A 70,938-nucleotide genomic window follows, 5' to 3' on the forward strand; every position below is an offset into this window, starting at 1 on the left:
AATAAGGACGAAAATAAAATAAAATAAAGAAATAAGCTATATAAATAAAAAGAAAAATAATAGGTAAAAACTAAATAAAAAATAGAACCTAATAGTAAACCAATATATAAATAAATAATATGTAAAATAGTTTAAAAATAATAATAATGATAATAATATTAATATAAATAATAAATAATCTAAAGTTTGAAAGGATTTAGATAGATAAATAATAAGATAATAATAAAAATATCTAAAAGAAACAAGGATAATAATAAGTAAGTAAACGCAAAAAGGAAAAAGAAATATAATGTAATAATAATATTAAATTAATTAGTTTAATAATATTATAATAATAACAACAGAAAAGGATTAAATTGAAAATGAAACAAAATCTTAGGGGAGAAATCGGGAATAAAATGAGGTAAGGGACCGAATTGCACTACGCGAATGAAATGGAGGGATCGAAATAGAAAATTATAATAAGTATATATAAAATCTATATGTATATAAATTAAAATACGTGGATATAGATATAAGTATGTGTATGTATAAAAATGAAATATAAAAGTATATTTATAATAACCTTAAAATATACATATATATATATTAGAAAAGCATATGCGGATATGTATATATATATAACAAAATTATAATAAGTATATAAAAAATTATAATAAGTATATAAAATTATAAAAAAACTACATCACTGTTTGTGACTTTTAAAAATAAAAGATTGAATTCTTAAAATAAAATTAAGTATTAAATTTCAAATATATAAAAAGTACATAAATGTGATATCCTTTAAATTTAATCTTTTAAAATTGGGAATTAAATTCAAAAGTATGAATTATATTATATTTGATCTTAATCCTTCCTCACATGGATACAAATGCAAATAAGTAAATTTTCCTAAATTCCATATAATTATTATAACCTATCAAATGCTTACCTTTTATGCTTCTTTGCTTCCTGGTTAAGGTTTGGACCATACCAACTCCCATTTTGCTCGCTTATTCATTCCTTTTAGTCAATTACAAAGAAAATGAAAATAGAAAGATGCAGAGGCCAAGGTTTGAATTGCCAGAAGCTTTGGTTATGGAAATTCTGTCAAAGCTTCCAGTTAAATCCCTTACTCGCTTCAACTGTGTTTGTAAGTATTGGTGTTCTTCTTTTCAAACTCCTTATTTCATTTCCAATAATTATCACAACAACCTTAATCTACTGCTTAGTCTCTGTGGTGGTAACACCTTCCAACGTTATTTCTCTCAACTTTCAAATGAAAAATATCAAAATTATATAGTAAAACAAAACATTCACTTGCCCTTTTTTAAGCATGATCGCCCCTCTGTTTATGGTGCTTGTCATGGATTATTGTGTTTACTTGATCCTTCAAAGGATAAGGCTGCCATTTGGAACCCATCAACCAGAGAGTTTAAAATCCTTCCACCATCTTCAATCCAACGCCCTCCATATTTTTCCCCATTCGATGAAACCTACCTTACTTTAGATGACGTTGAATTTAACCACGCTGCTTTTGGGTTTGATTCTAAAACTGATGACTACAAAGTCATACGATTTGTTACTCTTACTTTTGTTAATAGTGAAGAAGAATATCCACATCCTCATTTTATGTACCAAGTTGAGTTGTATTCTCTTAGAAGTAATTCCTGGAAGGAAATTCCATCTCCTGATTATAAACCAACTGAAAAAACTTTGGGAAATAATTATGTAGACGGAATTTGCTATTGGAAAACAGGGACAGGGGCATATCTTGATTTTAGAGGACTAATTCTTTCATTTGACATGGGGAATGAGAAGTTCTCAATTTTACCTATCCCAGAATTCGTTGGGTCTTTCCCAGAATACTATGTTAATCTATTGGTGTTTAATAGATCACTTGGTGCTATTGTTTACCCAAAGGAAAGAATTGACACGTCTTTTGATTTATGGGTTACAAGTGAAGGAGTGTGGACTAAACAATTCAATATTAAATCCATTTCTGGAGTTGTACACCTATTGGGATTTGGAAAAAATGGTGACTTGTTTCTTACAGACACAAATGATGAAGTACTCCTATTTGACGCCTCCACCCAAGAGCTTAAGGAGCTTGAGATTAATACTTATCTAGATCATTATCGGTTCGATATCTCCCTTCATGCTTATTTAGAGAGCCTGGTTCGTATCAATGGAATACAAGAGATTGAGAAACATGTAATACGTCAACCAGCGAGAGATGCATCAAATGAATACTAAATATGAAGAAGGATATGCATGAAATGGATACTGAATATGAAGAGGGATGTGGAGCTAGAACATATATGTGTAAGAATAATAGGAATTTTTTGTTGTGAGCTTCTTAATATTGCTATTATTGTTTGGGTTATATGTTTGAGATGTTAACTATTTCCTGGTTTCTGTATTTGGAGAATTGTTCAGCTTATGTTTGGTTTTTGTTGCTTAGATATCTATAAGATTGCTTAGATGTTGATATTGTTTTCTGCCGAAAAAAATTGCAAGTCGAAGAGGATTTGATGTTTAAGGTTGTCGTTAACTAATTAAAATAATTGCTGTAAGTGGCATAATTTTTATAACTTAATCCAAAACAGGTCTCACCTGATGGTGAAGATTCTTAAACAGATGAAGATCCGATGAACACCACAACACGAGCCTCGAATCAGCCACGAATCCATGTTGCCATGATCCCATTCCGTTCGAGTGAGTGAAATTATGGTACTTTTTTCAAGTTACCTTGTGTTACAAGCCTGTGTGTTAATTGCTTTAACTACTATAAAATTCAATCTGCATTCACTTTCAAAAGAAAATCCTCTCTATTCTGAATGATGGTTTGAGTTTTGCCATCCCTAAATAATAAGGATGATATCTTAAAGATCAAATATGATTTGAGAAAACTAGCTACACTTGGATTTCATTTCTCACTCCCGCATACGAGTTTGCAAAATAGCACAGAGACAGCCTGGATTGCTAAGCTTTTTCTCTATTATAGCACAGCAACGCTCGGAAACTGGAGCTCTCCGGTATTTGGTTGCGTATGTACATGGAGACAGCTTCTGAGCTTCCTCGTCATGCTTCCCACAGGACCATAATAATCATGAGTTACATCCACTCCATGGAATCCTGCAATGCTTATACTCATAATAAATACTATAACCCACATGTATTTCACTTGAGTTTCCATTTCTTGAATGCAATAATCAGTTATACTTATCTACAATTTGAACCCAAACGAAGACATTTCTCAAAAATTTTATACCCAAAATAGCTGAAGAGTAGCTAAACAAAGATGAATTCCACCGATTACAGTGATTTGGAGTTACCAGATTATGAAGTCATCAATTACACCTTGTTTGTACTCTTTCACAAGCAACCTTATATATGAAACTGATCCACAATTTAAGCTTGTTGTTTTATATATCTTGTTTCTCCATCTAAAGACCCAATTTCAAGTCTTCCTTTTTAACGTGTTGTATAATTGCTCTCTAGCGATGATGACTTTGAAAATTTGTCACATGGTTTATTGAAAGTGACAAAAAACTATGATGGTTAACTATGACCTCAATGCTTAACAATAATGGTTAACTTTCAGTTGGAGACCCTCTACTTTTTAATTATATAAAAATAGTCAATTTTCAATTTTAGTTAATTTTTAGTGTTGATCCCTGACCTTTATATTTCTTTTATAATTTGGCGCTTCAACTCTCAACTCCATAACGCCATTTTCTGTAACACAGAAGAATTAGTGTTGTTCTACTTCGGGAGAGGTATATTTTTATGGAAGGCCGAGATTATTCCAACTCCTTGGAACACCTCAAAATTGTTCCAACTTATTTTACGGCCAATTTAACAGCCGACCAATGTCATAGAATTGTGCATGTATCTGGCAAGCAATAAAAAATTTTATGAATAACAATTTAATAAAAATGGTTAGCAAAATTGAATTAGCTTTCATGCATTAAATGTTTGGCTTTTATTCATCTTTGCATCATTGTTAAGGTTTGCTCAATTTGAGATTTAAACTTTATACTTGAATTTTTATTTTATTTTATAAATTGGTGCTTCAACGTTTATTAGTTAGTTTAAATAGTTTATTCTAATTAAAATTCTGACATAAATTTAAAGGAGTGTTAATATCGTTAAATTTTTGTTAAATTCAAGTCCATTATAATTTTGTTGCTTGTGACATGACTATAATGTTGAATTCAAATATTTTAGTAATACGTAGGTACGTCTTCTTCTCTCTATAAATAAATAGAGTATTACAATACAGTGGGGGTTTTAGAGTTTTAAACTGTCCATCATTGTTCAGTTCTCGATTTTTCATATTAATTTTTGGTTTTGAATTTTTAGACTTATTTTGACAAAATTAAATTTGTTTTGTCATTTTTAATATTATTTGATAAATTTGAAAACCCTTTTCATAAATATGACAATATCTCTTTAAATAATTATTAATTTTTATTGATGGTGTCCAATGAGTGATCATATTTTAATATTTATTTGCATAAAATTAAATTTGACTGATTTTCTTGAAAAACTAATCTACTTTATTTTTTCCAATAAATTTGGTAGTGGTTAGACCTGCAAATAAGAATATTTTGATGCATGAAGATACCAGCTAACCAGTTCTACATTATAATTTTGAGACTCAAAGCATTGTTTTGAGAAAGGAATTTGCATTAATATTATGGTAGGTAAGTTGATACGTGAAAGCAAATCCACTTTTGTTTACTGTCAATAGAATCTTTGATAGTTTCACACAGGTTTTCTTTTGTCCATCAAAGCTTTGGGATTAACTTCTTATAAACTGCAACCTTCATACATAAATAGATAAATAATTGAAAGTTTCATAAAACGAAAATGGAAACTCACTAACCAGATTCTCGCAATTGAACAAAAAAATCAAATCTTTCCCCTCTCAAAAAAGTATTTACTTTTAAAAGTTTGGGTTTTTATTTACATTAATTGTTTATTCTTCCAATTTTCTATTTTCCCCCTTTTTTCCCACCAAGAATTTAATTTTGTTTGGTTTTTTGAAAGCTATTGAGTCACAACAAACACAATAACCCACACTTGAGTTTCCAATCAACTTGAACCCCAAACGAAGACATTTCTCAACAATTTATACCCAAACAAATAGCTAAAAAGTAGCTAAACAAAGATGAATTCCACCGATTACAATGGACATGGATTTGGAGTTACCATATCATTAAGTCATCGACTACACCTTGCTTCTATGTATGCTCTTTCTCAAGCAACCCTATATATGAAACTGATCCACAATTTATATATCTTGTTTCTCTATCTAAAGACCCGATTTCAACGTTTATACTTCTTTTATAATTTGGTGCTTCAACGTTTATAATGTCATTATTTAGTCTTAATATTTTATTCTAATTAAAATTCTGACCTAAATTTAAAGAAACATTAACATTGTTAATTTTTTTTGTTAGCTTCAATTCCACTATAATGCCAATTTTTGTAACAAACTTATATTAGCATTGTCGATCGGGGGTGAAGCTAGGAAAGTTTTATTTTGGGGATAAAATTATATATTTTTATGTTAGTAAAGATGTAATTTCACAATTTTAATAACTTATATCCATATAAATTTTAGAGAATAAATCAAATTTGTATCATTTTGGGGGCATAAATAGAATTTATGAAGAGTTGTTAATTTTTCATATTAATTTTTTTCTAGATTTTTAGACTTATTTTAACAAAATTGACTTTGTTTTATGCTTTTTTTAATATTATTTGACAAATTTGAAAGCCCTTTTAATAAATATTTGCAAAATGTTAATGATTTTACAAGAATTTTTAAGTTATTTATACTATTTTAAACAAATAATATTTTTTATAACAAAAATTAAGATTAATTATATATTAAATAAAAATAAATTTAATTCGATTTCAGATAACCATTGGGTTGCAAATAAAGAGTTTTAATAACTCTTAAAAATTAAACATCGATGTAACCAAAAGAATAAAATTAATGTATTAAATGCTTCTTTGCTTTATTGTTAAGGTTTGCTCCATAAGCACTCTGATTGTCCTTCCAAAATGGCATAGTTATACTTGCAAGTGTCTTACAAATCAAAACAAAGATGCAAAGGAGGAGCTTTCAACTACCTGAAGCTTGGGTGATGAAAATTTTGTGTGCATAGTGACAGATCTAAAAATACAATTTAGGAGTAAATTTAAATTAGTATTGTCAATTAGGGATGAAGTTAGGAAAATTTCATTTTGGGAGATTAAATTGTATAATTTTACGATAGTTAAAATTATACAATTTTATTATTTCAGTAACTTATATATTTATAATTTTAGAGAATTAAATCAAAATTTTATCATTTTTTCCCATCACAAATCTCAACTTCAAAAGGCTATGTTCTTTTTAATCTTCTCTTATAAAAACTTGTGTGTTTTGTAAAATCATTTTCTTTTTACTTTAAAACATGATTATATACTTTTAATAAATGTGGCATTGGTTACTTGAGATAATCTCAATCCAATTCGATTATGGATAAATCTAATTTTGATAATAAATTTAATTCTTGAGAAACCAAACTCAGAAGTATAAACTACTACATTACATCTCAATGGCTGAGTATAAATGGATCAAGTCTTGGCTTTGTTGGTTGTCCCACTGTTTCCTCCCTTTCTACCTATGCTATGATCTCCAACAATCACTCATAATCTCCTTTTTGCATTAATTATTGCAACATTTAAGTTAATATTTGACTTTGAACACCTTTGATAATTTAATTTACTCAACAAACGAAAGAATTTACCTGCTAGCGTGAATCACATACAAGTGTAGGAAAAATCACAATTTAACAAAAATGAATATATTTTTACGCATGAAAATACCAGCCAACCAATGCTACCTTATAATCTTGAGACTTTGATAAAAGCAAATCCATTTATGTTAAATTGAGATTCTTACACTATTTAATGTGAAAGAATAACAGTACTTATAAAAACAAATCAATTCATTTTCTCCTCTACCCATTAATTACCATACTCTTAATCAAGATTTAAACCCTACTAAAATTTTAAAGAAACCAAAATTCCAACAACTTTGAGGATGTTTGGTTAAGTTCATATATATACATATATATACATATATATATATATATCAATTGTTATAAGCAATAAACCATTATAAGCAATTACTTGTGAAGTCGATTCACCATATTTATACTGATTGAAATGACACATCGAAAGCCATGTTAAGAAAAATTAAGGACTTATTTTATTAACGTGGAACTTATTACATGTGATTGAAACTAGTATTAGATATAACTACAATGTTGATTATTTTTGTAATTTCCAAAGTAAAATTAGAAAAAGCAAGAAACATAAATAAACAATCTCATGTAAATAATTTTTTAAAGTGGTCTATAATAGTTCTTTTAGGATGATAACGTCACATGGTTTCTGAAAGTGATAGAAAACAATAGTGATCATCCCAATTCTCAACCATAAAAACCCTTGCATAATGGAGGTTCAACATTGTGCAGAAGCTACCACTAAAACAATGGCTTATCTTCAACCATTGATCTTCTATATTCTGTCTGCTCTTGCAATATTCTGGCTTATTTCTCCCTCCCATTCCTCTTTAGATAATGTTAATGACAAGACTACTGTGTCACTATACTATGAAACAAGTTTATGTCCACGTTGTGCCTCCTTTATCTCCAATGACCTCGTCAAGGTCTTCCACACTGACCTCCATACCATTATCAATCTAAGATTGGTCCCTGGGAGCAATGCTGAAATCCATTGCCAGGTTTCCAACTCCATTCTTCATTTTAATATATTTTCATTATTAACTAGTGAAGTTCAATTTCTTTCTTCTACTGTAACTAATTATAGTTTATGCAACAATGTCCAGCATGGAGAAGAAGAATGCCACTTAAACACTATACATAGTTGTGTCATCCATTTCTGGCCTGATGTGGTAACTTCTATTAGCCTTAAGTATTTGTACTCGTCTCCAACTCGTGTTTAATTACTCTACTGTGGTGCAGAAAGAACACTTGGAATTTATTGGTGTTGAAATTGGCCAACCATGCTGCTGTTTGAAGTGCATGCAGCTTGATGACATGCTGCAGCACGTATACTTGCTGTAACAGCAAGGTTTTCTCTTTAGTTTCTTTGTTAAGCTACTTAGTTGAAAATGAACTAAGTTGGTATTGTTTTGATGTTTTTAGGTGCTGATTGACATAATCAGCTTGTGTGCAAGTTAAGTTTTACTTGTTTCAAAGTAAAACTAGTGGTAGTAGGTAGTATTTGGTGATGTATTTGACTATATATATGTTATTTTTCTAGTTGAATGAATGAGCTGAATGAGCTATCAGCCATTAGCTCCCTTGCTGCACGTTTGTGAGCAAGTAAATTGTTTTTGTTTCTTCCTCCTTTGTTCTCTGTCTTGTTCTGTTTCTTTTTACTGCTGCCATAGTTCCAACAATTGGCTGCACAGAGCAACAAAGCTTAAAGGGGGGGGCCCGTTGAAGCACTGTGGAAAAATTGCAGTGAAAAGCTGAGATTGAATGAGGAGATAATCAACAAATGCTATACCACTGGATTTGGATATAAGGTTGGCTGCATGTCTTAGTATTTAATTAACACTTCTCCTTTGCTTTTTCTAACATTGAATTTCCAAATTAATAAAATGCAGCTTCTGCTGCAATATGCTAACGAGACTGCACATCTGAAGCCACCTCAAGAATATGTGCCATGGGTGGTGGTGAATAATCAGCCACTCAGACAAGTGAGTTTGTTTATTTCTCTCTTGGTGTGACCGAAGTAAAATTTTGTGACAAGTAACTTCAATATTTATTTCATGGTTGCAGGACTTTGAAAATTTTATGAAATATGTGTGCCAAGCTTATAAAGGAGATCATAAACCAGCTGCTTGCAAAGCACAACCATCCAATCTCAGCCCAACCATCTATGCATGTAATATCTATATATGGAGTAGTTTTCTTTTGATTTGTAAATTTGTAAAAATACATTGTATCATTTTTCATTATGGGTAGCATTTGCAGTACCCCAGCCGCCAGTAATTCCAGTGGTAGACTTCTACAAGTTGGCACTTCAGTTGCCTCCCTCTGTTTGTAGGTCTACTCTCAACTGTAAACTCCCAATCCCAACTGAATTCAAAATACATGGAATTTGGGCGCATACATGGAATTTGGGCGCAAGACGCTCATGACATGCCGGTGCCCCCATATGATACACATCATCCCTGCACCAATCCACAACCTACCATATTACAATCAAAACTCAGAGTATGCATACGAACATTCTTTGCCTGAAACTATTAAGTAATTTATCTGTAATCTAATCAACTTTTTTGTTTCTTATTTAAAAGAAATTGTTGAAAAGCGATGTAGCTCTTTGGAACCAATTGCCCACACTATGGCCGAACTTGGCATCGACAGAGTCAGACATTGGGTTTTGGTTCAAGGAATGGAAGAAACATGGCACATGTTCCGACTTTGCACAACATCCTCTGTCATACTTCCAATCGGCCATACAACTTAGGACAAATTTAAATCCAGGTATATCGAATAAATTGTTTTTATTTTCCCTTCACATTCCTATTTGTGTTTAATATACTTTATTGTCTCTTATTTGTTCTAATGAGTTTTGGGATTTAGCTATGGGACTCACACGTGGATCCACCTATACGGTCCAACAAGTAGTGGATATAGTTTTCCGACTTATAGGAGCATCTCCACAAATTTCATGCAGTAAACACAGAAGAACTAGAGTTCTACTACTCAGGGAGATGTTTATTTGTTATGGAAGACCGGGGCCATCCCATACCTTTGGAACTCCCCAAAATTGTTCCAACTTATTTTACGGCCTGTGCAGTAGTGGATCCGATACCATAGAATTTCCATAGTCAGCTTTACCACAATTGTCTCATATATGTTTAAAAATGTTTAATGTAATATCTGAATTATCAATATGTGTTTTATTACAGCACTCTAAATTATCATATGCGTTTTATTGAGCTAGTGCTTATTTTGAAACTCAAGTATTTATGTCATAGTTTAAAATAATCCAATTAATATTACATATTTTCAATATGTTTTTTATCTTTATAAAATCCGATCAACAAATTTGAATGATTTAAACTCAAAATTATTCGATTTGAAATAACATTAATCTGAAGATAGATTTAAAATTATCTAAACCCAATCCCATAACATTCAATATCTTTCTTTATATAATTTCTACTACTGTTATAACCCAAAATCTTTAAGTCCAACAGAACTAATAATACATATTTTTAATGTGTGTTTTATCTTTGCAAAGTCCAATGCAATTCCTTCGCATGTTACTCTTTTTTTAAAGTCGTCTTCAAACAGAGAAGAAGGAAATTTAATAAAACGAAAATAGAAACTATTCAACTAGATTCAAGCAATTGAACAAAAATATCAAATCTTTTCCTTTCAAAAAAAATATTTACTTTCAAAAGTTTGGGTTTTATTTACTTTATTCTTCCAATTTTCGATTTTCTCTTCTTCTTTTTTTATTGATTGAGTTTCAATCCTCACCATAAATATTTATGTAAATTTATGTAGAAAGCCCTTTCCATAAATAGTTCTAAAAATTATGATTTTACAAAACTTTTAAATTATTTTCATTAATTTAAATATATATAATAAAAATTAAAATCAATTATATATTAAATAAAGAAGAATTCAATTCGATTGTGGATAACCGTAATTGCTAAACTTACATTTTATACTCCTCAAAACAGCTTGAGTTGCCTTGTCACATCCCAAAATTAGGGGTAGAAGAAATTTAAATTTATTAAAAAAATAATAAGAATAGGGTAGCGAACTTAGAATGCATTAGAAATTAATTGTTAATAATAATAGATAACTAGGCTTAATGGTTAAAGTGTTAAGCAAGCTAAGGTCTTATATTCAAACTCCCTTTTGCATCCTTTGTTGATTTTTATTCATTTTCTCTACTTGGGCCAAAATCCTTAAAACCAATTTCTTGAAGGCTTATGTTAAGACTTAGTTTGCTAATGTTAAAACTTAGCATTCTCTTTGGTCCTAAGTTTGGAATTTTGTGCATTTTCAATTAAAATATTTTATTCTCTTATTCTTACCCCATAAGGTATTGAATTCCTAATTTTAAATTAATTCCTTGCCCAAATAAAAAATTGTTTTTATTAATTAAGTCCTTAATTTAAATCAATCCTAATTCTTAATTCTATTTCAGTTAGGGAAAAAGTTTTATAAATAGTTCATCTTTCAAACCCTAAAATTTTTATTTAGAATTTTTTCAAGAAAAACTCTCAAAATTAAGGCTGAGCAAAATCTAATTCGATTCGAAAAACTCGATAAAAAATTTAAATTTTGCATTAAATAGTTCGATAAAAATTTGTCATGGGACAGTGACAGAAAACTATCATGTTAGGGACAGTGGCAGAAAACTATCACCACAATTCCTAGCAATAATGGTTAACTTTCAGTTTCAGTCCCTCTCTACTTTTTAATTATATAAGAATAGTTAAATCTAAATTTTGGTCCCTATATTGAGTTAAAATTTGAGATTTGGCCTTTATACTTCTTTTATAATTTGGCACTTCAACGTTTATAATGTCATTATTTAGTCTAAATATTTTATTCTAATTAAAATTCTGACCTAAATTTAAAGAAACATTAACATATTGTTTTTTTTTTGTTAGCTTCAATTCCACTATAATGCCAATTTTTGTAACAAACTTATATTAGCATTGTCGATCGGGGGTGAAGCTAGGAAAGTTAATTATATAATTTTTTGATAGTAAATATGTAATTTCATAATTTTAATAACTTATATCTATATAAATTTTAGAGAATAAATCAAATTCAGATAATTTTTGCGCATAAATAGAATTTATGAAGAGTTGTTAATTTTTCATATTAATTTTTTATTTTAGATTTTTAGACTTATTTTAACAAAATTGACTTTGTTTTATGCTTTTTTAATATTATTTGACAAATTTGAAAGCCCTTTTCATAAATATTTGCAAAAAAATAATGATTTTAAAAGAATTTTAAGTTATTTATACTATTTTAAACAAATAATATTTATTTTTATAATAAAATTAAAATTAATTATATATTAAATAAAAAGAAATTTAATTCGATTTCAGATAATCATTGGTTGCAAATAAAGAATTTTAATAACTCCTAAAAATTAAACATCGCTGTAACCAAAAGAATAAAATTAATGTATTAAATGCTTCTTTGCTTAAAACGTATTAAATGCAAATAAGGAAATTTGCCTAAAACGTATTAAATGCTTACCTTTTATGCTTCTTTGCTTCATGGTTAAGGTTTGGACCATAGATGACACCTACCAACTCCCATTTTGCTTGCTTACATACTCCTCTTAGTCAATTACAAAGAAAATCAAAAGAGGAAGATGCAGAGGCCAAGATTTGAATTGCCAGAAGCTTTGGTTATGAAATTCTGTCAAAGCTTCCAGTTAAATCCCTTACTCGCTTCAACTGTGTTTGTAAGTATTGGTGTTCTTCTTTTCAAACTCCTCATTTCATTTCCAATAATTATCACAACAACCTTGAAAACAACAACCTTAATCTACTTCTTAGTCGCTGTAATGGTAACACCTTCCAACTTTATTTCTCTCAACTTTCAAATGAAAAAGATCAAAATTATATAGTAAAACAAAACATTATCAAAATTATAAAGTAAAACAAAACATTCACCTGCCCTTTTTTAAGAATGATGTTCCCTCTGTTTATGGTGCTTGTCATGGATTATTGTGTTTACTTTATCCTTCAAAGGATAAGGCTGCCATTTGGAACCCATCAACTAGAGAGTTTAAAATCCTTCCACCATCTTCAATCCAACGCCCTCCATATTTTTCCCCATTCGAAGAAACCTACCTTACTTTAGATGGCGTTTCTTGTAACCACGCTGCTTTTGGGTTTGATTCTAAAACTGATGACTACAAAGTCATACGATTTGTTACTCTTACTTTTGTTAATAGTGAAGAAGAATATCCACATCCTCATTTTATGTACCAAGTTGAGTTGTATTCTCTTAGAAGTAATTCCTGGACGAAAATTCCATCTCCTGATTATAGGCCAACTGAAACAACTTTGGGAAATAATTATGTAGACGGAATTTGCTATTGGAAAACAGAGAGGGGCATATCTTGATTTTAGAGGACTAATTCTTTCATTTGACATGGGGAATGAGAAGTTCTTAATTTTACCTATCCCAGAATTCGTTGGGTCTTTCCCAGAATACTATGTTAATCTATTGGTGTTTAATGGATCACTTGGTGCTATTGTTTACCCAACAGAAAGAATTGACACGTCTATTGATTTATGGGTTACAAGTGAAGGAGTGTGGACTAAACAATTCAATATTAAATCCATTTCTGGAGTTGTACACCCATTGGGATTTGGAAAAAATGGTGACTTGTTTCTTAGGGACACAAATGATAAAGAACACCTATTTGATGCCTCCACCCAAGAGCTTAAGGAGCTTGAGATTAATACTTATCTAGATCATTTTCGGTTCGCCATCTCCCTTCATGCTTATTTAGAGAGCCTGGTTCGTATCAATGGAATACAAGAGGTTGAGAAATATGTAATACGTTAACCAACGAGAAATGCATCAAATGAATACTGAATATGAAGAAGGATATGCATGAATGGATATTGCATATGAAGGGAGAACATAAATGTGTAAGATGTAATAGGAATTTTTAGTTGTGAGCTTCTTAATATTGCTATTATTGTTTGGATTATATGTTTGAGGTGTTAGCCATTGCCTGGTTTGTGTATTTAGAGAATTATTCAGTTTATGTTTGGTTTTAGTTGCTTAGATATCCATAGTTTGAAAATATCATTCTCCAAAGTGGTGAAATGAATATAAGTTTAAAATGCATAACAAAATGGAATTGCAAAATTTTGCGTTATATACCCTCAAAAAACCACACAATAAACAAATTGAAAGTTTGAAAACAAAGAAAAAGGAAATTTCATACAACGAAAATGGAAACTCACCAACCAGATTCAAGCAATTGAACAAAAAAATCAAATCTTTTCCCTCTCAAAAAAAGGTAATTACTTTCAAAAGTTTGGGTTTTTTATTTACATTAATTGTTTATTCTTTCAATTTTCGATTTTCCCCCCTTTTATTGATTGAGTTTCAATCCCCACCAAAAAATTAATTTTGTTTGACTTTTTAAAAGCTATTGAGTTCCATGGAACCATCCTTAATATAAGAGAATTGTCAAGTTTACTTGGTAAACCATCCTTTAAAAAGTGACGAAGAAACACAAATCTTAATTATCAAAATTTAGCATTGTCTATCCCATATACCAAAATTATTTGATTAATTTATTTTTATTAATATGTATAATTGAATCATTAGAATTAAGTGACTCGAATCCTTATTTAAATAAAATACGTGGTAAAATAAAATAAAAGTAAAATCCCTATAGAATTATACTTCTTTTATTTTATTTTAGAATAAGGTTTTTTAAATCTTATTAAACTCCATGTATATGATATTGATTAGAATAAGAAGTTTCACTCCTATTAGAATAAGGTTTACAAGCCTATAAATAGGCATAGTCTACTCCTCTTGTAATTAATTCGAATTCGACATAGTGAATTTTCTTCTCCTCTGCCCGTGGTTTTTTCCTGAAAGGGTTTCCACGTAAAATTTGTATGTTCTTTATTTTCTATTTCTATTTTTCTTTGCGATATATTGTCATTACCGACATTATATTTTTCACAAATTGATATCAGAGCTTTCGGGTTGTTCATCTCAATCACGGTAATGACGTCTTTGAAGTACGAAATTCTGCTATTGGATCGCAACACCAGATTTGCGTTGTGGCAGATAAAGATGCAAGCAGTTCTTGCACAGATGGACTTAGAGGAAGCCCTACTAGGGGTAGATAAGATGCCTTCAACATTGACGGAAGAAGAGAAGAAGCGCAAGGATCGAAAGGCGTTAACACAGTTACATCTGCATTTGTCTAACGAAATTTTGCAAGATGTGATGAAGGAAAAGACTGCCGCTGGATTATGGAAGAGGTTGGAATAGATATGTATGTCGAAAACTCTAACTAGTAAGCTATATATGAAGCAGCGTCTTTATGCTCATCGTTTGGAGGAAGGTGCATCTGTGCACGAACACTTAACAGTGTTCAAAGAAATTCCCTCAAACTTGGAGGTCATGGAGGTTCAGTATGATGAGGAAGATCTAGGGTTGATTCTACTTTGTTCGTTGTCCCCGTCTTATTCAACCTTTAGAGATACCATTTTATATAGTCGTGAGTCTCTCACAGTTGATGAGGTTTATGATTCTTTAACCTCGTATGATAAGATGAAGCATCTTGTGGTTAAAACTGACTCTCAGGGAGAGGGTCTTATTGTTCGTGGGAGATAGGATCGGAATGCTGATGATGATCGTGGAAGGACACAGGAACGAAATCCTCGCAGTAAATCTAAGGGTAGATCGAAGTCTTCAAATAGAGGTAAAACTTGTAACTTTTGCAAGAAGAAAGGGCACATTAAATCTGAGTGCTATAAGCTACAGAACAAGATTAAAAGGGCGGCTGCGAATCAAAATGGAAAACAACTAGAAAATTCTGGTAAAGCTGATGTTGTAGAAGATTACAGCAATAGTGAACTTCTAGTCGCTTCTGTCAACAATTCCAAAGTGAGCGAGGAGTGGATCCTTAATTCGGGTTACACCTTTCACATGAGTCCCAATCGAGATTGATTTACAACTTACGAAACAGTGTCTGAAGGTATTGTGTTGATGGGAAATAATGCTTCATGTAGAATTGCAGGTGTTGGAACAATTAGAGTTAAGATGTTTGATGGAGTTGTCAGAACACTCAGTGAAGTACGACATGTTCTAAAATTAAAGAGAAATTTAATTTCATTGAGTACTCTTGATTTAAAAGGGTACAAATACACAGTTGAAAGTGGGGTTTTGAAGATTTCTAAAGGTTCCCTCATTGTGATGAAAGGGCAGAGAAAGACTGCCAAGTTATATATTTTGCAGGATTCTACTGTTACTGGTGATGTAGCTGTGTCATCCTCTTCCTTGTCAGATGATGATATTACTAAACTTTGGCATATGCGCCTAGGGCATATGAGTGGGAATGGCATGACAGAATTGAGCAAAAGAGGACTTCTTGATGGGCAAGGAATTTGCAAATTGAAGTTCTGTGAGCACTGCATTTTTGTGAAGCAAAAGAGAGTTCGATTCACCAGAGGAATCCATAACACGAAGGGAACATTAGAGTATATTCATTCTAATTTGTGGGGGCCATCCAGAGTACCTTCGAGAGGTGGAGCTAATTATATGCTAACTTTTATTGATGATTTTTCTAGAAAAGTGTGGGCGTTCTTCCTGAAGCAGAAAAACGATGTTTTTTTCGCATTTAAGTCTTGGAAAACCATGATTGAAAAATAGACGGGAAAGCAAATAAAATACCTCCGCACAGACAATGGCTTAGAGTTCTGTTCTGATGAATTTAATAAACTGTGCAAGTCAGAAGGGATCGTGAGACACTTGACAATTCGTCATACTCCACAGCAAAATGGCGTTACAGAACGAATGAACAGAACGATCATGGAGAAGGTTTGATGTATGTTGTCAAATGCCAACTTATCAAAGTCATTTTGGGTAGAAGCAGCCTATATTGCATGGTTTTTGATCAACCGATCTCCATCCGTTGCCATTGAGAAAAAGACTCCACAAGAGGTATGGTCTGGTAATCCTACTGACTATTCTGATTTAAAGATCTTTGGTTGTCCTGCGTATGCTCATGTTGATAATGGAAAATTGGAACCGAGATCTATTAAATGTGTTTTTCTTGGTTATAAAGCTAATGTAAAAGGGTATAAGTTATGGTGTCCTGAAAATAGAAAAGTTGTGATTAGCAGAGATGTTGTTTTTGATGAAACTGCTATGCTACCTAACTTATCTCTTAAAGACTCTTCCAATAAAGAAAATCAAAAGTAGGTGGAGCATCAAATTAATCTAGAATCTACAACAGAGTCGACTACTAAAGCCAGTACAAAAATTCAAAATAGAGTTGCTTCTTCACCACAATACTCTATTGCCAAAAACAGAACTAGAAGAGAAATTAAACCTCCAAAGAAGTATGCCGAGGTTGATCTAGTTGCTTATGCTTTAAATGTGGCTGAAGATATAGATGCAAACCAAGAGCCATTTAATTATTCTGAGGCGGTTAGTTGTGAAGACTCAGAAAAGTAGATGTTTGCTATGCAAGAGGAGATGGAATCACTACACAAAAATCAAACATGGGATCTTGTGAAACTTCCTAAAGGTAAAAAGGTTGTTCGTTATAAATGGGTGTTTAAGAAGAAAGAGAGGACTCCAAGAGTTGGAGAACCCACATATAAGGCAAGGCTTGTTGCAAAAGGTTACAGTCAAATTCCAGGAGTGGACTTCACAGATGTGTTCTCTCCAGTTGTGAAGCATAGTTCGATTCGAGCTTTGCTTGGTATTGTGGCCATGCATGATTTGGAGCTTGAGCAGTTAGATATAAAAACTGCATTTTTGCATGGAGAACTTGGGGAGGATATTTACATGCAACAACTAAAGGGTTTTACAGTATCAGAAAAAGAGGACTATGTTTGCTTGCTGAAAAAGTCCCTTTACGGTTTGAAACAGTCACCAAGACAATGGTATAAGAGGTTTGATTCCTTTATGACTTATGATTTTAAAAGAAGTAACTTTGACAGTTGTGTTTATTTTAAGAAAAACAGTGATGGTTCTTTTGTGTATCGGTTCTTTTGTGTATCTACTCTTTTATGTTGATGACATGTTGATAGCAGCGAAAGATAAAGGAGAGAAAAGGAAGGTCAAAGCCCAACTAAGTGAAGAATTTGAGATGAAAGACTTGGGACCAGCAAAGAAGATACTTGGTATGGAGATTCTCAGAGATAGAAAAGCAAGTAAATTGTACCTAAGTTAGAAGGGGTACATTGAGAAAGTTCTTTGCAGATTCAATATGCAGAATGCTAAGCCTGTTAGTACTCCTTTAGCAGCCCATTTCAGACTTTCATCGGCTTTGTCTCTACAATCAGATGATGAGATTGAGTACATGTCACATGTTCCATACTCTAGTGTAGTGGGATCTCTCATGTATGCCATGGTTTGTTCACGTCCAGATTTATCATATGCAGTTAGTGCAGTTAGCAGATACATGGCGAATCCCGGTAAAGAAAATTGGAAAGCAGTTCAGTGGGTTTTAAGATACTTACGAGGTACTACCGATGTTTGCTTACAGTTTGGAAGAACTAGAGATGGAGTCATTAGGTATGTTGATGCTAATTTTACTGGAGACCTCGATAGAAGAAGATCTCTCACAGGTTATGTCTTTACAATCGGAGGTTGTGCAATCAGTTGGAAAGCCACTTTGCAAACTACAGTCTCTTTGTCTACCACTAAAGCTGAGTACATGGCGATTACTGAGGCTTGTAAAGAAGCTATTTGGTTGAAGGGACTCTTTAGTGAACTCAATGAAGACCTTCAAATTAGTAAAGTATTTTGTGATAGTCAAAGTGTCATCTTCCTTACAAAAGATCAAATGTTTCATGAGAGAACAAAACACATTGATGTTAGGTATCATTTTGTTCGTGATATTATTGCTCGTGGTGATATTGTTGTGAGAACAATTAGTACTTATGAAAATCCTGCAGATATGATGACTAAGTCACTTCCTATAACCAAGTATGAGCATTGCTTAGACTTGGTTGGTGTTCATTGTTGAAGATAAACCCTTAAGGGGTTTTACGGAAGAGGTGGAGAACTTGTTCATTGAAAGTTCGCGATGAAGAACTTGTTTATTAAGAATTCGTGTTAAGGTGGAGATTGTTAGAATTAAGTGACTCGAATCCTTATTTAAATAAAATACAGTGGTAAAATAAAATAAAAGTAAAATCCCTATAGAATTATACTTCTTTTATTTTATTTTAGAATAAGGTTTTTTAAATCTTATTAAACTCCATGTATATGATATTGATTAGAATAAGGAGTCTCACTCCTATTAGAATAAGGTTTACAAGCCTATAAATAGGCATAGTCTACTCCTCTTGTAATTAATTCGAACTCGACATAGTGAATTTTCTTCTCCTCTGCCCGTGGTTTTTTCCCGAAAGGGTTTCTACGTAAAATTTGTGTGTTCTTTATTTTCTATTTCTATTTTTCTTTGCGATATATTGTCATTACTTACATTATATTTTTCACAGAATCAAAATCAAAATTTTATGTGTAGAATTATACAAATTAAATTTCATATATTATCAATTTCTTTGATTTATTAAAATTCAACATAAAAAAAGAATTTTATTCAAGAGTTGGGGTGAATTTCTGTCCGGAAATTATAGTTGACTTCTTGATTAATTTATATTCATATAACTGATTCAAACGAAATGTTGCATTAAAATATAATATTTTGGGGGAAATGATCCAACCCAAATCCAAGAGTAGAAAAACAAATATATGTCTTCGGTGGCATATTTTAGGGACATTTAGGAAGCATCCTAAATTTTCTTGTGGTTGGATTACATAGAGTTATACGATAATTAGGAATATCACATAAACAAAGTAATCCACTATCAACCCAAAAGAGAAAAGGAGTCATAACATAAAAATTATTGGGTAGTTGTTGAAGCATATCTTGATAAGAAATGAGTGCTTGATCAACATACAAGTGCATAACATTACTAACTCTTTTTTTGGTGCAAAAAATAGCCTAAACCCTAACCTAAGTAATTACAACAGAAAATTCAACTACTCTATCAAACCCAAATTCATCTAAGAACTCCTCTAGGATCCTAACAAATAGTTGCACTTGTGAATTGCTTCCTGAAGTCATTTTAGTGAGACTATCTGCAAGTCTATTCCTCTCCCTTGGAATATGTGTGAAGTTCCACTGTTTAACAGTTTGTAAGTTCAAGTGAATTCATTTTACCAAAACTGATGGTGAACTTTCTAAGCGATAAGTCTGTATACCTATAATAACTTCCAAACTATACGAGTGGACCAAAATATTCTTATACCCCCGTTCCATAATAAGTGCCAAACCTTCAAGAATACTCCAAAATTCAGCCTCAAAAGCGGAACATTAACTCCCCAAATAATGGTTATAACCAAGAATCCATTCTCCTTTTTGTCCACAAATAACCCCCTGCAGCAGCAAATCCAGACTCCGTTAACCTAACAACCCATCAGTATAAAGATGTACCCAATCCCCTGTCAAAGAACCATCGGAAGCCAAACTAAATTGCTAAGACGGATTACACTTATATGCTGCATTGTACTGTTTGGCCCAACTCACCGATACCTTAATAATATACAGGAAACTCAATGGTACCTGTACAATAATAAACAAGAAGACCCGTATTGTTTTTACTATTGTTATGATGTTGAGAAATAAAGAAAAGATTTTCAATGAGATGGTACCAAGTTGCTGCCACACACTTAAAAGGAATGATAGACTTGACAGAAAACTTCAAGAGAATCACAATCAACAAATCTGCAGGAAGCCGATCCCTAATTTGAATTCTATTTTGTCAAAAATTCTTAGCTCAAAATGATGAGAAACTAGATTGTCAAGCTTAATTGCTAATTCAATACATTTTTAACCAGACATGACTATTGAAATTAGATCCTGTTTTTTTTTTTTATTGTTAGATGTTGATAATGACAAAAAAAATGATTACAAAGCAATAATAAAAGAAAAATAAAACACAGAGATTTTACTGGAAACCCTTTCAGGGAAAAATCATGGGAAGAATAGAAGAAATTTACTAATGTTGAAAACGGAATGATACAAGAGGAATTTCGACTATATCTATTTAAACATTTAAAAATCATATTCTGATCAATGTAAAATAGAAAAAGTGTAGTTCTATACGGATTCTACTTATGCGACATGATACGTACCCACAAGTCCTCTTATTTTGCTGCTGTATTTTATTTCTTTAACAAGTGATAAAATTTAGGTGACAAAACTCTTATAAAAAATATATAAAAGTCTAGTAAAATCAATTTGGTATGATTATACATAACTTTTCTGCTATGAGCTTTTCCTTGTAAATAAAAGTAATACACGTAAGGGTTATAGTACTTGTAATGAATTATTATTTCCAAGAAATAAAATTTCTCTATGAATAATCGTTCTAAAATAATAACATACCTCGTAATTCAATTATCGATGTTGACTATAGAAGAAGATTAATTGAGGATAAACCACATGTTAGATAATTAGTGAATGCTTAATTTAGTAGAAAACTTTTGACAGACTTATACCTTTAAAAAGAGGCTTTATTTAGCTTCTAAATTCTCCAAAATTGAGAATCACATTATTTCTTGCTCTTACATATATTCTTCACTGTCCAATTTCAATATTCAAATATTTGAGGCTGAAAAATGCAAAACATTGTTTCACATGCTTGTTCTTGAAATGTTTTGAATTGAGGTGAAATAATAAATTAGGTCTATTTTAAGAAAAATTATAAAATGTAATACAATAAAAGTTAAAAAATTATTGGGACTTTAGGAGATGAAATATTTATGGTGAAAAATTGAAAGCCCTAAACATTTAATTAATTTATTTTAGCCTGAATTTTTTTCTCACATTAAAAATTTAAAAAATACTTTTTGAGTCCCTTTCAACCCTAAACCTTGAGCGGCTGCACTCAAACAACTGTCAGAGCCGAGCCTATATTGCTTCATTCATTAAAAATAAATTGAACATCGTAATTATGCAAATTCTCTAACTCAATCTCCAATCTAGTACCTACACTTCAGATAAATTTATTGAAATTTTTAGCAGTTTAGATAATAATAAAAAACTTACAAAACACCCTTAAAGAACCAAACAAAATACAACTAGTAAAGAAGATAAAACACCAAAGTTGACCTAAATCCACCAACTCATAAGCTGCCTTTCACGCATTGCTAATGTCCCCTTCGAATGCAATCATAGCCCAGCATGTTGAAATCTTAAGCTTTAAAATGGGAAACACTTACATACTTTTACTATTTATTTTAATTAATTTTTGACATGAATTTTATTTAATTTGACACTTAATCAATGATTTTTTATGTACATATAATTATTGTCCAATGTGACAGGAAATGAGTAGATGCATGGATTATATGAAAATTTTGACACGAAAACTCGAATTAGCACACAAGAAAAAAAAAATAGAATTATGTTATTATTGTTTCTATTAAGACTGTTTTTTTAAGATTGCCTCTTTTATTTTAATATTTTATTAATTTTAGGTTATCATATTATATACAATATTCATATTATAAACGAAATAGTACAGGGCGCTGTAGCCAACCCTCAAAGTTCTAGGTTTAATTTAGTGTTATAATATTATATGGGTGAGTATTTGGTAACACTAGTAAGACATTGTTTTTAACTTTATAAGTAGAGTTATAAATTTGACATGTGTCCCATATTTTTATATATTTATATATTTTAATTTTTACTATATGCTATAAAACGGTCATCAACCCAACTTTACTTGTGAAATTTTTAAATTTCGTACATTGCCGCTTTAAAATTTAACTCCATAAACGGAGTAGAAATTTTGTTTTATTCTAAAATTCATGGTGAAAAATAAAACTTTAGTTTTCCTTTTTCTTTTCCTACAAAAACAACAACAATAACAACAACAACAATCTCTTGTTGGCTTTTCTGTTTTTTATCTCATATTATAGATGTGGTTTTTTTAGTTACAGAGTTTAATTCAAAATGTAGTATAAGTTAGCCAAAACCTAGAGATTAAGCTTCGACTTTTCAAAATTGCTACTATGAAGGGAATGGAGATGGCAGTGAAAGACCATCATGCTTGTAGCTTTACCCGTACAGAAATAATTTGATAAATTATTTATATATATATATATATATTAATACTTGATAAATTATTTTTTTAGGGACGGATCAATCTAAGAAATCATGCTAGACATGTTTTAAATTGATAAGTTACGATTAAGCTCTACTGTTTTGGAAAGCATGCTTAATCTTAGATTTATCTATTTCATATCTCGTTAATATTGGAATAAGAAGCTACTTGTAGGTGAAATCGATATTATATCTCTTCCTAATGAGTTAAGGTATCTTTGTTGGGAGAATTATCCTTCAAATTTTTATCCTCAAATTTTAATCTAAAGAATCTTATTGTGTTGATATTACATAATAGTGACATGGAACAACTGTGGAATGAAAATGATAAAAAAAACAGTTTGAGCATTGATATTGCTAGACATTATAAAGGATAAGAAAAGAGAAAAAATAGAAACAAAAATAGAGAGAGAAATAATGTAAAAGAAAACAAAAAATAATTAAAAAACTTTTATGTTTATATATACGATGTGACAATTTATTATTGGTAGAAATTTTTATCGGATATAACATTTTGATGTAAAATAAGTAACAGGAAAATCGACTTTTGATAAATAAAAAAGAATTTAGATATCAACTTAGTAAAAAGTTGAATATTTTCACATTTTCAAAATAATTGATGGTAGTTCACAAGTTATTGGTTGGTCTTAATTGGTTAACTTAGCATGAGTATGTGATCTTCCTTATTAATAAAATTCCTAAAATTGATTGAGAAAAAAAAAATAGAGAAGAATAATTGAGTACGCAACCTTTGGATTGTTTTTATTTTTCTCTGTTTTTTTAAACCTTTCCTCTTGGAATCAAATGTACATTAAAAAAAGCACGTAAACTAGACAACACTCTTTATATTTATAATAATCCCAACTAATTTAGTCAATAAAAAAACATTACTTGCATCACAAATTTGTGACTTTGAGATTACACACCGATCACCAAACCCCAGCATAACACAGTGAAGGCTTAGTAAATATCACACAAGGGCTGAAATAACAAGGGTTGAAAGCATGCATTTAGTAACTACTTGTAAACAAAGCGGTAAAATCAGTCCTAATTAAACCCGCTCATCTGCTCAAAGCTTTGAAAGACAAGGCAGTGAATGTCTTCTTCGATGAATGAAGACATGGAGCGTGGATGTTATTTTCAATGCCAACCCTATCACAGTGTTCATTCTCAAGCTAGATTGATGTTTACCCCATAGAGGAACCCAACATAAACACTTGGAAAAAAAATTCAAATGATTTTGGTTTAGTGGGAACTTCAAAGTGAAGAGTAGGTTTCATGGTACAACCATTTTGTCAAGCATAGCTGTCAAATATCTGGTAGATATATACTTTCCTAAGAATAGGTTGCAGTATTTTTAGGATATGATTAGATGCTTTCCTTTGTTGTATTTTAGGATGTGATTAGGGATTTGATTTGCTGTGATTAAGGAATTTAATATATATGCTGTACGAGAGCTATATAATTGAAAGTTTAACTGAATGAAAAGACACAGTATTCTCTTGTTTTGTTACATTTGACTTGATTGCTACATCAGTTTGGGCTAAAACTTGAATCTATTTTCTCTGTGTATTTAAGATTATCAGAGATTGAACTTCAACTTTTGTAATTAAGATTATTTGAATTGAAGATAACAAATTTTAACTTGCTTTACCATACCCACATTTTTTCCTTATTATTTTTTCTTTAAGAGCAAGTATAAGAACAGTGGTTTAACTATTAAATTCATTCTATTTTTTTACCTAACTATTAACTTCTTTTTTTTTTGATTTAGTGATTCATATTTTTAAATTAAATATTTAATATCGTTATTTAATATCGTTAATTTAGTAATGGAAGTTTAACGTGGGCTTTTTCTCAGCCCAATAACACAATAACAAATTTAGCTCTCCTTATGCTTGCACATTGTATCAATTTTATCCTAAACTTAAAAAAATTCAACAAATTTAGTCTGGTAATTGAAAAGTCTTCCAATTGAAAATTAATTTACAGCAAGTGAATCATTTTACTTGTGGGCAAAATAGTTGACGGTTCTAATTATGAATTGGAGAATTTCTTATTTATAGACAGAATGGTGTGGATCATAGTAATCAAGCAGCTAATTAGACCAAGCTTTTGTTGCGTGATCATTTTATTAGCTTTCATCTACAAGAAATTTTAGTAAAGCAGAGACAATGAGAGGAACATATATGTTGGTTTGGATTCTGATCATCTGCCTCTCCCAAGTAGCAGTGCAGAGCCAATACTACTCGAAGAGCCTACCATATCATCCCAAGCCAGTTAAGGTCACCAATCTTCACTTCTTTTTACACGAAACTCTCGGCAGTGAAAACCCAACAGCAGTGGTGATAGCCCAAGCTAACATCCCAAGCAACCACAATAATTCATCAGTGCCATTTGCTACCCTATATGCCCTTGATGATCCCCTCAAGATAGGTTCTGAGCATGACTCTGAGGTGATTGGAAATGCTCAGGGACTTACGGTCTATGCCGGAACAAATACAACCGATGCAGTGATGTACGTAGATTTTGGATTTACTACCGGTAAGTTTAAAGGCAGCTCTATAAGCATATTTTCAAGGAATCCGACAGGAGAGATAGAACGTGAGGTTGCGGTGATTGGAGGAAGAGGACAATTCAAGATGGCAACAGGGTTTGCACTACTTAAGGCATACTTTATAAATGCCACTAATGTCATTATTGAATACAACGTGACTGTAATTCATTACTAAGATTACATTTTTAGACTCAATTGTTTTAAATTCTGCAAAAATTATATAATTCTGTTCTACTTGATTGGAATAAATATACGAGATATATATTGTATTACATATCGATTGTGATATGTTGGTTTGTTTCAATAAAATTGTTGCCATTTGGGTTTTCCCATACATAAAGGCGTTTCTAAATTCTGGGTTTTTCTTGAATACTAGAAAACTAACGCCCAACAATCTTAAATAAACAATATGAATATTTTGGTGTCAAATGGGACACAAAAAGATTCTCAAACATTCCAAGTAGTTTCAAGGAGGAGCACGTGAACTGTAAGAGCTTCAATTTGTTTTGCTGAATGCTTGCTTTTTACAAGTGCTTGAACTGATATTTGGTGACAATGCAAGTTGTCAACAGATTTGTGAACACAACTTCAAGGTAATCTTTTGAGGCCCTTTCTGGGTTCTGGCAATTCAGTCTTGGTGAAGAAGTAAGTTACCTTTGACTTTGACTTATTATCATGATTTTAGGTTCATATAATGATCTTCAGCATCCTCACCATTTTTTCCCATATTTAGCAATGGGCCGTGATTATATAAATCCAGAATTTGCAACAGATCTTAAAACTTGTGGGATGAACACGTGGAGCTAGATGCAACCTTCAACAGTTTTCATTCTCAAGCTAGATTGGGTTAGTTCCATGGTAGAGCCATTGGAGTTGATAGCTTCTTATCTTGAATTTTGATTATCATATCAGTTTAGGCTGAAATTTCTTTGTATGTTACTGCAATTAGAGTTTAATTTGATGCACAATGCACTATCAATCAATCATGTGATAAGATAATCAGATTTTAAAAAGATCCAAGTAAGTTTATTTTTAATTGTGTGTCATCATTTTCTTCATTGATAGTATATGAATTGTATTATGTCAGTTTATTAAATGCAAATCCATACTTCAAAGAATTTTTAATAAGATGATGTTTTACGGTATAAATGTTAGTTAAATATCTAATTCATCGCTTTGAAAAAACATATTTTTTTAATCTTGATATATATTGTTATTATGGGACTGAACCAATTTAAAGAATAAACGTGGATATTCAAGGTTAGTTGACAAGGGGAAATTTTCAATCGAAAAATGAGTGGAGTGGCAAATTAAGTCTTTAGTCGGCACTAATTCTAAGTTCGATCATTAGACTTATATACTCTCAAATTTATATTTTCTAGTTTAAAATTTAGTTAAATAATAAAACTCACCAATTTGATTAATTAAAATTTTCTTTTCAATTATTTTTATCAAATGCTAACCCTAATCTTAAGTTATTACATGGATCTACTAAGGGTTTTATTAAATTAATTAAATATCTAATGTATTGCTTTATACAATAAAATTAACATGTCACTTGAAATAAGGGCTAATTTAAACACAGATAAAAATATAGGGGTTTATTTGGGTACAACAAAAGTAAACTAGTTCAAGGACTCTTTTAAGATTTTAACCATTTGCTGAACATTGTGCCATTGGAAGACCTTGACTTTTGTGGGTAAAATATACAAATAAAGAAGACTGTCATTTCCTGGAAAGTGTGAGAGTGACAATTTCCTTGACTCAGATAATTAGCTGATCTCCTCCACTCGCTGCCTTTGTTAAATCTCATATTCTCATTGTCATTTAATACTAGGATACCAGAGCTCCCTTTGTGTACTTTCCTCTCTTCTTCCTCAATCTCACAATCTATACACTTTCATAGCATCTTCTTCATCTTCTTCTCGTAAAATGAGCTTGTAACAAAACAACAATATAATAGCAGTAAACAACAACAAAAAAAAAGATCAAATTCGAGCACGGCCAAAATATCTTGCCCAAGACCTAACCTATTTAGAAAATGTGTCAATATTGGCACGTTGAATAATATTTAATTTACTCAACATTTACGTTCTAACACATAAACTATTATTTTCCAGCTTTTAAATTAATGGCCAATGATAGAAATATGAAGTGCTTTAATTAATTAAAACCAACCAGAATCACATGCTCTACAAATAGCTTGTGATTTAGAATTTTCATTCTTTGGTGCATTATCAACTTACCTTTTTCCTTATGCATTTTACAAGCTATATGTATGGTTTTGATGTGCCAATTTTGTGGAACTTCCATGAAAATTCAGCCCAGGGGTGGTCTGCTTTGATTTATCCAAATTCCTACATATGTAGCTTCGAGGAAAGAAAGAAGGTTGGATGATATTTTGAAGTGCTGTAAGATTTATTAGTCATTTTGAAATTGATGACAAAAGCAAAAGCAACCTTTTCTTTTTCTCAGCCAATAAAAATATTTTATTAGTAAGTTTAATGTATCGTCTTTATCACCTCACCCAAAAAAAAAGTGAGTTTCCATGCTTTGGTGCATTATCAACTTTTACTTTTCCTTACGCATTTTGGAACAATATGTATGACTGTGATATGCAGATTTTCTTTGTAAATTCAGCGAAATTCCTAATTATGTTGCTTCCTGGAAAAGCAAAAGAAAAAGGAGAAGATTCTTGACATCTTTGTAGCAAATTTTTTGCAATCAACGAATCAATGTGGGAATCAAATCGTACAATTAATCAGTTCTTTCAGAGACTAGGCAAGGAAAAGAGTTCCATTGATAGTAGATTTATTCAAGGGACAAACTATTTGTTGAAATTTGAAAAGTTTTGTCTAAAATACGAAAGTTTAAATAAAAAATATACAATGAGCCAAACCTTAATTAAAATAAGACAATTTTTTAATCTCACTCGATCGTGGCATTAAAATAAAAGCTCCACTACTAATGCTGCCGTACGACCTATTTCTCACATTTATTAAAAGAGGATTACCTTTTTAATTTGTTTCTAAATATGGCCTAATTTTATATTATTATAATAATCCAAACTAATTTGGGCATCAATATTTTGTGCTTTGAAATTTACTTAATATCCATCAACTAGATTTGGTTATAAAAGAACTTATTTATAAGCTAAATTCATATTTCAAATAATAATAAAATAATTTAAACTAATCAGTGTTTGATTGAAACAAATAAACAGAGTTTAACTAAAAAATTATTTCTCAAATTTGATTGAAATCGGAGTCATACTTAACACTTGGCGTAACGCATAGGTGTGTCTTGAGAAGTTTTGGAATACTATTTAGCATCTTTGCTATCTTGATTTTTGAATGTTGCAAGGGCTTGAGTTCCAAGAATGAAGTTGGTGTCTTTACAGTTTAGTGTTTCCATTCTATTGTGTTGTGTATGTATTTTAAGGTGAATGTTGAGCTGTTTTGTTTTTAGTTTCTAACCATTTGGTTTGTTTTGACCATTACTTCTCTTTGATAATTTTTTTATTTTGGCCGAGAAAAATAACTTTAACAGTTTTTAACATTTGCACCATTTTAATAAAATCTAATTAATTTTTTTATAAATATATTTATTATATAATTTTGTTTTTTAAAATATGTAATAATTTAGGTCTAATTAAAGCTATTATTTAAGCAATGCACAAAAAAGAAAAAGGATAGCATCACACAAATGTTCAAGAGTTGAATCTATCTTAGTTATCTCCTACTGTTTTTGAGAATATGCTAAATCTTAGATTTATCCACTTTTATCTTCCTCGAAAATTTGGGGAATGTTGGAATAAAAAGCTACTTGCAGACCAAGTTGATATTGTATCTCTTCCTGATGAGCTAAGGTATCTATGTTGGGACTATTACCCGTTCAAATCTTTATCCTCAAGTTTTAATCCAAAAAATCTTGTTGTATTGAAATTACCACATGGTGATATGGAACAACTTTGGAATGGAGATAATCATCAGGTATATTCTTTCATACTTTCTTTATCCAAGAATTTATTTAAAAAAAAAAAGGATTTATAGTTGATGTATTAGATAACCATACAATGATATCTTATTTTTATTATTATTTATAGTTTTTATTTTCAGTGTAATAATTAATTTTTCTTTTAAATTTCAATATGCCCAAAGCATGTAGACGATGGTTAGAAGTAACATAGCTGTTTTATACTTTCTTTGCCAGGATCTTGTTAGTTTAAAGGAAATTGACCTTTTTGATTGCAAGAATTTAAGAAAGATTCCTAGTCTACTCGGGGCAATCAACCTTAAAAGCCTTTGCTGTATGGGGTGCGAAAGTTTGGTTGAACTTCCTTGCCTGACTCATTTGGCTTCTCTTGAAAGTTTTGATCTTGATGGATGTCATAATCTCAAGAAGATTCCTGAGATCCCAAGTCATTTTCATTACTTGGATTTAGAAGGAACGAGAATAGAGGAAGTGCCTGATTCAATTGAACATCTCATCTGGCTTAGACGATTACGGTTGAGAAACTCAAGGGTTAAAAATGTGTCCAACAATATTTTGAAGTTGGAATCCCTTTATGATTTGGAACTTAGTCATTGCCCAATCACCAAATTTCCAGAAATCCCAAAAAGCTTATGTAGTTTGAACTTATCAAAGACTCAAATTGAACAAGTGTCCTTGTCTTTCGACTACGTAGGTAATCTTGCAGACTTGGATATGAGCGGCTCAAGTATTCAAAAGCTACAGTGCAATATTTCCCTCTCTGGTTCAAGAAAGATTCCAACCATTGATGTGCCCTCATCAATCTTATGGTTTGAAAGCCTTCGAAATTTGACGATGAATCATTGCAAGAGCCTTAAATTACTCTTAGATCTTCCACCACATTTATGGCGCTTGGATGCACGTGACTGCCCATCATTAGAAAAAGTATCGTTCATACAACAACACGGTTTTCTTGGTGATCCTTATAAGTTATGCATGATGTTCTTCAATTGCATTAATTTGAATCAAGATTCAATTGATAGCATTGAGGCAAATGCCATGTTCAAAATTGGATCCATAGCAGAGACATGGGCAGGGCAAAATATTTTTCTTCCATCATTGGTTTCATGTTTCCCGGGAACAGAAATTTCAGCAAATAAGTTCGAGTCCCAGAACGTGTATTCTTTCTTAACATTGAAGATAGCACCAAATGTGTGTGGTAAGAGAAGATTCTTGGCTTTTGCTATCTGCCTTGTGGCCGATCTCACCCACTGTAGTGGTTTCGAAAAACTTGAACTTACCTGTGAATACCAACTGACAGTCTCTAGTTGTAGTGATGGTGGTGGTGGTTATGAAAAGTTCAAAAGTGTGTTATATGACGGTGGGAGTTTAGAGTCAGAGTGGAACTGCATGGGTGATCACGTATTGATTCTATTTCAAGAGGATATGGTTAAAGAAGACAAGAATTATGAAGAGGCAACATTTGAATTCTACATCAGAAGTTATAGCTACAATGAAGAGGGTGAAAAAATATGTCTCCATGATTTCAAGGTAAAGAAATGCGGTGTTCATGTATTTTACGTGGGTGCAAAGAGTTGTGCCGATGGCAATGTTGAATCCAGTGAAAACTCCAACTTAAATGAGATGAGCAATGATGAATCCGACGATAGTTTTTACTCTGCCGAAGAAGCTTTTTTTGAGGAAGCCAATAGTGATACACAAAAGAGGCTTTATTTGTTATGTTTTGTTATTTTGAATTTTATGACTGTGATCTGTAGATTCCATAAAACTTGCAAGAAAGTCAAGCGGGACACAGATTCAATACTCTACTGGAATTGAAGTTGCAGATTATGGGTGGTTTGGATGTCGTCTTTCTCACCAGCAAATGAAGTTCCCACAAAATTACTGGTGTTTAGGTGAAGGTTGCGAATCAATGCAAAATCCATTTGATCTCACTCACATTTATAGAGGTGCCCTTTTAGCCAGAGATTAAACTTTTACCTTTTGAATTTGGTAATTTGAAGGGAATAAAGATGGCAATGATTGATGTTACGAGAGCAGATGAGGAATAAATGACAGATGTTTGAAACAAGTAAGCTTTTAAGATGTTCAATTTCTTGTACTGAATGATTTCTTTATATTGTGGTTGAACTGAGATATTGAAGCGGTACTGCAACTTGTCAACAGAGTTTACCCAATCCAGCTTTGCTTTCTGGATTTTGGCCCTTGAGAGGAAGCATATGCTCGTGGGTAAATTACTTTTGCTCATTCTGATTTTTAGTATCCTCATGGCGTTCGTTTCCCCTGATTTAAAATAGATTATATAAATGCATGCAGAATTTGGCAGAGTTGCTCTTATCGCAAAACTCGTTGAATGAAGACATGGAGCCTGGATGTTATTTTCAATGCCAACCCTATCACAGTTTTCATTCTCAAGTTAGATTGATGAGCTTTTATGTTTATCCCATAGAGAAACCCAACATAAACACTTGGGAAAAAAATCCAAATGATTTTGGTTTAGTTGGAACTTCAAAGTGAAGAGTTGGTTTCATGGTACACCCATTTGACTTGATTCTTCGTGGTGAATTTACAGTCACTGTTTCAGAAGAATGATGTTAAGAGGGTGCTAGAATTGCAGCGGTCGCAAAACGTGGTTGTGATTCGAGCTATTATATTGCGTCTGAAGCTTCGGACTAGAGCATGACAGGTTCATTTTGTATCAATTCAACCTCGGATTCTTTGGGGGATGTATTCAAGTTGATCGATCAATCCTTCAGGCGAAAGATATCGAATTTTGTTAATGTCTTGCTAAGGCATATCGGCCAAGGACGGGATAGATTGGATTTTACGTTCATGACATGGTGGCTATTGACATTATACATTATGTGGCATTGTTGTTTTTTTGGTTTTATGTGTTGCCTGTAAGCTGCAGCCGATGTTTAATCAAATCTATTCCCTTTGATTGTGAACATCATTGTATGAAACTTTATCATTTTAATTAGATTGTAAAATTAGGTAATCTTAAAATATATTGCAATTTTGTTTTTGTTAATTTTACATAAATTAAGGTCCATGGCTAAATTATACATTGCTAATTCTAATTCATCATGTTTTTGGATTTCAAATGATCTTTATATTAAGGTCCATTAGCTAATGATCTTTAAATTTTAAATTAATCTCGAAAATGAAATGCTTATATAAAACCCAACCAGGAATTTATCACCCACAAAAAATAAAAGTTACGAGTCACATATCAAGGGGTGAATTTTCATGCTTTGGTGCATTATGAAGTTACAGCAATAAGACTGTAATCTGCAGATTTTCCATGAAAGTTCAGCCAAGAGGATGACTCTGACAGCTTTGTAGCATAGTATTGATTTGTTTTTTGCAATCAATGAATGAAGATAAGGAAAAACACAAGAAAATCAATATGATGTGAATTTAATTGTGGGGCGTGGGGGACCAAATAGTACATTAATCAATACTTGAACAATTATTTCACAGATTAGGCAAGAAAAACATATTACCAACAATAAACAGGAGTAGAGCCAAATTTTTCGTTCAAATTTAAAGGTTGTTCAAAATAGAAAAAAGACCCACTCACAATATAAGAAATTTCATTGCAACCCACAAGTTTTTATTTAATCAATTATGAACCAAACGTCGTATATCTTACTTTACTATTATTAAAGACTTTTCTGAGACAACTATTATTATTATATAGCAACTTGTATTACTGGCAATGTGCAAATGGAGAGTAGATATATTCGGGGTTGAACTAGCTTGAAGGTTTGTTTAAAATATAAGAGAATTCAGATAGAAAATATGACGTTCGAAAAGTAGGTTTAGAAAATATTTAAGATTTTTTTTTTATCTGAGCCGAGCTTAGATTGACAAGGTTTAAACCCACATTACTTAAGTGTCAAATAAGAACTTTAACCAATTCTCCAATTAAACCTTGACATTAAGCATTTTAATTTATTAATTTTAAAGATTTTAATTAAGTTGATGTCATGTTAATGCAAATCTTGTTTGATAAATTGTTGAAAAAATTCAATCAACTGAAAATTAATATTTGCAACAGTTTAAACTTTTAAACACATCAAATAACTCACAAATGAAAACTGTATGATACAAGTTTTCTAAAAAAATGTAAAAACAATAAATTTATATATACTGTAGCTCGAACTCAACTCAATAATTACTAAAATGAGTTCTAGTTTTTAATAGAACTAAAGTAGCTTGCAAACACTAACATGCACGCTCTTCTTTATATCTACTGTGTAAGCAAAAATAAAAAGAAAAAGAAAATTGATTCTCTTCTATCCCATAAGTGAGTAAGAAATGAACTCTAAAAAATAAAAAAAAACATAACCAAATCGAATTATCATCAACAACTCGATTGAATTAAATGGAAGTACTGCCTCAATATCTCACTACTAAAAATAAAAAGCAAGCATTCAATAGAAGAAATTCAAGCCGATACAATAACTCTTTCACCCTGCTCTCAACTCCAATTGGTCTCCCATGAAACCAATTCTTCACTTCAAACAAAATAGCTCACCAATCTAGCAGGAGAACGAATACAGTCCAAAGTTGCCATTGAAAATAACCTCCAACTTCATGTGTCCATTCCACAAGTTAAGGGAAAAGCAATCTCGCCAATTCGGATTTATATGATGCATTGATAAATCAGAAAAAGAAGGCCATGAGGTAAGGTTGCTAAAAAATCACAATGAATCAAAAGTAATTTACCTCTCCAGAAGGCTAAATTGCCAATAGCACATGTTTCCTCTAAAGCTCCAAAACAAGAAGGCATATTTGTTGACAAGTTGCGATCGCCTCAAGATCTTAGTTCGACTACAATATAAAGCAAGCATTCAGCAGAAGAAATTAAAAGCTTACTTGTTCCTCGTTTTCAGTATAATGGACTTTGCAAAGATCGCCATTTATTCCTCTACACTCTTTGTTGTCTTCGTTCCCCGGTAGTAGCAAATTTCTAAAGTAAAAGCTTAAACTCTAGGTTTTGGCTTACTTATACTACAATTCATTAAACCTCACATCCTTGAAAAGCACATCTATAATGTTAGATAAATTTTGTCTTGCATTGGTCACAACCTTGACATTGAGACCACTAGAGATCAAAGTTATATAATTCTAAAAGACAATGCACAAGAAATACCAACCACCTAGTCTTACATCAACATAAAAGCCTAAGTTATAAGAAAAACCAATCTTTATGATTAACATTAATAGAAATCAAATCGGTGATCAATCACTAGCTTTTAAACGAAACATGAAATGTATATCAATGAGTCAATATACCATTGAATGAAAATGCAGTGAGTATTGAGATACAAGATGATCAAATCTCTACTTACTCTACCTATGTCATGAGCACCAATGCCGAAACTAAACAATGAAGTGAATGATGTCCATCATCGATCCTATGAATTAAAACCAAGCAATAACAAGTCAGCTGTCAAAAAAGAATTAAAGTATGAATCTTAATATCTGAATTCGGGTGTCCACCATGTCCTCCTATGGATACTTTTATGAAATACAAAGCATAACCTTTTTGTTACTCTATTCAAATATTCAGTTGCCCTCCAATTTCCTTCTTCACAATCTATTTTGTACCTGAAAAAAAAAAGGACACAACCCTTAAACTCTTTAAGTAAACAAATAAGCAACTGTCACAAACTATAATTTCTAGAAAGAAATTCAACCCTTAAACTCTTTACAAATTTCCTTTGCTATGTAGAAGTATCACAAACTCTACTTTTAACATTTACATGGTAGAACTGCAAGGTTTCAGTTTCTTGAAAAAATGGTATAGCAATTTCTAAAGCAGAGCAAGTTAGATGTCATTTTGGTTCTAAAACAGTTTATTTCCTCACAAGTTAAATGAAATGAAACCCACTTACTTGTGTTTAAGTGTGCCTAGCCCCTTTATGTTATGGATAGAGGCTTAGGTTCTTCATCCACATAAAATACATCTACACCACATTTCTTCACCTTCATATTTTCTTTGCCCAACTATTTGAGGTAGAATTCAAATGGTGCCTGCTCATAGCCCTTGTCTTTTTGAACCATATAACCACCAAATAGGATCAATACGTGGTCACCCATGAACCCCATCGATGCGCTATGATATTGCTTGCCTTGCCACACACTTTTGAACTTTTCATGATGAGCACCACAAGGCAGATGGAAAAAACCAAGAATCTGCTCCCATTACACCCATTTGGGGATATCTTCAAGGTTAAGGAAGAATGATTGCTCTGATATTCAAACTTATTTGATGAAATTTTGTTTCCCGGGAAACATGAATAAAAATCTGGTGGACGAAGGTGATATTTTGATACCCATTTCTTGGCTCGGAATATAATTTTGAGCATGGCATTTGCCAAAATGTTATCAATTGAATCTTGATTCAAGCTGAAGCAATTGTTGAATAACATGTAGGATAGTTCGATTCGAGTTTTGCTTGGTATTGTGGCCATGCATGATTTGGAGCTTGAGCAGTTAGATGTAAAAATTGTATTTTTGCATGGAGAACTTGAGGAGGATATTTACATGCAACAACCAGAGGGTTTTCAGTCTCAGAAAAAGAGGACTATGTTTGCTTGCTGAAAAGGTCCCTTTACGGTTTGAAACAGTTACCAAGATAGTGGTATAAGAGGTTTTATTCATTTATAACTTCTCATGATTTCAAAAAAAATTGCTTTGACAGTTGTTTTTACTTTAAGAAAAACAGTGATGGTTCTTTTTTTGTATCTACTCCTTTATGTTTATGACATGTTGATAATAGCGAAAGATAAAGGAGAGATAAAAAAGGTCAAAGGCCAACTAAGTGAAGAATTTGAGAAGAAAGATTTGGGATCAACAAAGAAGATACTTGGTATGGAGATTCTCATAGATAGAAAAGCAAGTAAATTGTACCTAAGTGAGAAGAGATACATTGAGAAAGTTTTTTGCAGATTCAATATGCAGAGTGCTAAGCCTGTTAGTACTCCTTTAGTAACCAATTTCAGACTTTCATCGGCTTTGTCTCCACAATCAAATGATGAAATTTAGTACATGTCACATGTTCCATACTCTAGTGCAGTGGGATCTCTCATCTATGCTATGGTTTGTTCACGTCCAAATTTATCATATGCAGTCAGTGCAGTTAGTAGATGCATGGTGAATCTCGGTAAAGAATATTGAAAATTAGTTCAATGGATTTTAAGCTACTTGCGAGGTACTAATGATGTTTGCTTATAGTTTGGAAGAACTAGAGATGGAGTCATTGGGTATGTTGATGCTGATTTTGCTGGAGACCTTGATAGAAGAAGATCTCTCACAAGTTATGTCTTTACAATCAGAGGTTCTGCAATCAGTTGGAAAGCCACTTTGCAAACTATACTTGCTTTGTCTACCACTAAAGCTGAATACATGGCGATTACTAAGGCTTGTAAAGAAGCCATTTGGTTGAAGAGTCTCTTTAGTGAACTTAATGAAGACCTTCAAATCAGTACAATATTTTGTGATAGTCAAAGTGTCATCTTCCTTACAAAAGATCAAATGTTTCATGAGAGAACAAAACACATTGATGTTCGGTATCATTTTGTTCGTGATATTATTGCTCGTGGTGATATTGTTGTGAGCAAAATTAGCACTCATGAAAATCTTGCAGATATGATGACTAAGTCACTTTCTATAACCAAGTTTTAGCATTGCTTAGACTTGATTGGTGTTCATTGTTGAAGTTAAACCCTTAAGGGGTTTTATGGAAGAGGTGAAGAACTTGTTTGTTGAGAGTTTGCAATGAAGAACTTGTTTATTGAGAATTCGTGTCAAGGTGGAGATTGTTAGAATTGAGTGACCCGAATCCTTATTTAAATAAAATAAAATGGTAAAATAAAATAAAAATAAAATCCATATAGAATTACACATCTTTTATTTTATTCTAGAATAAGGTTTTAAACCTTATTAAATTCCATCTATTTGATATTGATTAGAATAAGGTGTTTCAATCTTACTACACTCCTATTAGAATATAGTTTTACAAGCCTATAAATAGACATAGCCTACTCCTCTTGTATTTATTCGAATTCGACATAGTGAATTATCTTCTCCTATGCCCGTGGTTTTTTCCCCGAAAGAGTTTCTACATAAAATCTGTGTTATTTATTTTTCTCTCTTTTTTTTTCTTTTTGTGATACATTGTCATTACATACGATATATTTTTACAAATCTAAAAAACACAAATTATGTTATAGTAAATGGGAAAAAACTTAAATGTGGTTATTTTACAGCAATAGTAAAACGTGGCTGTGATTCGAGCTATTATAATGTGCTTGAAGCTTTGAACTAGAGCATGACAGTTTCATTGCGTATCAATTCAACCTCGGATACTTTGGGGGACGTATCTGAGCTAATTAATTGATCCATCAAGTGAAAGATATCGATTTTTGTAAATGTCTTGCTAAGGCAGCGGCCAAGGATGGGGTGGATTGAATTTTAATGTTTATGGAATGGTATTTATTGGCATTATACATCATGTTGTATTGTTGTTTTTTGTTTAATGTGTTGCTTGTAAGCTGTAACTTTTACACTCTGTTTCCTTTATTTTATATGATCTTCAAACGATGTTTAATCAAAATTCTTCCACTTGATTGTAGACTTCATGAAACTTAATCAATTTCAATATTAGATTGTAAAATTAGGTAATCTTAAGAGTATATTGCAATTTGGTATTGCTAATTTTACATAAAGGTCCATGGATAAATTGTACATTGCGAATTCTACAAATGTTTAAGCTATGGTAACAATGTGTAATTCGTCATTTTATCATTACAAATTAGCTTGTGATAGCTGTTGCAAACAATGTTGTTTGGATTGGTAATCAGGGATTTAGTGAGTAAGAATTGAGTATTTTATTACCCATAAATTCAAAACTTGAATCTTAGCATTTACGATATTTTGTCTTGAATCCTAAACTATGATCTAAAAACACAAATTATATTATAACAAATAGGGCAAAACTTAATTATGGTTATTTTATAGTATAACAATGGCAGTCCTTTCGATGAAATGCACCGTACTTAAATATGGTGGTTAGAAATTGAGTGGAGCTAAGCTTAAGTTTGCCATAAAGGGGTCCCATTTTGAACATCAAGTATAAAGACTCAACTGTGATTAATGGTCCACAGCCTATACTTTTGTGTATACAAATATGGATGTCCATTTCATAATCCCCCTAAAATTAAGGCACTGTTTTCTTCCACCATTCATTCTCTAGGGGTCTTATCTACTACCTTTTCTGCATTTATTGGAGATATTTGGCACTAATGAGCTTTGCATAAAGAATAAATGCCCCCAAACCCCATTTCTATAATGTTTGGGTTATCTTTTCCTTGTGCATTTTAGAACAATATGTATGACTGTAATCTGCAGATTTTCCATGAAATTTCAGCGAAATTCCTTGTTATATAGCTTCGTGGAAAAAAAAGATGAGAAGATGACTCTTGACTCTGTAGCTACTATTGATTTGTTTTTGGTTTTTTTTTTTTCATCAATGAATGAAGATAATAACATTACTTAAATACTAATTGAGTTAGCGTAGAGGTGCTCATTGCCTTACATTTTGTCTAAACTCAGTCCGATTTAAAAAAAAAATCTGTTTGGTCTATATTTAATTTTTTAGATTAATTTTATTTAAAATTAATTTTATTTAAAAATAATGTATTAAATACACTAAAAATATTAAAATAAAAGTTTTCTAATATATTAAAAAATATTTATATTAAAAATCATTACTATAAAATAAAATATATATTTTATTATATTAAAAACATAAATATATATAATAAATATTTTAATAAAGCCTAATTTATTTTTATGTGAATTTTTATAAATATATTTGTTACGTAATCGTGTTATCTGAATGTGCCAGCATCTATCTCTAATTAAAGCCATTACTTAAGTGATGAAAAAACAAAATATTCTTAGTGATGGAATTTAAATAGCTTATTTATGATAATCTTTAATAGAAAAAATAGCATCACACAAATGTTTAAAGATGTAGTTCGAGTGTATTTAAACATGTCTTTTGTTTCTATTTAAAGGTAAAAAAGAATTACATGTATAAAAAAAGAAATAAATTTTAATATGTTTGAAAATTCAACCAAAAATCCATTTAATAAAAGGTTCCCACTGATGATGGATCCATATTTTAAACTTTTCTTCTTCAAAAGGCAAACCAAAGCTCCCTTGCTATATTTTTTCTCTTTGCCTCACTCACATTATCCATAATCTTTCATGGCGTCTTCTTCATCTTATTCTCTTCAAATGAAGCACCAAGTTTTCTTGAGCTTCAGAGGTGAAGACACACGCCTTAACTTCACCAGTCATCTACTCAAAGCTTTGAAAGACACTGGACTGAATGTCTTCTTCGATGAAGAAAAACTAGAGAAAGGGGAGCAACTTTCACAAGCACTTTCTCAAGCAATTGCAGCCTCAAATCTCTCAATCCTTGTTTTATCTATAGACTATGCGTCTTCGAAATCATGCTTAGGTGAACTCTCTCAGATCATGAAGTGTAAAAAGACTCAAGGACATATTGTTCTTCCCATCTTTTACCATGTTGATCCGTCCCATGTGCGAAATATTGGTGGGACTTTTAAGACGTCCTTCGGAGAGCATGAATTAAAGAGGCCAGTTGATGAAGTGAAGCGATGGAAAGCCACCTTCACTGAAATCGGTACATTAAAAGGGTGGCATATAGAAGGAGGCAAATTCGATAGGTAACTATATATATATATATATTCATCTTATTATATTTGACATATCTTTCTTTTGACGGTTGATTTTTTTTAATTATTTTCTAGATCTGAAACTGAGTACATTAAAGATGTGGTTGGATATGTTTTAAAAAAGTTGAATAGCAATTGTAGAAGTGTTTCTGAAGAATTGGTCGGAATAGATGATCAAAAGAAGATGATGTTGGGGTTGATTGAGCAAGTGGACATACGTGTAATTGGACTTTGGGGAATGGGTAGTATTGGCAAAACTACCCTTGCTGATGCTGTTTATAAGGAAGTCTTTCCAAAGTCTGAATGTCGTTTGTTTCTTCAAAACATTAGTGAGAAAATAAAAAAACAGGGGAATGAATCTTTACGAAATGAACTTCTTTCCAAACTGTTAAACGAAAAAGAAATTTGTATTGATACCCCTTCCATAGGATACCCTTATCAAGAGAGGCTGAATAATAAAAAAGTACTTCTTGTCCTTGATGATGTTAGTGACCCAGACCAAATAGATTTTATGGGTGTCACATATTTTGGTCCTGGAAGTAAAATCATCGTAACATCTAGAGATAGACAAGTTCTTAAAAATGGAAGAGCTAACCGCATATATAAGGTAAAGGAGTTGAATGAGAATGATTCTCTTCAACTTTTTTCTACATTTGCATTTAAGTTGTTGAATCCTGCAGTTGATTTTCGAGATCTATCATGCAAGTTTGTAGAATATGCCCAAGGTAGTCCACTTGCTCTTAAAGTTTTGGGTTCTGAACTATATACGAAGTCTAAAAAAGAGTGGGAGAGCAAGGTGAATAAACTAAAGCAATGTGCAGAATTAAAAATTTCACATATTTTGAAGAGTAGCTTAGATGAGCTAGATGAGGAAGAAAATAATATATTTCTTGACCTAGCATGCATCTTTAAAGGGCAAGCCATGGGTTATGTAGAAAAAGTTCTAAGTAATTGTTATAAGGGTGCAACATGTGGAATAAGTAAATTGGTCTGGTCGACAAGTGTCTACTTGAGAACAAATATGGATGTGTTTTTATGCATGACATGGTGGAAGAGATGGGCAAGGACATTGTTATGCGAAAATCTGAATGCCCTGGAAAGCGAAGTAGATTATGGAGTTGTGAAGACATTGAAGAAGTGTTCAAATATGATAAAGTAGGTGTTAATTGTATTTATTTTCTTTTCATTCTTTGGTATGGTTTAATAGATGTTGTTGTGTAACATGTATTATCTTTTTTAATTATTATTTCAAAAAATTAATTATTTATTTCTTACCATAAACATGAATGTCTTACGATACAACATGGAATTTTGTTAAAAGTTTCTTGGGTTAGTTAAATATCTAATGCATTTTTATGACTGATTTAATGGAATGTCGATAAATTTCTTTATGTTAATCTATGATTTTTTTTATCAGGGGACTGACTTTATTAAAGGAATAAAGTTAGAAGTAACTCATACTGGTAATCTACAATTTTGTGCTACCGGTTTTGGGAAGATGCATAAGCTTAGATATATCAACATCAGGTATTTTGCACATACTTTATGGAAACCTCCACCCCAATATGCAAACCAAGTTGATAGTATATGTCTTCCGGATGAGTTAAGGCTTCTCCATTGGGATTATTTTCCCTTCAAAATTTTGTCAAGTTTTAATTCGAAGAATCTTGTCGTATTGATATTACGACGTGGTAATATGGAACAACTTTGGAATGAAGATGATCATATGGTATGTGCTTTCATATTTTCTTCGCCTAAAAGTTTTTTTAAAGAAAAAAAATATTTATAATTTGATGTATCAAATAATAATTTGATGACATCTTATTTAAAGTTTTTAAATTTATTTAAATAAGTGACATTATTTGATCAAGTAATTGTGGCTGAATTTACGCCCAATACATGAAATATAAAATTTTATTTTTTAGTATTATAATTATTCATTTCCTTTTCATTTCGATGATGCTTAAAAGTAATACAGTTATTTTTTCTGTACAGGACCTTGTTAATTTAAGGCAAATTGACGTTTCAGAGTGCCATAATTTAAGGAAGATACCTAATCTTTCAGGAGCCATCAACTGTGAACTCCTTAATTGCTCTTACAGTGAAAGTTTGGTTGAACTTCCTTGCCTCAATCATTTGGCGTCTCTTCATCATGATAAGCTTTACCTTCAGGGATGTTATAGGCTCAAGAAGTTTCCTCAGGTCCCAAGACATTTTTGTTCTTTGGGTTTATTAATAACTGAAATAGAAGAAGTGCCTGATTCAATTGAGCATCTCCACAAACTACAGAGATTGTCGTTGAGCAAGTCAAAGGTAATAAAAGTATCGATCAATATTTCGAAGTTGGAGCTCCTTGGTGAATTGGTTCTTAGTAATTGCCCAATGATCAAATTTCCAGAAATCCCAAAAAGCTTAACAAAATTAAACTTATCTGGCACTCAAATTGAAGAAGTGTCGTTGCCTTTTGACTCTCTATGTAATCTTCAGGACTTAAATATGAGTGGCTCAGTAGTCAAAAATGTATCGATCAAGTTGGAATCTCTTCATAAACTGAATCTTAGTGATTGCCCAATGATCAAATTTCCAGAAATCCCAAGAAGCTTAATAGAATTAAATTTATCTGGCACTCAAATTGAAGAAGTGTCCTTACCTTTCGACTCTCTATGTAATCTTCAGATCTTAAATATGAGTGGCTCAGCAGTCAAAAATGTATCGATAAGGTTGGAATCCCTTCGTAAACTGGATCTTAGTGGTTGCCCAATGGTCTAATTTCCAAACGTCCCAAGAAGCTTAACACATTTAGATTTATCTCGCACTCAAATTGAAGAAGTGTCATTGTGATAAAGTTGGTTAGTATGAAGCAAACGCTCGACAGCAAGCAGGCCATGAAGACCAAGCCATGCAGGAGCTGCTGATGCAAGCTTATTTTGTTCATTTTGTAATTTTTAGTTAATGAAATGTATTATAGTTCATTTTGAACTAAGTTAGGTTGATGATTGATGTATTTTGCTGATTGATGAGCTGTTTATCAGCTTTGCTTGTATGTACAAGTTAATTACTTAGAGTTTCAATGCTTAGTGGTGTTAGGTAACCATTAGGTAAACTCAGTACTGTTTTGACAAGCTAATTGCTTGTTTTATGTATTGGCATTATGCCATTGTTCTTACTTAATGAATGAATCAGATTTGTTCATCAATTTCCTCTCCATTTTTCCTTAGTTTTTCTTTTTTTCTTGCTCGAATCTGATTGTTTTTTCAGCAAGCATCGAGGCTTGTTGTACAAGACACTAGCCGAGTCTGTTAATTTCTGTTATAACTTCAACAATTGGTATCTAAAGCCTATTTCTTAAGGGACCTGGTATTCAAAGAATGGCTTCATCAAACTTTTCACCAGCTGCACCACAAGTCTTCAATGGGGAAGGCTATCACATATGGGTGGTCAAAATGAAGACCTACCTGCAGGCTTTCGATCTGTGGGAGGTGGTCAACTCTGATGTTGAACCAGAGCCACTTAGAACCAATCCAACAGTGGCTCAGATTAGGCAGCATGCTGATGAGAGGACCAAGAGGCACAAGGCCATGTCTTGCATCCAGAACTCAGTGCCTGATGTGATTTTCATAGGGATTATGGCCTGTGAATCACCAAAGCAGGCCTGGGATAAGTTGAAAGAGGAGTTTCAAGGGACAGAGAGGACAAGGAAGCAACAGTTGTTAAATTTTAGGAGAGAATTCGAGAACTTGAAGATGAAGGAAGAAGAAACTGTCAAGCAATACTCTGACAGGATTATGGCTGTGGTAAACAGCATAAGGCTCCTTGGTGAGCAGTTCAATGAAGCAAGGGTAGTGGAGAAGGTGATTTCAACATTACCAGAGAGGTATGAGGAAAAAATCTCATCTCTCGAAGACTCAAGGGATTTGACAAGCATTCCCTTGACTGAGCTCATCAATGCTCTCTATGCACAAGAGCAGAGAAGAGCTAGCAGACTGGAGGAGCACCAGGAAGGTGCCTTTCAGGCAAAAACCAATACTGCCTATAAAGGCAAGAAGACCTGGAAAAATAGGCCTAAGCCTGATGCTGCAAGGAGCAATGACCAACCTTGCAGGCATTGCAAGAGGCCTGGTCATCCAAAAGAAAAATGCTGGTTCAATCCAGATGCTGTATGCCAGCATTGCAAAAAGAAGGGTCATGTTGAAAGAGTCTGCAAAAGCAAGGCCAAATCAAGGTAGAATTATTCCCAACAAATGAAGGCAGAAGCTCGAGTAGCCAAAGAGGACAGTGATCAAGAGGAGCAAGTTTTTGCTGTGTCATGCTCAGCTGCACAGGAGAGGCTCTCATTTGGTTGGCTTCTAGACAGTGGATGCACCAATCATATGACACCTGATGCTGCAATCTTCAAGTCATTAGACAGAAGCTGTAGAACCAAAGTCAAAATAGGTAATGGCCACTTTATTCAAGCTGAAGGCAAGGGTGATGTGCTGATATGCACTCCCACATGTGCCAAAGTTATCTCAAATGTGCTCCTGGTGCCTGAAATTGACAAAAACCTGCTCAGCATAGCTCAATTGCTGGAGAAAGGTTATTCTGTGGTGTTCAAGGACAATCAGTGCCAAATTAGTGATCCAAGTGGATCCAAGCTGATGGCAGTACCAATGGCTGATAAGAGCTTTGTAGTTGATTGGACAAAGGGGTCAAACACTGCCTACTCAGCTACAATAGATGAATCCAAGCTTTGGCATCAAAGACTTGGTCATGCCAACTTCAAGTCAATAGAGCGCATGTGTAGGAGTGGTTTGGCTGAAAATTTCATAAGCTCAGTTCAGAATCAGGATGTATGTGAAGTATGTCAGCTACGCAAGCAGGCCAGACTTCCATTTCCCTCAAATCAAGCCTGGAGAGCCTCTGAAAAACTTCAACTAGTGTATACTGATGTGTGTAGGCCTATGAAGTCTGAGTCATTAAGTGGAAACAGGTATTTCATATTGTTCATTGATGATTTCTCAAGATATTGTTGGCTTTATTTCTTGAAACAAAAATCAGAAGTGGCCTCTGTGTTTTGGAAGTTTAAGACTGCTGCTGAGACTGAAACAGGTTGCAAGCTGAAGACCATAAGGTCTGATAATGGGACTGAGTATACCTCAGCTCAGTTCCAAGCCTTCTGTGATAAGTTAGGCATTAAACATCAGCTTACCAACATTTATACACCTCAGCAAAATGGTGTAAGTGAAAGAAAGAACAGGAGCCTGATGGATATGGCTAGGTGCCTGATGATTCAGAAGAATCTGCCTAAAACTCTATGGGCAGAAGCAGTTAACACTGCAACCTACATTCAAAACAGGTGTCCAACCAAGGCTTTGGACCAGAAGACTCCATTCGAGGCCTGGTTTGGATTTAAACCATCACTGGCTCATCTGAAGGTCTTTGGATGCATCTGTTATGCACATGTACCTGCTGTTAAAAGAGACAAATTGTCTGAAAGGGCTCGACCTGGTGTTCTGGTGGGCTACAGCATTGTCAAGAAGGGCTATAGGATCTTGGATCCTTCAACAAACAAAGTGTCAGTCAGCAGGGATGTGGTATTTGATGAAAGGTCATGTTGGAACTGGGAAAGACATGAACCTGAGGAAGTTTCAGAAGAACTTGCAGCAGATCAAGCCGAGACAGACCAAAATGGTCCTGAAATGGACATTGATGATGAACCAGTTAGGGGAACAAGACCATTGACTGAGATTTATGATAGGGCTCATGTAGCCATAGCTGAACCAAGCAACTTTGAAGAGGTCAAGCTCAAAGAAGGGTGGAAGGTGCAATGGTGAGGAGATCAGCATGATTGAGAAGAACCAGACCTGGGAATTGGTTGAAAGGCCAGTCAAAAGGAAGGTAATTGGGGTGAAATGGGTGTACAAAGCCAAGCAAAATGCTGATGGAACCTTGAACAAACTAAAAGCAAGGCTAGTTGTCAAGGGTTCAGTCAAAAATATGGCCTGGACTACCTGAAGACCTTTGCACCAGTGGCCAGGCTTGACACCATCAGATTGCTGATTGCCTTAGCAGCACAGCTCGAATGGAAGATCCATCAACTTGATGTGAAGTCAGCTTTTCTGAATGGCTCCTTGGATGAAGACATTTATGTTGATCAACCACAAGGGTTTGAGATAACACGTGCCCTTGCAAAGTGTGGGAGTAAGTCCATATTGTCCTAATTCCAAACAATGACAGTAATTTGATTGTTGGTTAAAGACTTAGTGGCTCTTTTATTTGGAATTTGAGTCATAATTGTTGTTTTACTAGTTTTTGCTTTTGACCATGTATAATTTTAAAAAATCTTAAGAAAATTCATTGCTGTTGACCTAAATACCAAATTGTATAGAAGTGAACATTATTGTTCATTAAGTTTTAAGAAATTTCATCAATACCCAAAACGAATTTTATGAATAGTACAAAAGTATCTTACTTATATTTATTAATATTAAATATTTTATTTGAGTTGATTTCATACTATTGAAGTAAACTATTTAAAATTAAAATATTAATAAAATGCCTCGTATTTTGTTTTGACTAGTATAGAGTAGTGTTTAAAACTTTTATCGACATTTGAATAAAGCAGATTAGAACCCGTTACCTGATCTCTACCCTTTGATATTGTATAAAAAATGCCTAATGATTTTGCATTTGATCAAAGACTACATTTATTTCTTTCGATAATTACCTATTTATTTATTTTTTGCTAAATATGCTTTGCAATTGAATAAATAAAATTATTTTAATATCTATTTATATTTATTAATATTAAATATTTTTATTGAGTTAGTGTGATACTAATTTATTTTTACTGCTTAAGGGGAAAAAGTCTAATGTAGACGACAATGAAAAAAAGACAAAGACAAAGAAAGCCAACCAAGCTTTCAGTATTGCAAGGCAATTATTTGAATTGAAGATAACAAATTTTAACTTGCTTTACCATACCCACATTTTTTCCCTTATTATTTTGTCTTTAAGGGCAAGTATAACAACAGTGATTTAACTATTAAATTCATTCTATTTTTTTACCTAACTATTAAATTTTCTTTTTGATTTAGTGTTAAATTTTTTAAAATTAAATATTTAATTTCGTTATTTAATATTGTTAATTTAGTAATGGAAGTTTAACGTGGGCTTTTTTTCAGCCCAATAACAAATTTAGCCCTCCTTATGCTTGCACATTGTATCAATTTTATCCTAAACTTAAAAAAATTCAACATATTTAGCCTGATTGAAATGTCTTCCAATTGAAATTTAATTTACAGAAAGTGGATCATTTTACTTGTGGGCAGAATCGTTGACGGGTCTAATTATGAATTGGGAAATTTCTTATTTATAGACAGAATGGTGTGGATCATAGTAATCAAGCAGCTAATTAGACCAAGCTTTTGTTGCGTGATCATTCTATTAGCTTTCATCGATCTACAAGAAATTATAGTAAAGCAGAGACAATGAGAGGAACATATATGTTGATTTGGATTCTGATCATCTGCCTCTCCCAAGTAGCAGTGCAGAGCCAATACTACTCGAAGAGCCTACCATATCATCCCAAGCCAGTTAAGGTCACCAATCTTCACTTCTTTTTACACGAAACTCTCGGCAGTGAAAACCCAACAGCAGTGGTGATAGCCCAAGCTAACATCCCAAGCAACGACAATAATTCATCAGTGCTATTTGCTACCCTATATGCCTTTGATGATCCCCTCAAGATAGCTCCTGAGCATGACTCTGAGGTGATTGGAAATGCTCAGGGACTTGCGGTCTATGCCGGAACAAATACAACCGATGCAGTGATGTACGCAGATTTCGGATTTACTACCGGTAAGTTTAAAGGCAGCTCTATAAGCATATTTTCAAGGAATCCGACAGCAGAGATAGAACGTGAGGTTGCGGTGATTGGAGGAAGAGGACAATTCAAGATGGCAACAGGGTTTGCACTACTTAAGGCATACTTTATAAATGCCACTAATGTCGTTATTGAATACAACGTGACTGTAATTCATTACTAAGATTACATTTTTAGACTCAAATCTTTTAAATTCTGCAAAAGTTATATAAATCTGTTCTACTTGATTGGAATAAATGTACGAGATATGTTGGTTTGTTACAATGAAATTGTTCCCACACATAAATGCATGTCTAAATTTCCCTTTGGAAAGTTTAAACTCAATTGTGATTAAGTCTTATATAATCTTATATAATAATTGTGATTAAATCTAAACTCAATTAGCTTTTACAATAACTAGGAGGAATTTGCAAAAATCACACAAATAACAGACTATTTTTAAAATTCATTTTCAGGAAAAGGAAAACATTTGATTATAATGTTCAACGTTTTGGTAGAAATTATTATAACATGTGACCTTTCAAAGTTTCAATTTTCTTAAACTCATAATGTTTCAATCTTGTCCTAATTCAATGTTGGTTAAAGACTTAGTGACACTTTTATTTTGCATTGAGTCTTAATTGATGTTTTACTAGTCTTTGCTTTGGACCATCTATAAACTTTTTTACTTCTCAAAGAAAATCAATATTAAGATTGAAATTTCAATTTAATTAACTTAATTGTGTAAAAGTGAATATTATTGTTTAGAAATTGTAGGAAATTTTAGTTTTTTTCTTCATTTTCGGCTTCAATTCACCCAAAATGTGTAAGAGTAAATAATATTCTTTAGAAAATTATAAGAAAATTCGTTTCGATTCACCTAAATGCCAAATTGTGTAGAAGTCAACATTATTGTTCACAAACTTTTTGAAATTTCAGAGTTGGTCTCATGCTAAATATTTAAGCAAAATGTTTAAAACTAAAATCAAATAATGATATTAATGAAATGTCTAGTATTTTTATTTTAAAACTTGTATGAAGTAGTGATTAAGACTTTTATTAAATATTGGTTTAGCACGAATTAAAATTGTGTTACTCCATCTCCACCTTTGATATTGAACAAAAAGAAATGCTTAGTGAGCCTCATGTGATGGCTTGATGGTCAAGGGTGTTAACCGTCCCAGGTGCGATTGATAAAAGACTATACATTTTTTTTTAAGAATTACCTATTTATTTTTTGCTAAATATGATTTGAATTTGAATAAATAAAATTATTTTTTAATATTTATTTATATTTATTAATATTAAATATTTTTATTGAATTAATGCCATCCTAACTTATTTTTACTTTTCAACGACAAAACCCAATGCAGACAAAATTGAAAAAAAAAACAAAAAGCCAACCAAGCTTTCAGTCTTGCGAATCAACTATTTGGATTGAAGATAACAATTTTTAACTTGCTTTACAATGCCCCACATTTTTTTCCTTGTTATTTTTTCTACAATAATACACTTAATCATTCAGTTCGTTCTATTTTATTTTAGTTATCTAATTATTAATTCTTTTGGATTTAATCAGACAATTTTTATAACTGAAGTTTATTGTGAACTTTTTTCGGTCTAATAACAAATTTAAGTTTTCTATGCTTGCACATTCTTTCAATTTTATTCTAATTCTAAAAATTCAACATTAGCTATTGAAAAATCTTATTATGAAAAGTCTTCCAATTGAAAATTAATTTACAGCAAGTGGATCATTTTACTTGTGGACAGAATAGTTGACGATTCTAATTATGAAGTGGAGAGATTCTTATTTATAGACAGAATGGTGTGGATCATAAGTAATCAAGCAGCTAATTAGACCAAGCTTCTGTTACGTGATCATTCTATTAGCTTTCATCTACAAGAAATTATAGTAAAGCGGAGACAATGAGAGGAACATTGATGTTGATTTGGATTCTGATCGTCTGCCTCTCCCTAGTAGCAGTGCAGTGCCAATACTACTCGAAGAGCCTACCGTATCATCCCAAGCCAGTTAAGGTCACCCATCTTCACTTCTTTTTTCATGAAACTCTCGGCAGTGAAAACCCAACAGCAGTGGTGATAGCCCAAGCTAACATCCCAAGCAACCACAATAATTCATCAGTGCCATTTGCTACCCTATATGCCCTTGATGATCCCCTCAAGATAGGTCCTGAGCATGACTCTGAGGTGATTGGAAATGCTCAGGGACTTGCGGTCTTGGCCGGAACAAATACAACCGATGCGGTGATGTATGTAGATTTCGCATTTACTACCGGAAAGTTTAATGGCAGCTCTTTAAGCATATTTTCAAGGAATCCGATACGAGAGGTAGAACGTGAGGTTGCGGTGATTGGAGGAAGAGGACAATTCAAGATGGCAACAGGGTTTGCACTACTTAAGGCATACTTTATAAATTCCACTAATGTCATTAATGAATATAACGTGACTGTAATTCATTACTAGGATTATATTTTTAGACTCAATTGTTTTAAATTCTGCAAAAATTATATACTTCTGTTCTACTTGATTGGAATAAATGTACGAGATATATATTGTATTACATCGATTGTGATATGTTGGTTTGTTTCAATAAAATTGTTGCCATTTGGGTTTTCCCATACATAAAGGCATTTCTAAATTCTCGGTTTTAATTGAATACTAGAAAACTAACGCCCAGCAATCTTAAATAAACAATATGAATATTTTGGTGTCAAATGGGACACAAAAAGATTCTCAAACATTCCAAATGGTTTCAAGGAGGAGCACCTGAACTGTAAGAGCTTCAATTTGTTTTGCTGAATGCTTGCTTTTTACAAGTGCTTGAACTGATATTTGGTGACAATGCAAGTTGTCAACAGATTTGTGAACAAAACTTCAAGGTAATCTTTTGAGGCCCTTTCTGGGTTCTGGCAATTCCGTCTTGGTGAAGAAGTAAGTTACCTTATTTTAGGTTCATATAATGATCTTCAGCACCCTCACCATTTTTTCCCATATTTAGCAATGGGATTATATAAATCCAGAAGTTGCAACAGATCTCAAAACTTGTGGGATGAACACGTGGAGCTAGATGCAACCTTCGACAGTCTTCATTCTCAAGCTAGATTGGGTTAGTTCCATGGTAGAGCCATTGGAGTTGATAGCTTCTTATCTTGAATTTTGATTATCATATCAGTTTAGGCTGAAATTTCTTTGTCTGTTACTGCAATTAGAGTTTAATTTGATGCACAATGCACTATCAATAAATCATATGATAAGATAATCAGATTTTAAAAAGATCCAAGTTTATTTTTAATTATGTGTCATCATTTTCTTCATTGATAGTATATAAATCGTATTATGTCAGTTTATCAAATGCAAATCTATACTTCAAATAAGAATTTTTAATAAGATATCTTCTTATGATATGACCAATGTCTTACGGTATAAATATTAGTTAAATATCTAATTCATCGCTTTGAAAAAACATATTTTTTTAATATTTTTATGACTTGATATATACTGTTTGTTGACACCATTTTTTTGATTGAAAACGGAGTCGACTCGGGTTTTGAAAAATGAAACGGGAGTCGCCACCAATCCTTTTTTATGAGGTGTGATTGGATCACCTCAAAAAGTAATTGTTTTTAATAAACGGTTTGATTTTATTAAAACAACAAGTTTGGTCCACGAAATTCAGAAAAACGAGTTGGGAGTCGGTTACGCACGAGGAAGGATTAGCACCCTCGATACGCCCAAAATTGGAACCTAGTTGATTACTTAATGTCTTAGCGTCGAAAAACTGAAAACTTTAAAGAAATTTAAAATACGATCCTTGTATTAAAATGTTGAAAATTTTGGGAAAAGGGGGCTTATTCCATGTTAATCGAGAAAGAGAATCATATCCAGTAAGTTAGGACACAATGTCTCGAATTCCCGATACGCGAATGAAAAATGCTTATTTAAAAGATATTTAGCTATCTCGGATTTAAAAAAAGATCACGACCAGTAAGTTAGGACACGATTTTTTTTATTCCCGAGATCATTTAAAACATAAGTTTGAAAAGATTCGTGTAATAAAGTTTAAAAGAATATTCAATTGTTTAAATCAAATGAAGAGATCGCAACCCAATACGTTAGGGCACAATTTCTCAAAATATTAAACATTGAATATTGCATTTATTTCGAAAAATCCTCATCTTGAGAAAATCACGTGTCACATCCAATGCGTTAGGACGCAACGTATTCAATTCGAAATAATGAGCTTTTTATCATTTTTTAAGAGAGTAATCTCAATTATTTAAATCCAACGAAGAAAGTCGGAACCCAATACATTAGTGCTTGATTCACTCGAAGATCCAAAATACCGAATATTTTTTATATTTTTTAAAATTATGCCTTTCTTACGAATTTGAGTAAAAACTATATATGACAAAATAATAATTATGATGATGCAAATAAAAAATAATACGAGCAGCAGTAATAAAATGAATGAATAAAAGGACAAATTAATGATATGTGAAATAACAATTACGTGAACGAATTAGATTAAAATAATGATAAAGACGTGAATAAATAATCAAAATGAACATGAACAAAATTATAAAATAATAAAGTATAAATATGTATACATATGTACGTGGAAATCATAAAATCTAAAAAGCAAAACAACAAAGATATACGTAAATATACCAATAAACATTAAGTAAAACAAAGATACAAGAGGGAAAGAAAGAAAGAAAGAAAGAAAGAAATTATAGAAGTGTGTGTGTTTATATATACACTATAAATTTATAAAATAATACAAAAATATATGTATATATAAATTATAAAATATATGTACATATATATTACAAAGATGTATAGATGTATGCGTATATTTTAAGACTATAAAATATATAAAAAGAATATATGTATGTATATATAGTTTTAAGTTATAAAACAAAATAAAAACATATGTTTATATATAATTTTAAGATATAAAAATCTATGAAGGTACATATATAAAGCTTTTAAGTTTTATAATATATAAAAAATATGCGTATGTATTTAGTATTTAAAAGGGAATATACATATGCATGGAAATAGTTTTAAGTTATAAAATATAAAAATATGTATATGCACGTATATAAAGACTATAAAAGGTATGCAGAAGTATATATGTATATATGTATATAAGCTATTATGTAATAATAATAATATGATAAGTAACAATAATATAATAAATAATAATAATAATAATAATAATACTAAAAAAAGGGACTAAATCGAAATAAAAACGAAAGTATTGGGCGAAATTGAAATAAAAAAACAAAAAAGGATTAAATTGTGACGCACGCCGAAAGAGGGGGACCAAAATAGTAAATACCCCAAACCCCCAAAACGCTGCGCTTCGATGGGGACCAAAATGAATCAAAAATAAAGTTTTGTGGCCAAATTGAAAATATGCGAAAAACTTCCATGATAGCGCTACAAAATCAAAGGGACTAATTGCGAAAATATTCCCTTTGAAGAAAACACGCGGATCCTCCCCCTTGGGTCGAGTCACCGCGCGGGTCTGGGCCAAAACGGCGCCGTTTGGATTGGGTATTTAAACCCAAATTTCTTCAAAAAAAATCAATTCAGCCACTGTTTAAAAAAAAATTTCAGAAACCTCTCCTTTCCTCTCCAAAAATGGCCGGCCTTTGGGTAGCCATAACGCCGCCACGCCACCGGTGCGCCCGCCGCACCGCCACCGTCTCCGACGGCCGACGAAGATCGGCTTTTGAAGCCCTATTTCCGGTAAGTTTTTCTTTTTCTATCCCTTTTTTATATTTTTATACATGAAATAAAATAAAACAAAATAAAAGATTGAAATCGAAGAAAGAAAAAGAAAGAATAATAAAGAAAATAAAAAAAATCACAATCACCTTGAAACGTTGTTTTCTTTTATTTCTTTTAAAACTTTTGTACAAAAATTCAAAAAAAAAAAAGGCCCCCATTACACATCTGTTGAATGGCTTTATATAGCCTTTTTCATTACAAATCCCCCCACTTGCTACTGCTATGGTTTTTCTTTATTGTTTGTAGGTGAAGCAGGTGGCGACGTGACGTGCAGCTTGGCGCGGCGGTGGCAGGAGGTCAGGGGTCAGAAGACCCTAGACCCTTTTTTTTTTGCTTTGGGTCGTTTGGGCCATGGGAAATTGGGCTAGACATTGGGCTTTGGCATGTAATTGGGGTTTGGGTTGTATTTGGGTTTGCCTGGGCCTTGTAATTGGGCCTGCCTGGGCCCAGGGCGAAATTGGGCTGTACACTGTTATTATGGGACTGAACCAATTTAAAGAATAAAAGTAGACATGTCTTAAATTGATAACATACAATTATATCCTACTATTTTCTAGAGCATACATAACTTTAGATATTTTTTTCTTCTATATACTTATGGAAGGTTTGAACATGGGGTATTTCCTAATGAGTTAAGGTATAACATAGGATCCACTCAAGTGTCTATCATTCTGTTGGGTTAATTAAATATCTAATGCATTGCCTTAAAAAACAAGATAAAGTTAAACACTTCATATGGCTGAAAGTTCATGTAAATAAAAAGTATGCTAAATTAGTCTAAGCCTTTCTTAACATAATTATTTTTTTATGAGCGATTTAATACAACCATAAATTTATCTATACGGATGCTTGATAATATATATATATATATATTTATTTATTTATTTATTAGGGGACTGAATCAATTGAAGGAATAGAGTTAGACACATCTCAAATCAAGTTGAGCTCCGATTACATCTTTCTACTTTTGAGAACATGGTTAATCTTAAATATCTCTACTTCTATTCAAGTAACTCTGACAAGAGCTACTTGCAAAGGAGCATGATAATGTATCTCTTCCTAATGAATTAAGGCTTCTTCGGTGGAGTTATTGTCCCTTCAAAAATTTATCAAGTTTTAATTTAAAGAATCTTATTACGTTGGAGTTATCAAATGGCAACATGGAACAACTTTGTGATGATGATGATGATTAGGCATATTCTTTCATACTTTGTTCATCCAATAATTTTTTTAAAAGATAAAATGATTCTAATTGATGTGCCAGTAAATTATATTATATGACATCTTATTAAAACAATTGCCACTAAAAATAAAAATATATATATTATTTCTAAAAGAAACAAGTTGATCTATTAATGGTAGGTGGGATTATACACACAATACATCAAATATAAACTTTTTTATTATTAATGTTATTATATTTATTTTTTTCTTTTCATTTTTTATTTATCCCATTGTATGGTGCTTCGAAATAATATAGCTATTTTATATTTTTACTGCACAGGATCTTGTTAATTTGAGCCTCTTTGTCGTTTCTGGTTGTAAGAAGATCCCGAAACTATTAGGAGCCATCAACCTTGAAGACATTGAATGTAGAGGATGTGAAAGTTTTGTTGAACTTCCTTGCTTGAATCATTTGGCATCTCTAGGTTCACTTAATCTTCACAAATGTCGTAGTCTCAAGGAGTTTCCCGAGCTCCCAATTTTTTTTTTTTTTTTGTAGATTTACAAGAAACTGCAATAGAAGAAGTACCCGATTCAATTGAGCATCTCGATAGACTTAGATTGTTGTTTTTGGGAGACTAGATGGTCTAAAATGTAACAGATTGGAGAATAGAGACAAAGAACGTTGTAGCAGACTTGCATCGTGGCTGCATCACACAGCTAATAGGCTTGCAACGTGGCTGCGATATACAGCTAATAAAGCGAGATGGATAAGTTAAAGGAATATCTCGAACCAAAAATTTAATTTTTTTTTTATTTTTCCAAGGAGAAAATTGAATTTTACTCAACCTACATAAGTCATTGATCATTATGTGTATGGTATGTAAATAAAGTTTTTTATTTTTTAAATAATATTTAAAGAATTAATATTTGTCACAGTAAATGTATAAATTTATAAGGTAAACAGCACTATTGGTCACCTAAGTATTAGACTGCTTTTGTTTTAACCATATAACTATAAAAAATTTAACTTCATCACCAACGTTATTAACATCAAGTTTTTTGTTTTTTTTAATCATTCCTCCATTATTAATTATTAACGTCTTTTTTTAATTGAAATAATAATAAATTTAGCTCTCAATGTTTGTATTTTATTAATTTTATAAAATGTATAAACCTTGAGGACTAATTTATTCTTATTCTAATTAAAAAAGACACATCATTATTTTGTTGATGATTTTTATCAAATTTAGCCCTCACTATTTATATTTGTTGTCATTTGAGTCCCTAAACTTTTGAAAATGAATAAATAAGAACAACTGAAATAAGTATTTCTTACCCTATACTCTTCCAATATATTTTTATCAATATTTCATATCTATGACAACAGAAAAAAAGAAAAAAAAGGAAATTTTCAATCAAAAATGAGTGGAGTGGCAAATTAAGTCTTTAGTCGGCACTAATTCTAAGTTCGATCATTAGACTTATATACTCTCAAATTTATATGTTCTAGTTTAAATTTTAGTTAAATAATAAAACTCACCAATTTGATTAATTAAAATTTTCTTTTCAATTATTTTTATCAAATGCTAACCCTAATCTTAAGTTATTACATGGATCTACTAAGGGTTTTATTAAATTAATTAAATATCTAATGTATTGCTTTATACAATAAAATTAACATGTCACTTGAAATAAGGGCTAATTTAAACATAGATAAAAACATAGGGGTTTATTTGGGTACAACTAAACTAGTTCAAGGACTATCTTAAGATTTTAACCATTTGCTGAACATTGTGCCATTGGAAGACCTTGACTTTTGTGGGTAAAATATACAAATAAAGAAGACTGTCATTTCCTGGAAAGTGTGAGAGTGATAATTTTCTTGACTCAGATAATTAGCTGATCTCCTCCACTCGTTGCCTTTGTTAAATCTCATATTCTCATTTGTCAATTAATTCTAGGATACCAAAGCTCCTTTTGTGTACTTTCCTCTGTTCTTCCTCAATCTCACAATCTATACACTTTCATAGCATCTTCTTCATCTTCTTCTCGTCAAATGATGCATTAAATTTTCTTAACCTTCAAAGGTGAAGACACTCAAAATTTATTTAATCATAGGTTCTAGTATGATAAAATTATCATGACTTTAATAAAATTAGAATTTAATTGAGAAAATAATTTAATTGAATGAATGAATTAAATTTATTTTAATTAATTATATAAATAATATTTTTACAATGAAAACTTGATATTGGGTTGGATAAATTAAATGAGTTGATTTAAAATTCATATGGACTTGATCATGAGTCGAGCCGATGCAAAATTTTAGGCCCGTTTTCTAAGCCCTACTTGACCTACCCAGTATTAATTTCTTTAGAGATTATTTTTATGTAAAGATAAATTTAAAAAGTATAATACATCAAATATACTAAAAATATTAAAATAAATATTTCTCAACAAATTGAAAATACATTTTTTAAAATAAATGTTTATACTTAAATAACACTAACACAGTTGCAACTTAGCAATCAAAAGTTTTTAAAATAGTAGTAAAATTAACAATAAAACTAAAAATTCAGTTCCCAAACAATAACAATAAAACATTAGTAATACAATAATGAGCTTCTAACAAAACAACAATATAACAGCAGTAAACAACAACAAAAAAGAAATGGTCAAATTCGAGCAACGCCAAAATATCTTGCCCAAGACCCGACCTATTTAGAAAATGTGCCAATATTGGCACATTGAATAATATTTAATTTACTCAACATTTACGTTCTACCACATAAACTATTATTTTCCAGCTTTTAAATTAATTGCTAATGATAGAAATATGAAGTGCTTTAATTAATTAAAACCAACCAGAATCACATGCTCTACAAATAGCTTGTGATTTATTCTTTGGTGCATTATCAACTTACCTTTTTCCTTATGCATTTTACAAGCTATATGTATGGTTGTGATGTGCCAATTTTTGTGGAACTTCCATGAAAATTCAGCCCAGGGGTGGTCTGCTTTGATTTATCCAAATTCCTACATATGTAGCTTCGAGGAAAGAAAGAAGGTTGGATGATATTTTGAAGTGCTGTAAGATTTATTATTCATTTTGAAATTGATGTCAAAAGCAAAAGCAACCTTTTCTTTTTCTCAGCCAATAAAAATATTTTATTAGTAAGTTTAATGTATCGTCTTTATCACCCCACCAAAAAAAAAAAAGTGAGTTTCCATGCTTTGGTGCATTATCAACTTTTACTTTTCCTTATGCATTTTGGAACAATATGTATGACTGTGATATGCAGATTTTCTTTGTAAATTCAGCAAAATTCCTAATTATGTTGCTTCCTGGAAAAACAAAAGAAAAAGGGGAAGATTCTTGACATCTTTGTAGCACATTTTTGGCAATCAATGAATCAATACTTTGAGGGTGTGGGAATCAAATCGTACAATTAATCAGTTCTTTCAGAGACTAGGCAAGGAAAAGAGCTCCATTGATAGTAGATTTATTCAAAGGACAAACTATTTGTTGAAATTTGAAAAGTTTTGTCTAAAATACGAAAGTTTAAATAAAAAATATACAATGAGCCAAACCTTAATTAAAATAAGACAATTTTTTAATCTCACTCGTGGCATTAAAATAAAAGATCCACTACTAATGCTGCTGTACGACCTATTTTTCACATTTATTAAAAGAGGATTACCTTTTAATTTGTTTCTAAATATGTCCTAATTTTATATTATTATAATAATCCAAACTAATTTGGGCATCAATATTTTGTGCTTTGAAAATTACTTAATATCCATCAACTAGATTTGGTTATAAAAGAACCTATTTATAAGCTAAATTCATATTTCAAATAATAAAAAAATAATCTAAACTAATCAGTGTTTGATTGAAACAAATAAACAGAGTTTAATTAGAAGATTATTTCTCAAATTTGAATAGGAGTCATACTTAACACTTGGCGTAACGCATAGATGTGTCTTGAGAGGTTTTGGAATACTATTAAGGATCTTTGCTATCTTGATTTTTGAATGTTGCAAGGGCTTGAGTTTCAAGAAGGTGTATTTACAGTTTAGTGTTTTCATTCGGGTATTTTATAAAAATAATACAAAAAAATAAAAAATACCAAAATAATATATTCTTTTTTTTATTTACCAAAATGGTACCACAAAAAAAAAAACCAAACAGTAGAAAATGGGATGCCACAGGTGGCACCTTTGGTGCCTGTGGCAGAGGCGGCACCAATTGTTCATATTTCGGCCATTTGTTCGTATTTTTTTCCTTTATTTTATTACTTTTAGTAAATATACTATTTTCTAATTTTATTATTTTACATTATTTTAGTACATTATGTTTGAAATGTATTCATTTAGTGTGTTTTTTAAATAAATTTAAAAAAAAAACTCTTATTTCGACCCTTTGTTCGTATTTTTTCCCGAATTTTATTACTTTCAATAAAAAACACACTAAGGGCCCCTTTGGATGCAAACGCACAACAATGCGTTGAATGTTTTCCCCTCTATTATCAATCTCACTGCACTGGACTAGACTCTAGACAACCTTTGGATGTGTTGGCTTCAAAGATGTTGAGGAATTTCTTGCCTTTGGATGACCTTAAACCGACGGTGCTAAAAGCTTCAAGAAAATTTAGCAACGTCGCTTGCTTTTTCTTTCCTCTTTACCCATCTATTCTTGATTGCATTCTTCAGCTTTTCGATGTTTGGTTACCCTTCTTCTCCTTTTTCCCCTTCCCTTTCCCCTTCCCCTTGGGTTGCAAATCAGTTTGGTCAATGACCTCTTCCGGTTCCTCCTTCATCCAGGTAAGGCTCCTTCTCCTTCTTCCGTTATTCATTCCTTTTTCAGATCGTTGAAATCAAGGAGAAATCCGAAGACCTACATGCTCTAATCAGGTATTCCATTAAAAACTAATAGCTTTTATTTATCGATTTTTAAATGTGCGTGCATATAATTATTTGAAGAAACAAATAGTTCGTTGTGGAAATGCTTATATGAGATTTTTTTTTCTTCTACTGAATTTCTGGGTTTTGTTGGAATCCTTGAAAAATATATATTTCCTTGTCAGATCGTGATGACATTGACTAGATTGGTTGTCTTTGGATTACATTAATGACCTTTCGATTGGAAAAAGAAGTGTTGGGTCGATCTTGCTTTTGACCAATGATGAGGGTTTAGTGAATATCAGAATTATGGAATCAATTTATGTTTTTTTTTCGATAATTTTAATTGTTTGCAATGATAATTGTTCAAGTGGAAAACTTTTACTGTGAATATCAGACAAATTGTATTTTGAAACATTACAGGATTGGCTTACTCTGTTTGGTGCAATTACGACTTGGATCAAAATACAAGGTGCAAATTCACTCTCATTAGGGCAAGCTTGAAGACGTAAAATGAACATATAATTGTATAGGACTGTTTTGGCTAAGAATGGTTCTTGGTCATTTCTCAAAGGTGGATTTGTTCTTGATTCACCTTCAAATTTAGCTTTATCGCTATTCCGGTGAACTGTTTTCAAATCAATATAAATTTAGGCTTTTATATGTGAAAAGATTGAGCATTAGATTATTAATGTCACACCGATTTTTGCTTCTAAGAACCATTTTTTCTAATGTCACGGATATACGAACTCGGATGATAAAGACATTGATATAACAATTGATAGTTCCTCGTTACGACCATTTACGGATCAAGAATGGAGGTTTAACCAAGAATTCATGATTAACACTGTAATTATTGTTGACACACTTTGTGAAATGATATTTCAACAATGGTAATGTTCAATATCTTAACAAAATTACTTATCGTCTATTTTTTCCCAAAGAAAGGAAGCGTCTTGTAACAATACATGTCTCGGATCAACAAGGTAATAGGTTGCAAGGAGCAAGAATAACTATAAACCAAGTCTCAAAGGATTTTCCATTTGGTTCGCAATAGCACACACCATTCTTGGGAATTTGCCCTATCAGGTATGTGTTCATATTCATTTCTTAATACTTGTCGAACAATGCTAGCTAATTGATCTTGTTTTCTTTTTGTCTTCCAGAATTGGTTTGTTGAATGATTCAATGCAGCAGTGTTTGAAAATGAACTGAAATGGGATGCAACGAAACCAGATCAAGGGAAGACCAACTACACCTTAGCTGACCAAATGCTGGAGTTTGTTAGAGCCCACCAAATAATAGCCAGAGGCCACAACATATTCTGGGAAGACCCCAAGTACACGCCTGCATGAGTGAAATTACTTTTGTCTTCTACTAGATTAAAATGTTTTTAATATCCTTTCTGTAGGCAATTCGATTAAGGAAATTACTTCTTTGTATTCGTTTTTCTTTTTCTCCTTAGTTTTATGCTAAAAAAACCAACACATGTAATCCAGACTACTTATGTATATAGCATATTGCTTATTCAAGTAATGAAGTTAATCTTTACATTATCTGGGTTACTTGCTTCTGTTTTCTTTCTCTGCTGTCAAAACCCCAACATATGTGATTTTCAACTCTTCCCTTTAGCATGGATGACCAGCTCAAGGCTCGACATTGCGCGTTCTACATGGTGGCCATAGGCTATTTCAGTTACTAGCCAACGGTTGGTTTTAGTTTTGAAGTTATTTGGTGCTAGCAATGTCTTGCATTGAGTTACTGATAACAAACATTTGAAATAACATGCATTAAGACGCACAGATATTGAGAAAAAGGGTATTGTAAATATTTCATTAAAGAGATTTAAAAGAAGAATGAATAGTAATAATTTTTAAATTTTTCTCTAGTTTTAATTCATTTTTAATTAATTATTATTAAAAATAAATATAATTGTAATAATTTTTAATCATTTATTAATTTTGTAATTGTTAAATAATTTTAAAACTTCTATTATATATCATTTTAATCTAATGTCCTTAAAAGTCATTTTCTATTTTCACCTCACCGCTACAATTGCGTTTGAATCCAAACACACACTCCATCATTGCTTCTAATCTCACTTTACAAGATTCAATCTCACCGCTCAAGAATTAATCTCACCGCCACCATTGTTTTTAATCTCACCGGAGCTAAACACACCGCCCATAAATTAATACATTTCAAACATAATGTACTAAAATAATGTAAAATAATAAAATTAGAAAATAATATATTTTTTAAAAGTAATAAAATTCGGGAAAAAAATACGAACAAAGGGCTAAAATACGAACAATTGGTGCCGCCTCTGCCACAGGCACCAAAGGTGCCGCCTGTGGCATCTCATTTTCTACTGTTTAGTTTTTTTAATATTTTTTATTTTTTTGTATTATTTTTGTAAAATACCTGTTTCCATTCTATTGTGTTGTGTATGTATTTTAAGGTGAATGTTGAGAGCTGTTTTGTTTTTAGTTTCTAACCATTTGGTTTGTTTTGACCATTACTTCTCTTTAATAAATTTTTATTTTGGCCGAGAAAAATAACTTTAACAGTTTTAACATTTGCACTACTTTAATAAAAGCTAATTAATTTTTTATAAATATATTTATTATATAATTTTGTTTTTCACCAGTATAATGAATACCTAATAATTTAGGTATAATTAAAGCTACTATTTAAGTGATGCACAAAAAGTAACGAAATATTCCTAGTGATAGAAGTTAACAGCAAGCAAGAAAAGGATAGCATCACACGGATGTTCAAGAGTTGAATCTATCTTAGTTCAATTGATTATGTTGTTATTGTAACAATTAGAAAGATGTAAATTTAAGTATGCTTAAATATGCTTTTTCTTTTGATAGGAGGGATTATGTGTAGACTTTGTATAAAAAATAAATAAATTTTAATTATAAAATATATAAATTAAGGAATAACTTACATAAGGATATTCTAAAATTAAGATTTTTAGGCATCAATAAAATTTTGACACATTGTTAAAATTTAAAGACATAAAATTATTATTATACACCCATCTACAGAGAAATTATTTTATGGGCCCTTCCCACCACATTATTTATAGTCCTTTTTCAATTATTTAATTACATTTAGACAATTTCTTTCATGTTATTGACACATAATTTTGATAATCTCGAACCCCAAACTCGTAACCTTGAACCCTTAAACCCAAACCCTAAATCCTAAACTTGTAACTTACAACCCTGAATCCTTAAACCTTAAACCTGAACCCTAAACCCTAAACTCTAAATCCTTGAACTCTAAACCTAAACTTTAAACCTCAACACTAAACTTAAACCTTAAATCTCAAACCTAAATCCTAAATCTCGAGGTTTAAGGTTTTAGGTTTAAGGTAAAATAATTACTAAAATTATGTGTCAATGACATGAAAAAAAATTGCACAAAATTTATCTTTTCTTTTAAAAAAATTGTTTGCACAAAAATAAAAATATTAACTTATGGAAAAAAATAAAATGATTAAATTTTGTAAAAGAAGAAAAGATTTGTTTATAATTTAAAAAATTAATTATTTTAAATAATTTAATTAAAATTAAATTAAGTTAGAGAAGATATTAGATATAAATAAGTGTAAAATAATAATTTGTTATTTATAAATTTTAATGACGTGACATGATTTTATTAGTGCCTACAAATTATACTTTTGTCATTCTAATATAATTTATTCTCATAAATTAATTTTAATATTTTATTTTTAATTGGTAAATTAAACGCTATTCAAACCTAAGTTTTGACCCAAGATGTTTGAAAATTCAACCAACAATAACTTTTTTTAAAATATGTTACTTTTTTGATAAGCACGAATCTCCTTTTTTTTTTTTTTTTTTGAGGGGTAAAACCGTTATCTCCATTAAAGTAATCCAAAGAATAAAAAACAACCAACATTTATCAGTTTAGAGAATTCCAAAGGACAACTGGAACCGACAAAGTAAAAATTAATTGGAAACCCGGTAGAAAACAGACCCACCATCAAAAAACTTCTCCGGTGACTGAAGCGTGGCCGCCAGTAAACCATCAGGCCAGTCCGGTCGTCCCTAAACAGATCATTTAGTCGTTTGGGGAACATTTCTCATCTCCTCTGCAGCCACCGTCTCTCTCGCCACCGCCGGAGTGTCCTCCATCCAAAAGGTATTTTCCGATCTACTGTGCCCCTCCCTTGCGATGAACGAATCTCCTTTGATTCGTCAGAAATCTCCCATCCATTTAATAAAAGGTTCCTACTGATGATGGATCCATATTTTAAACTTTTCTTTTTCAATAGGCAAACCAAAGCTCCCTTGCTATAATTTTCTCTCTTTGCCTCAATCACATTATCCATAATCTTTCATGGCGTCTTCTTCATCTTCTTCTCGTCAAACGAAGCACCAAGTTTTCTTGAGCTTCAGGGGTGAAGACACGCGCCTTAACTTCACCAGTCATCTACTCAAAGCTTTGAAAGACACGGGACTGAATGTCTTCTTCGATGAAGAAACATTGGAAAGAGGGGAGCAAATTTCACCAGCACTTTCAAATGCAATTATGGCCTCAAATCTCTCGATCATCATTTTATCTAAAGACTATGCTTCTTCGAAATCATGCTTGGCTGAAATTTCTTGCATCATGTACTGCAAGCTCACTCGACGACAAATTGTTCTTCCCATCTTTTACCATGTTGATCCTTCTGATGTGCGGAACCTTGGTGGCAGTTTCAAAACATCCTTTAATGACCATGAATCAAAAAGTTTAGATCAAGTACAACGATGGAAAGAAGCCTTTGCTGACGTCGGTAAATTAAAAGGGTGGCATATTGAAGGTGGCAAGTTCGACAGGTAACTCTCTTTCTCTAATCTTCTTATATTTGACTTATTTTAGTTTTAACTTTCATTTGTCTTGTTGTCTAGACCTGAAACCAAGTACATCAAGGATATCGTTGAATATGTTGCAAAAAAGCTGATGAATAACAAATCCAGTACTGCTTTTGAAGAATTGGTTGGAATAGATTATCAGAAAAAGACAATCTTGAAGCTAATTAATCAAAACGATTGTCGTGTAATAGGGCTTTGGGGAATGGCTGGTATAGGCAAAACTACTCTTGCTAATGTTGTATATCATGAAATCTGTTCAAAGTTTAAAAGTTGTTGGTTTCTTCAAAATGTTGGAGAGAAAATACGCAAACAAGGGATGGAGTCTTTACGAAATAACTTTCTTTCTAAAATATTAGACCAAGAAATTGATGTACTTACCCCCTCCATAGGGTCCGCTTTTATTCGAGAGAGGCTCAACAATAAAAAAGTAATTGTTGTTGTTGATGATGTTGATGACCCAGACCTAATAGATTACTTGGGTGTTAAACATTTTGGTGATGGAAGTAAAATCATTCTAATATCTAGAGATAGACAAGTTCTCAAGAATGGAGGAGCTGAAAAAATACACAAGGTAAATGAGTTAAATGAGAAAAGCTCTCTTCAACTCTTTTCTACATTTGCATTTAAGCAGTTGAATCCTACTGCTAATTTTCGAGATCTATCGAACCAATTTGTAAGATATGCCCAAGGCAATCCACTTGCTCTTAAGGTTTTGGGTTCTAAACTATATACGAAATCTAGAAAAGAGTGGGAGAGCGAGGTGGATAGACTAAAGGAATATGGCCAACCAAAAATATCACAAATTTTAAAGAGTAGCTTTGATGAGCTAGATGAACTAGAGAAGAATTTATTTCTTGACATAGCATGTTTCTTCAAAGGGAAATATAAGAAAGAAGTAGAAGATATTCTATGTTCCTTGTATAATGGTGCAGTGTGTGGAATAAGCAATTTGGTGGATAAATGCCTACTTGACACCATCCATTTTCAAGATATGCTTGAGGAAGATCTCAGACTTCAAGATCTCAGACGGTCTCGCTCAGCATCAACATGTCAATCAGCATTTGCAGGAAGACCTCTAATTATTTCTATGCATGATATTCTTGAAGAGATGGGCAAGGATATTATTCGCCAAGAAGCTACAGGCATTGGAAATTGCAGTAGACTATGGAGTCCTAATAATGTGCATCAAATGCTGAGATACAATAAAGTAAGTTTAATGGTATATTTATAAATCTATACACGAACATCATGTCAAATATTAACTCTTTTAATTATTATTTCAAAAATGAAGATATCTATTTACCTACCATACACATAATAATCAATATTGATTATTAGATATCTAATAATACATTGCTTTTAAAAAACAAAATTAAACACTTTTAATATATGTCAAAATTTTTGCAATAGAAAGGTATGGTCAACTAGTCTAAGCCTTTCCTAATCTATTTACTTCTATTTAATGGAATTCCTATATATTTCTTTATGCTGATATTTGATAATTTTTTTTTTTTTTTGTTATCAGGAAATGAAGCAATTAAAGGAATAAAGTTAGACATGTCTCAAATTGATAATTTAAAGTTATCTCCTACTGTTTTTGAGAATATGCTAAATCTTAGATTTATCCACTTTTATCTTCCTCGAAAATTTGGGGAATGTTGGAATAAAAAGCTACTTGCAGATCAAGTTGATATTGTATCTCTTCCTGATGAGCTAAGGTATCTTTGTTGGGAGTATTACCCGTTCAAATCTTTATCCTCAAGTTTTAATCCAAAAAATCTTGTTGTATTGAAATTACCACATGGTGATATGGAACAACTTTGGAATGGAGATAATCATCAGGTATATTCTTTCATACTTTCTTTATCCAAGAATTTATTTAAAAAAAAAAGGATTTATAGTTGATGTATTAGATAACCATACAATGATATCTTATTTATTATTATTATTTATAGTTTTTATTTTCAGTGTAATAATTAATTTTTCTTTTAAATTTCAATATGCCCAAAGCATGTAGACGATGGTTAGAAGTAACATAGCTGTTTTATACTTTCTTTGCCAGGATCTTGTTAGTTTAAAGGAAATTGACCTTTTTGATTGCAAGAATTTAAGAAAGATTCCTAGTCTACTCGGGGCAATCAACCTTAAAAGCCTTTGCTGTATGGGGTGCGAAAGTTTGGTTGAACTTCCTTGCCTGACTCATTTGGCTTCTCTTGAAAGTTTTGATCTTGATGGATGTCATAATCTCAAGAAGATTCCTGAGATCCCAAGTCATTTTCATTACTTGGATTTAGAAGGAACGAGAATAGAGGAAGTGCCTGATTCAATTGAACATCTCATCTGGCTTAGACGATTACGGTTGAGAAACTCAAGGGTTAAAATGTGTCCAACAATATTTTGAAGTTGGAATCCTTTATGATTTGGAACTTAGTCATTGCCCAATCACCAAATTTCCAGAAATCCCAAAAGCTTATGTAGTTTGAACTTATCAAAGACTCAAATTGAACAAGTGTCCTTGTCTTTCGACTCGTAGGTAATCTTGCAGACTTGGATATGAGCGGCTCAAGTATTCAAAAGCTACAGTGCAATATTTCCTCTCTGGTTCAAGAAAGATTCCAACCATTGATGTGCCCTCATCAATCTTATGGTTTGAAAGCCTTGAAATTTGACGATGAATCATTGCAAGAGCCTTAAATTACTCTTAGATCTTCCACCACATTTATGGCGCTTGGATGCACGTGACTGCCCATCATTAGAAAAAGTATCGTTCATACAACAACACGGTTTTCTTGGTGATCCTTATAAGTTATGCATGATGTTCTTCAATTGCATTAATTTGAATCAAGATTCAATTGATAGCATTGAGGCAAATGCCATGTTCAAAATTGGATCCATAGCAGAGACATGGGCAGGGCAAAATATTTTTCTTCCATCATTGGTTTGCTGTTTCCCGGGAACAGAAATTTCAGCAAATAAGTTCGAGTCCCAGAACGTGTATTCTTCCTTAACATTGAAGATAGCACCAAATGTGTGTGGTAAGAGAAGATTCTTGGCTTTTGCTATCTGCCTTGTGGCCGATCTCACCCACTGTAGTGGTTTCGGAAAACTTGAACTTACCTGTGAATACCAACTGACAGTCTCTAGTTGTAGTGATGGTGTTGGTGGTTATGAAAAGTTCAAAAGTGTGTTATATGACCGTGGGAGTTTAGAGTCAGAGTGGAACTGCATGGGTGATCACGTATTGATTCTATTTCAAGAGGATATGGTTAAAGAAGACAAGAATTATGAAGAGGCAACATTTGAATTCTACATCAGAAGTTATAGCTACAATGAAGAGGGTGAAAAAATATGTCTCCATGATTTCAAGGTAAAGAAATGCGGTGTTCATGTATTTTACGTGGGTGCAAAGAGTTGTGCCAATGGCAATGTTGAATCCAGTGAAAACTCCAACTTAAATGAGATGAGCAATGATGAATCCGACGACAGTTTTTACTCTGCCGAAGAAGCTTTTTTTGAGGAAGCCAATAGTGATACACAAAAGAGGCTTTATTTGTTATGTTTTGTTATTTTGAATTTTATGACTGTGATCTGTAGATTCCATAAAACTTGCAAGAAAGTCAAGCGGGACACAGATTCAATACTCTACTGGAATTGAAGTTGCAGATTATGGGTGGTTTGGATGTCGTCTTTCTCACCAGCAAATGAAGTTCCACAAAATTACTGGTGTTAAGGTGAAGGTTGCGAATCAATGCAAAATCCATTTGATCTCACTCACATTTATAGAGGTGCCCTTTTAGCCAGAGATTAAGCTTTTACCTTTTGAATTTGGTAATTTGAAGGGAATAAAGATGGCAATGATTGATGTTAGGAGAGCAGATGAGGAATAAATGACAGATGTTTGAAACAAGTAAGCTTTTAAGATGTTCAATTTCTTGTACTGAATGATTTCTTTATATTGTGGTTGAACTGAGATATTGAAGCGGTACTGCAACTTGTCAACAGAGTTTACCCAATCCAGCTTTGCTTTCTGGATTTTGGCCCTTGAGAGGAAGCATATGCTCGTGGGTAAATTACTTTTGCTCATTCTGATTTTTAGTATCCTCATGGTGTTCGTTTCCCCTGATTTAAAATAGATTATATAAATGCATGCAGAATTTGGCAGAGTTGCTCTTATCGCAAAACTCGTTGAATGAAGACATGGAGCCTGGATGTTATTTTCAATGCAAACCCTATCACAGTTTTCATTCTCAAGTTAGATTGATGAGCTTTTATGTTTATCCCATAGAGAAACCCAACATAAACACTTGGGAAAAAAATCCAAATGATTTTGGTTTAGTTGGAACTTCAAAGTGAAGAGTTGGTTTCATGGTACACCCATTTGACTTGATTCTTCGTGGTGAATTTACAGTCACTGTTTCAGAAGAATGATGTTAAGAGGGTGCTAGAATTGCAGCGGTCGCAAAACGTGGTTGTGATTCGAGCTATTATATTGCGTCTGAAGCTTCGGACTAGAGCATGACAGGTTCATTTTGTATCAATTCAACCTCGGATTCTTTGGGGGATGTATTCAATTTGATCGATCAATCCTTCAGGCAAAAGATATCGATTTTTGTTAATGTCTTGCTAAGGCATATCGGCCAAGGACGGGGTAGATTGGATTTTACGTTCATGACATGGTGGCTATTGACATTATACATTATGTGGCATTGTTGTTTTTTTGGTTTCATGTGTTGCTTGTAAGCTGCAGCCGATGTTTAATCAAATCTATTCCATTTGATTGTGAACATCATTGGATGAAACTTTTATAATTTTAATTAGATTGTAAAATTAGGTAATCTTAAAGTACATTGCAATTTTGTATTTCCTAATTTTACATAAATTAAGGTCCATGGCTAAATTATACATTGCTAATTCTAAAAACGTTTAAGCTACCATAACAATGTCTGATTCATCATGTTTTTGGATTTCAAATGATCTTTATATTAAGGTCCATTAGCTAATGATCTTTAAATTTTAAATTAATCTCGAAAATAAAATGCTTATATAAAACCCAACCAGGAATTTATCACCCACAAAAAATAAAAGTTATGAGTCACATATCAAGGGGTCAATTTTCATGCTTTGGTGCATTATGAAATGACAGCTATAAGACTGTAATCTGCAGAATTTCCATGAAAATTCAGCCAAGAGGATGACTCTGACAGCTTTGTAGAATTGCATGGATTTGTTTTTTGCAATCAATGAATGAAGATAAGGAAAAACACAAGAAAATCAATATGATGTGAATTTAATTGTGGGGCGTGGGGGACCAAATAGTACATTAATCAATACTTGAACAATTATTTCACAGATTAGGCAAGAAAAACATATTACCAACAATAAACAGGAGTAGAGCCAAATTTTTCGTTCAAATTTAAAGGTTGTTCAAAATATAAGAAATTTTGAATAAAAATATGATGTCCTAAAAGTAAATTTAAACAAGATTTTAGATTTTTTTTTTAATCCATCTCAACTTTGATTTAAACTAAAAGTTCTCTTATTTTGGGTGGGCTTAGACAAAAACACCCACCCACAATATAAGAAATTTCATTGTAACCCACAAGTTTTTATTTAATCAATTATGAACCAAACGTCTTATAACTTATATCTTACTTTACTATATTATTAAAGATTTTTTGAGACAACTATTATTATTATTATATAGCAACTTGTATTACTGGCAATATGCAAATGGAGAGTAGATATATTCAAGGGGTTGAGCTAGCTTGAAGGTTTGTTTAAAATATAAGAGAGTTCAGATAGAAAATATGAGGTTCAAAAAGTAGGTTTAGAAAATATTAAAGATTTTTTTTTATCTGAGCCGAACTTAGATTGACAAGGTTTAAACCCACATTACTCAAGTGTCAAATAAGAACTTTAACCACTTCTCCAATTAAACCTTGACATTAAGCATTTTAATTTACTAATTTTAAAGATTTTAATTTAGTTGATGTCATGTTAATA

General features: G+C 32.0%; 9 protein-coding genes, 1 long non-coding RNA gene, 1 other non-coding gene and 1 pseudogene across 15 annotated transcripts in view; all 12 read left to right on the plus strand.

Moving 5' to 3' along the window:
* The window catches only part of LOC105775201 (F-box protein CPR1), an 8,558-nt gene extending 6,052 nt beyond the window's left edge, over window positions 1–2,506 (plus strand). The window contains exon 2 of one of the 2 annotated variants that reach the window (XM_052621652.1): window positions 1,230–2,504. In XM_052621652.1, the coding sequence (XP_052477612.1) occupies window positions 1,230–2,235 (1,006 nt within the window). In that variant the 3' untranslated portion in view covers window positions 2,236–2,504. Of the gene's footprint in view, window positions 1–1,052 lie in introns of both variants that reach the window. The other variant, XM_052621653.1, reaches the window with a different exon arrangement.
* A 5,022-nt stretch (window positions 2,507–7,528) lies between these two features.
* LOC105775207 (uncharacterized) lies at window positions 7,529–10,012 on the plus strand. 2 transcript variants are annotated; one of them, XR_008189693.1, is made up of 8 exons: window positions 7,529–7,792; window positions 7,898–7,963; window positions 8,034–8,602; window positions 8,684–8,776; window positions 8,859–8,964; window positions 9,045–9,296; window positions 9,380–9,569; window positions 9,669–10,012. It is a non-coding gene; the product is annotated as an uncharacterized LOC105775207 (transcript). The 2 variants fall into 2 exon arrangements; XR_008189692.1 differs by having other exon boundaries at window positions 9,054–9,296.
* Window positions 10,013–12,444: 2,432 nt separating this feature from the next.
* On the plus strand, window positions 12,445–13,802 carry LOC105775725 (F-box protein CPR1-like; annotated as a pseudogene).
* An 11,289-nt stretch (window positions 13,803–25,091) lies between these two features.
* LOC105775209 (dirigent protein 4) lies at window positions 25,092–25,803 on the plus strand. The gene has a single exon (XM_012597745.2). The coding sequence runs from the start codon at window positions 25,149–25,151 to the stop codon at window positions 25,704–25,706; it is 558 nt and encodes a 185-aa protein (XP_012453199.1). The 5' UTR covers window positions 25,092–25,148; the 3' UTR covers window positions 25,707–25,803.
* A 3,525-nt stretch (window positions 25,804–29,328) lies between these two features.
* Window positions 29,329–32,508, plus strand: LOC128033840 (disease resistance-like protein DSC1). Of its 3 annotated transcripts, none has more exons than XM_052622158.1 (4): window positions 29,329–29,523; window positions 29,744–31,595; window positions 31,691–31,749; window positions 31,841–32,505. In XM_052622158.1, exons 1-2 carry the CDS (start codon window positions 29,491–29,493, stop codon window positions 31,340–31,342), a joined length of 1,632 nt encoding a protein of 543 aa, XP_052478118.1. In that variant the 5' UTR covers window positions 29,329–29,490; the 3' UTR covers window positions 31,343–31,595; window positions 31,691–31,749; window positions 31,841–32,505. The 3 variants fall into 3 exon arrangements, with proteins under 3 accessions (XP_052478118.1, XP_052478116.1, XP_052478117.1); XM_052622156.1 differs by having other exon boundaries at window positions 31,691–31,753; window positions 31,841–32,504; XM_052622157.1 differs by having other exon boundaries at window positions 29,744–31,749; window positions 31,841–32,508.
* A 7,208-nt stretch (window positions 32,509–39,716) lies between these two features.
* LOC105775199 (disease resistance protein RPV1-like) lies at window positions 39,717–43,501 on the plus strand. Its single transcript, XM_052622159.1, has 4 exons — window positions 39,717–40,296; window positions 40,381–41,460; window positions 41,723–42,034; window positions 42,301–43,501. The coding sequence occupies exons 1-3, from the start codon at window positions 39,812–39,814 to the stop codon at window positions 41,745–41,747; spliced, it is 1,590 nt and encodes a 529-aa protein (XP_052478119.1). The 5' UTR covers window positions 39,717–39,811; the 3' UTR covers window positions 41,748–42,034; window positions 42,301–43,501.
* Window positions 42,002–43,074, plus strand: LOC128034033 (protein SUPPRESSOR OF npr1-1, CONSTITUTIVE 1-like). The gene is made up of 2 exons (XM_052622568.1): window positions 42,002–42,034; window positions 42,301–43,074. Exons 1-2 carry the CDS (start codon window positions 42,002–42,004, stop codon window positions 43,072–43,074), a joined length of 807 nt encoding a protein of 268 aa, XP_052478528.1.
* A 172-nt stretch (window positions 43,502–43,673) lies between the features above and the next one.
* Window positions 43,674–44,531, plus strand: LOC128034034 (uncharacterized). Its single transcript, XM_052622569.1, has one exon. It carries the CDS (start codon window positions 43,674–43,676, stop codon window positions 44,529–44,531), a length of 858 nt encoding a protein of 285 aa, XP_052478529.1.
* A 3,099-nt stretch (window positions 44,532–47,630) lies between these two features.
* LOC105775208 (dirigent protein 4) lies at window positions 47,631–48,450 on the plus strand. The gene has a single exon (XM_052622160.1). It carries the CDS (start codon window positions 47,775–47,777, stop codon window positions 48,330–48,332), a length of 558 nt encoding a protein of 185 aa, XP_052478120.1. The 5' UTR covers window positions 47,631–47,774; the 3' UTR covers window positions 48,333–48,450.
* A 1,559-nt stretch (window positions 48,451–50,009) lies between these two features.
* LOC105775210 (dirigent protein 4) lies at window positions 50,010–50,795 on the plus strand. The gene has a single exon (XM_012597746.2). It carries the CDS (start codon window positions 50,078–50,080, stop codon window positions 50,633–50,635), a length of 558 nt encoding a protein of 185 aa, XP_012453200.1. The 5' UTR covers window positions 50,010–50,077; the 3' UTR covers window positions 50,636–50,795.
* Window positions 50,796–53,657: 2,862 nt separating this feature from the next.
* On the plus strand, window positions 53,658–54,507 carry LOC128033841 (uncharacterized). The gene is made up of 2 exons (XR_008189942.1): window positions 53,658–53,929; window positions 54,218–54,507. It is a non-coding gene; the product is annotated as an uncharacterized LOC128033841 (long non-coding RNA).
* Window positions 54,508–63,952: 9,445 nt separating this feature from the next.
* Window positions 63,953–69,795, plus strand: LOC105775727 (disease resistance protein RPV1). Its single transcript, XM_052622570.1, has 8 exons — window positions 63,953–64,219; window positions 64,353–64,899; window positions 64,972–66,141; window positions 66,459–66,777; window positions 66,998–67,309; window positions 67,601–68,842; window positions 68,938–69,000; window positions 69,088–69,795. Exons 2-6 carry the CDS (start codon window positions 64,418–64,420, stop codon window positions 68,588–68,590), a joined length of 3,273 nt encoding a protein of 1,090 aa, XP_052478530.1. The 5' UTR covers window positions 63,953–64,219; window positions 64,353–64,417; the 3' UTR covers window positions 68,591–68,842; window positions 68,938–69,000; window positions 69,088–69,795.
* The last annotated feature ends 1,143 nt before the right edge of the window (window positions 69,796–70,938 follow it).

Source organism: Gossypium raimondii, chromosome 10 (assembly GCF_025698545.1).
Source record: "Gossypium raimondii isolate GPD5lz chromosome 10, ASM2569854v1, whole genome shotgun sequence".
Lineage (NCBI taxonomy): Eukaryota > Viridiplantae > Streptophyta > Magnoliopsida > Malvales > Malvaceae > Gossypium > Gossypium raimondii.

Excerpts from the sequence above, each read along its gene's own strand:
- LOC105775209 (XM_012597745.2), top strand. The coding sequence starts at position 25,149 with ATGAGAGGAACATATATGTTGGTTTGGATTCTGATCATCTGCCTCTCC.
- LOC128033840 (XM_052622157.1), top strand. The coding sequence starts at position 29,491 with ATGGAACAACTTTGGAATGGAGATAATCATCAG. Across the intron at positions 29,524-29,743 it reads GGAATGGAGATAATCATCAG|GATCTTGTTAGTTTAAAGGA; the intron begins GTATATTCTTTC and ends TTTCTTTGCCAG.
- LOC105775199 (XM_052622159.1), top strand. The coding sequence starts at position 39,812 with ATGGCGTCTTCTTCATCTTATTCTCTTCAAATGAAGCACCAAGTTTTC. Across the intron at positions 40,297-40,380 it reads GAAGGAGGCAAATTCGATAG|ATCTGAAACTGAGTACATTA; the intron begins GTAACTATATAT and ends ATTATTTTCTAG. Across the intron at positions 41,461-41,722 it reads AAGTGTTCAAATATGATAAA|GGGACTGACTTTATTAAAGG; the intron begins GTAGGTGTTAAT and ends TTTTTTTATCAG.
- LOC128034033 (XM_052622568.1), top strand. The coding sequence starts at position 42,002 with ATGGAACAACTTTGGAATGAAGATGATCATATG. Across the intron at positions 42,035-42,300 it reads GGAATGAAGATGATCATATG|GACCTTGTTAATTTAAGGCA; the intron begins GTATGTGCTTTC and ends TTTTCTGTACAG.
- LOC128034034 (XM_052622569.1), top strand. The coding sequence starts at position 43,674 with ATGGCTTCATCAAACTTTTCACCAGCTGCACCACAAGTCTTCAATGGG.
- LOC105775208 (XM_052622160.1), top strand. The coding sequence starts at position 47,775 with ATGAGAGGAACATATATGTTGATTTGGATTCTGATCATCTGCCTCTCC.
- LOC105775210 (XM_012597746.2), top strand. The coding sequence starts at position 50,078 with ATGAGAGGAACATTGATGTTGATTTGGATTCTGATCGTCTGCCTCTCC.
- LOC105775727 (XM_052622570.1), top strand. The coding sequence starts at position 64,418 with ATGGCGTCTTCTTCATCTTCTTCTCGTCAAACGAAGCACCAAGTTTTC. Across the intron at positions 66,142-66,458 it reads CAAATGCTGAGATACAATAA|AGGAAATGAAGCAATTAAAG; the intron begins AGTAAGTTTAAT and ends TTTTTTGTTATC. Across the intron at positions 66,778-66,997 it reads GGAATGGAGATAATCATCAG|GATCTTGTTAGTTTAAAGGA; the intron begins GTATATTCTTTC and ends TTTCTTTGCCAG.